Here is a 72,089-nt window from a genome sequence, read left to right as displayed (position 1 = left end):
GAATTGCTACACGGCTGCAAAGATAGCCTGTGTATTAAATCACCAATTTTGACAACCTGCGAAACACTGCTCATAAATATGCTCTTTATGGCATAAAGCCAGCTTAATTTAGCAGTTAAATTTTTAAGTGAATTGTCACAGTAAATATATGTGTTACCTATAAGCAATTCACAATTCAGCTGGTTTGTGCACTGTCCGTTCACTGTTTGTTAGAACTTCATGTCTTGGTTCTTTATGTCTCTTCACACGTTTCAATAAAGTAGCATCCATAAAAACTGGAAGTTTTCATGAGGCATCTAAGTTTGCTCACTGCTGTAACAGCTACATTGACTTCATTGTTTCTGAATTTTCTTGAAAAATGACATTTTTCCTAGATTTGAAAATCTTTAACAATTAATACCTTCATTTGGCATTTGAGTTTACATGAGATCAAGGTACACAACTCCCACTGATTTTAGTAACTCCCATTGACTTTCATGTGAGCTTTGTCGCTAACTCCCTGACAACTCTGAAAATACAAGGTCTGGTGGGTATCATTTTTTTTCCATACCTTCTTTCAACAGGCATTTAGAATCACTTATTTAAAAGAATAATCTTTTAAAAGCTTTTTCTGTTTTTGTGATCTCACACTATTATGACTTTTAATAGCTGAGGGACAAAAGAAGACATTTTCATGTAAGTTAGAATTTTGAGCTCTGCACGTCCAGATCCAGAACAAATTAAGAAAGATTAGTCATTTCCCCTTGAGCCGCAGCCAAATCTTGCCCTTGCTTTTATTGTTGCAGTCTATGGTGGTCTTCTCTTGCCCATTGCAGATGAGAACATGTCTTGAATAATGAATGAGTCTGCCATCAAAAATATGCAAATCTTGTTCTTCATTTCAGTATTTTGATATATCAATTTCAATTTCCTAAATCCTCTCTTCTAACTTAAGCTACTAATGATGCTAAGACAATTATCTACCTCTGCCAGACTGCCTATTGTTCACTCAGCAGAAACTCCTATTTTTACTAGAATGTCAAACTATTTCTGTACCTTTTTATATATCATTTCCATATTCTTCCGCAGTGTTTCTGTACCTTAAGTAGTAGCCAGGGTGTCCACAGGTATAAGACAAGGAAGCTTCGCCTGAAAAAGTAATATATTCTTACAGATCATCTGATATAACTAAGAAGAATAGGTGAGCTTTTAGGCTCATAACCCCTTCATTTTTACCTTAATCTTGTGTTCTTCCCAACAAGACTAAAATCCACTGTCATGCTTTGGTCATCTAAAAAAAATGTCCTTTTCTTCCACCTTCTTTATGCATCTCAAAAGGCAGTTACTCCAAACCTGGGTATTTTTGTACCCATTTTTCATTCCAGACATCAAGCCAGTTCTCACATCGCTACAATTTCTAGTGCAATTGAAGACAGCAGGTTTTAGCCACTTGTCATACTTGCTTTCAAAGTCAATCCAGCAGTTTACAAAATATGAAAATGAACATTAGAAATACCTACTGTAAATGAGAACATGAGTCTTTATTCAAGGCCAGACTGTGATTATCCTTTATGCAATTTCAAGGGGGAAAAAAATTGAAGGATTTTATACTGTGATACATTGGCAGCCAACTGCTGCTGTGGTCCTGAATACTTCCTATGGAGAAAAAGACCAAGGCGTTGGCAGAGCCCTGATTCACCTTCCCATACCAGCAAGGAAGCTGGACATGGAGAAGAGAATTCAGATTGCAAAAAGGCCAGGGTACTCTGATGCACAAAACTTTTTGCACCCCCTGATTCAGAGAGGTAATGCATACAGTATCACTTACTGTGAGCAAACAGCAGGATTACATTCACTGTCTACCATTGCTTCTTAGTCAAATAAGCTATGATAGGAGTCAGGGTCACCATATGTCCCTGCCTATAAAGTGACTTGCAACCACAATGACTGATATGACACATATCTTGTTTTCAAACTACTGCAAGGTTGTGTTGTAAACAGATTTTCAGTTTTTAGCATTGATTTTAGTTGGGGCTGAGGAGATATAACTCATTTGTCCATATATTTCAGATTTTCTTTCCCCACTTTTCTTTACTAAGGAGACATCTACTTCATGTGAAAAAAAGCTTTATGTAAAAGTTGAGAGCATTTATCCAGCAACAAGTGTTTTTGGCATTGAAAAAAAAAAAGAGTATTTGCCAAAATTATTCATTTCCGAACATTTCCTATTTAATTACATGAAGAATAGAAGCTGCACATGAACCAAATATAAATAAATAAATAGATCAAGCTATACAAGTACAAAAAGAAAAAAAAGAAAAAAAAACACAAAGAAGAAAACAAACCTGTAGGTGTGGAAAACAGGCTGGCTGCAGCATGATTTCTTTTCATTCTGCCACCCTTATTCACACCATGTCAAATTTTAGCTCTGAGTACTGAAAATTGCTCAAGGCAGCTAAGTTTTCATTAGAGGTCTGCCTGGAGCGTTTTTCAGGATCAGGGCCTCCCTCATCAGGTGGTCCTACCAACATGAATTACACTGGTTCAAAGTACAATTCTAACACAAATTAGTCACAGCACACACTCAAATATTTATCAAAATGTTTCTCAACCTAGTAATTTCAGACTATAGAATTTTGAGATCTGAAATAGATTAAATATTTTACCTTAGAAGCAAATTCCAGTCCTTTTGACTCTTGAAATGCAGGATTTAATATTGTTCCTATGTGGTGACCATTCATCTGACAAGTGAATCTCACATAATGAGAAAGCTTCCTGCATTACAAATGCGTGGAAACTTCTATCTCGGAATTCAATTACAAGTATCAATACTTGCTATTCAGAGCAACAGCTCCAAAATAAAGCTCTTTAATTTCAGATTATAATTGAAAGTGTAACCAAATTATTTTATGTTCTGTAGCTTTTGGCACCACTGACAAATGCAGGAACTAATCCTATACCTGCTACTCACATTAACAGTAATGCAAGTAATCCCATTCAAATTAAGAATGTGTAAATAAAGATTATTCATGTAACTGAAAATTACAAGATAGGGTGGATAAATCCCCTGAAATTGAATTATACAATCCATTTACTTAGTTTCTTTCTCTAACGTATATGGTTTCTCATGCCCAGTTGAAGCTAAAAGTACAACCAAGAATACAAGACTCTAAGTAACAGATTCTGCACAAGGTGCAGTCAGCAGCCCTGATACCAGTTGTTGATCTTACGAAAAAAAGCAGCTCCCAAGACGTCCCTGCATCCCTCAGTTCAGGTTTGCATGCTTATAGAGTCTGGGAGGCTCCTGACTCAAGCATAGGGCTCAACCTATAGGTTGAGTAGGTACAGCCTACAGCCATAAGCAGTCCCATCAGAGGGAATGAGACAGAAACAAACGTTGGCAGGATTACGCCTAGAATTTTCTTCTCTATTTTTCTGCCTGTTTCAGATCCTCACCCACCACTACTCAGTTACAGCACAGATGACTTAACAAGAAATAGCATTATAACCAAGATAATAACATCAAAGGATTATTTGAGTAAGAAAAGGTTTTAAAAATCATATCACCATTCTCCCTAAAAAGCACTGAATAAAATTGCTCTGGATAAAAACCAATTAGATTTAGACCACAGTTTTCCAAGGTGCCTGGTACTTTCAAACATTTGCAAGCTTGAAATCTTCTCATGTGCAGCACCACAACCAGTACTGGACCATTCTAATCAAGCTGTTTCTACTGCATATTCAGAAATGCAATGAGCACAGCTGAGCTGGTGAAGAGAGAAATTCACTTATGTAGACCCAGAGCATACTTCCCAGTCAGCTTCTCATGATTTCCAGTCTCTCTGAGCCATCAGTCATGCCTCGATCTGTCTCTGTAGCAGCTGGACTTCTTGCCAGCCCTTACTAACAGCCCAGTGCTTCAGATGGCAAGGTAAAGGCAATTAGTTTGTAAGGTTAAAAGTAGAGTTTTGTGGATTGACTCCCTAATCCATGTCATCATTGTCAGAAGGATAAATATTTTTATATAGTTTGTTCAAAGAATAAGCAAGCCATATCTAGATCGAGCATGTGTCTTCTGTGCAAGAGCAATAACCACATTTCACCAAAAATTGAATAAGTCTATCGTGTAAATGAAGGACTCCCTAAGCACACATTAGAAAGAGAGAGCATAGCAATCTATCATTTCAATGATCCCTGAACAACAGGATCTGTAAGTAATTTTGATAGAACAGATTGTGACAGCTTCATAGGAATTATTACAAGTTGCATAGGCACAAATCTACAGAATAAAAGGAATCAAAACAGGCTGTAGGCTCTTATGTCAATTCACATATGATCAAGCATTGAATGTAGCCTTGCTAAAACCAGTGAAAAGGTTCACTACAATAAAAAGGCACAGTGATGGTACAGGAGTGACTAAAGTGTCACATATGAGTTAACCATATCAAGAAAAACAGATGAAGAATTTGTTGTTAAATGAAAATATCAATAAACCAAAAAGATTTCTTTTAATCTTTCAGAAAAAGTAAAACTGAGCTGTAGTCCTCATCATGTATAAAAACAGTACACATGTGTATATTAGCTTCACTGGCCTTCCAGTCAACCTACCAGTCCTGTGAGTTGACTGTGTAAGAACAGAAAAGTCTGGATTTTTAATTTTTTTTTTTTTTTAACAAGAAGATAAGCCCAAGTTATTAACGCATGGCATAGTCTGATACAGGTGGAAGTAGGTGTTCTGGCATTATTTAGGTTATAAATCTTTTACGCTCACCTCCTTCATCTGCCCTTGTATATCACCTTACACAGACATCGTCACAAGAAGCTTGCCAAGTGGACAATGTTAGAAAACTGCACTAGACTTCTCCTTGAGAAACAATCCTGGTTTAAAGAAAATGTTTCTTCATTTTACAGAACTCTCAAACAAGGCACAATTAAATACTTCAAATACAGTGAGAGCAGATAGCAAAATATGGCTCTCTCCTCTGAACTTTTCTGTGAAACTGAATGAGTGGAATTTATCTGCCAGCCCATATGTGTGAATATTTAGAAAAGAAATAATTTAAAATAGTTCAGAAATGCTTGTCCATGGTAATTTAGCCTTTCATGTCAACATTTCTTTTACTACTGACACTAGTGTATCTTGTCAACAGAAAGGTGCTTACATTTTGAGAATTTTGCATGGGTGAAAAAAAACCAACAGAAAGTTAAAAAGGATAGCTGAAAGGAAGAAAAGTTAGTATGTCAATGCCCTAGCAAAAGGCCCTTTTTGTACTTACAATGTGCTGCTTAAATTTCAGCATCCTGATGTTAAATAAGTACTTCATTTATGTTCCCTCTCCTCTGCTCAGGGATCACTCCATGTGGAACAAACAAAAACAATTCAGACTGACACAGACAATTTCATCAGTACCTCATTGTGCTTGAAAAAACTAGTTACTGACCCTTCCTCTCCCTCCTACTAAGTTCAGTGGGAGCTTTGCCACTAAGTTCGTGGAAGTTAGATGTGTTTCAATTCCCAGCACCGTTGCAAGGTACAAGTATGGTTTACAACCACTGTAATGCATTACAGGAGACCTAGGCCGCCAGATGGTGTTCTGAATGCACACTAGAAACCAAAGCCACCAGATCCCAACACACCTTGATAATGACTGATTTACCTAAACCGTTAACACCACTTTTCCACGTTTTTTTGAAACTTGGATATCCCTCAGTGTTATTACTCACCAACTTCAAACAACTTTTGTAAGTAAAGCAAGCTAAAAAGGAAGAAAGGCATCTAACTTAGTAAAATATGATAATAATAAAACAACACGATACATTGCATGTAGCAGTTGCCTCTACAGAAAGAGTTCTATGGAAACATTACAGCATGTGTATTTACTAGCCTGTTGTAATCCAGTGGCTGTGTTTACTTTCCTGTGTTTGCCTTCCAATGCCTATGAAACTCTTCTCTCATGCACTGAACTTCCTCACTGAACACCTTTCCTCTCTGACTCTCAGTCACTATTTTCTCCGAATGAGAAGGTCAGTAGCTGGTGTGAAAAGCTTTAGGGAACAGTAGAAGAGTTTGAGACATCAAAACTTCTTCTATCCTCTTTCACCAATAAAATCTTTAATTTTGGTGACTTCAGCAAAAGTGACTTCAGTCACTGTCAGTGGCTTCATTTATGTGCCACTAACACTGGAAGATGTCTTCTCTTTTTTTACCCAAGAAATAAGTTTGCTTGCTAAAAAGTGCAGGTTGAGACAACCCAAAAATAACTGCCCACTTAGTAAACAGTTTAGGCTAGCTGCAAAATTTTGGCTTCAGTGCCATTTGTAAAATTGCATCAGTGTTGGCAATCTACTTCTTGTACCTTCTCTCATACAAAAACTAGGGCACTCAGGAATTTGCAGGCATTTAAAGTCACATATTTCTTCCATACTTATCCCCTTCAGAGAGTGCCCTCTCTGAGAATCTTTCCCCCACACTCTCCCTGGGATTTCAGGCACGAAATTTCAAGAAATCAGTTGTCCTTCAATAACTTCTTCCATTAAGCTATCAAAACTGAAAATTTGTATTCCTAATTCAGGCAAATTCCAACCACATTTACAAAACTTAAATCTAATAGCAATTAAAAAAATAATAAAGCAATAAAGGTGAGTGCTGTAGAATGTAAACCTAATAATGTAGTGACTTTATCCTACCAAAGAGAGGATGGCTTGGATCCAGGTCACAGCTCAGTGCAGACACAAAAGTGTGACCACAGCAGTTAGGGTCAGACTCAAGAATTTAAGTCTTCACTGAAATACCTTCACTGAAAATCCAACAGTGTTTGCTTTCCAGCTACAAGTTGTTCTGCTCTCTGCCTCAGTACAGTGAAATGCAAGTCAGTTTTGGTCCAAAACCCCCATATAGTCACACTGTATAGTAGCTCAGGAAAAATGGACTAAATCAGCTGTAGAGCTTTTGGATCAAAGTTGCCTTCTGTCTAGAGCTCAGAATCATAGAATCATAGAATGGTTAGGGCTGGAAGGGACCTTCAAATGTCATCTAGTCCAACCCCCCTGCAAGGAACAGGGATATCTCCAACTAGATCAGGTTGCTCAGGGCCTCGTCCAACCTGGCCTTGAACATCTCCAGGGATGAAGCATCCACCACCTCTCTGGGCAACCTGTTCCAGTGTTCTACAACTCTCATGGTAAAAAATTTTTTCCTAATATCCAATCTGAATCTACCTCCCTCTATTTTAAAATCATTACCCCTTGTCCTATCACAACAGGCCCTCCTGAATAGCCTCTCCCCATCTTTCCTGTAGGCCCCCTTGAGGTACTGGAAGACCGCTATAAGGTCACCCCGGAGCCTCCTCTTCTCCAGGCTGAACAGCCCCAGCTCTTTCAGCCTGTCCTCATAGGACAGAAGAACTTGTGTCTGTTAAAATCAGTCTACACAGGCAGAGACAGCTTGACTCACTGGCTTATAGTTAAATGTTCTTCTTTCTTGACAACTTTGAAATCAATTTCACTGTACTAAAGCTGTTTTTTGAAAGCAGACTGTAGCAATAATACGATTATGGGACAATTTTGAGTAATCAAATTTCAACTTCTACAAACAAACCATTTTCAAAAGTAGAGTCCTTCTCCCAGTAACTGCTAATAACTACCAAAACATCCTGGCTTTCCTTGTCTCAGCTGAACATAGGCATTGTTTTCCTGACAACTCATGCAGCATAGGCTGCACTATGTTCTTAGCTCACTCCCACTCCTTTTTTTAAAATATAATATGTAAAATTGAATTTAATTTTGTATACAGATTAAATATTAAATCAATTATATTACCCAATATACAGCAACATTTCAAAAATCTCATTAAATTGAGAAAATACCAGTACAGAAGCAAAGTCCCACTTTGCTTTAACAGGTTCCCCCTTTTCTAAGACTCTAAGGAATTGTCATCTTTTTAAGTATAAAAAGCATTCTTAAAACTTCTGAATGCATACACTTTGCTGGACATTTTTGATTCCTTCTTCTAGGTCTATTTTGAAAAACCTCTGCATAAGCTCATTTAAATTTCAAAAAAATACATATAATTATTCTCATAAGTTTGAAATCTTACACTTCTGTATTTCAAAATATAAAATTCCAGTTAATCATATAGCTGTGTAATATCAGCCTGTGGTAGTGACGATATCCCTTTAAAATAAACAAGTAAAAATTGTTTTGCTCTTTGGAGCTTGATATATAATAATTAATAACCATTTTGTTCTAGAAGTGCATGAAATACAGAAAAACATATAAGTCTTGACAGAAAAACTGACCAGAGATGCACATGCGTTACCATGACAGCCAGGGCACATATAGGGGTATCAAGATGATCTGTGGTATCAAGATGATCTGTGGTATCAAGATGATCTGTGGTAGAGTAAGCTGAATAAATTTTAAAAATTTCTAGAGCAGGAAGGAAGGCAGAAGCAGCAGCATTAGGGACTTTGAGGAGGATCTTCTATATAAAAAAAACCCATGGATTGGCATGAACCTGAAAGTATTTTCTTTAATTCTGAAGATTTTTATCCTCCTTTTTCCAAATAAATGAAAAACTGCCATGCCAAAAAAAAAAAAAACAACAAACAAAAAACCACAGAAACCTTTCTGGTTTTAATTTCTCAAAAGAGAGTAATTCAGTTTTAGAAAAACAAAACAAAACCAAACCAAAACAACTACAACAAAAACCCCAGAAAACAACAAAAAAATAACTGTGGCTAAAAACTCAAAATCAGATGTTCTGACTTTTTTTAAAATTTGCTTTCATTTTTTCCCATTTGCCAATGCTGCGCAAAAGTTAGGAATGGTTTGAATTCTTCAAAGATCCTTTTTGTGATGAGTACATTATGAGCAGTAAAAAACATCATCCTATCCTTAGAGCTATCTTTTCCTCAACATCGTGCAATATGTAGTAAATATTTACATCCTCACGCTTCACTCTACTCCCCTGTATAATGATATGCTGCCATACCTACACTGTCTTTATCTAAAGTCTGATTCATTAATGATTGTAAGGCACACTGAGAGGCTCACTTAGAAGTGTAATATTAGAAACAGCTTTTGCAAAGAGCATCATAAATGAAGTGTCATAATAATAAAATTCAACTTTCCTATAAGAAAAGGTACAATTATATCCATATGTATTTCTTAAACACTAGAAAGAATTATATCACAAGTTTTTAATCAACAAAACCGAACTGTTACCCATGTTTAAGTACAGAAGAGATCATTCGGTAATGAATCTATTTTTAACATCTTATATTTGTGATCTGGAAGCCAAATATAAGAATAGGCTTAAGCGGATCCTTACCAGACACCAGACAAGCGAGGGTTAAAATCTGCATCTCTGCTTTGTTCCTGCTCTCCTATGCCAAGGTGCAACAAAGAGGCTCAGCTCCAGGTGATCCGTGTGCCATATGTGCTGCATTTCCTGCACACGCTAGGAGTTGAGAACAGCATTTCCAGGTTTACATCTAGTCTGACTTTCTTGCTTTTTGTCAGTTTAAGCCTGCCCCCTCCTGATGTTTATACATTTTATTAATTTGTGCCTGACTTTTTTTACACAAAAAAACATTGAAAACATACAACAAAAAAGCAGAGGAAGGGGACATGGAAGTATTCCCTGGAAGACTTACAGCCGAATTCAGCCCTTTGGAGAATCTGCTCACAGAAGCATGAAATTTTCACAGATGTCTGGGTAGCATGACTGACATGTTCTGCTGCCCTTGCTATTCAGAATATTTTTGTGGGTGGCTCTGGGTGTGGGAGAGGCTTCTCTTCCACAGCGTTTCAAAACACAAATCACCATCATAGCCGTTTTCAAAAGGGGAAAACATAAGACTGGAAACGCTGACCCATGTGCTGAGCTTTAGCCTCTCTGAATGGTCCTGCTGACTTCGAAGGGGCCGTTCACACGCGAAAGGTACCGCATTTGGCATAGCCTTAGTTGTCTGGTCAGATTTTAGGAGGTATGCCAGCTTCGCTGAGGCACCTCGGACAAATTCTCTGGCTCCCAGCTCTGCCATGGAGGGGCAACAAGGAACACAGGAGGCGGAGATGCTGCCGGTCATGCTGCAGCTGTGCTCTGCAGAGCTTCGACAGCAGTGATGCTGGCATGGGAAGGAAAAGAACAGGGAAACAAGACCATTCACACTACAGCTTTGAGGCCATTACTACAGCTGTCATGCAGCATATCTTCTACTAAAAGCGCACCCTACGTGCAAAGGGTAGTTCCTCACACACAAACTCTTCATGTAGCAAGCATATTCACCCGGGTTTGCAGAGGCAGTAAGATGGGAATCACTGGCAGTAATTCTCCTCCAGCCACTGCTTCCCCTTGGGATTTGGCATGACGATGGTCTAAGCACTGCCAGAAACAACAGAACGATGAGGTAAGCCCAATGCTACAGACTAATCACTTCTCAAATTAATCTGGAAACTAAAAGTCTACAAAAGCAACTAGCATTGGTAAACGTTTTGCATTTGTTACAAGTGCTGTGAACCAGTTTTCTCCTCTCCAAATATCTCTGTTCAAATCTCCCACAAAAAGACCAAAACATTTTTAAATAAATTCCATGTATAAGCCTAGTTTTAGCAATCAAGTTATGCGTCTACAAGAACAGGGATCAGGGACATCAGTGATTCTATTTCCATTTTCTATTTCCATTTTCTAGTCAGTAAGACTGTTTTCTGACCACGGTCATGTAGTTAAATAACAGTGAATCTCTTATTAAATACAAGGCCTGATTCTCATCTCACAGGAATTGATGGCAAAGTTGCTAGCTGAAGTTTGGAACTGATCACACTCTATTTATATCTAACATATATAACATGCTAAGTTTTTGGTGTTGTTTTGAGGTTTTTTTTGCCACAGGAAAAAGATCTGGCAGTGTACATCTGTTTCACAGTAAAAACAAGATATTAATATTACACAGTAATTCAGCTGCTTCCCAGCCTTTGGGCAAACTTTGGTGACGCAAGCAGACTCTCTGTTTTCATACTTGTTAATTCTGTCAGCTTCCTCTTGAGGAATTTACATGAGAATATGTTCATTTTCACGCAAGTTAGAGTCTGGGTTTTTTTTTCCAAATGGTTTTCCACAGTAATAAATATCATCTGGTTGTAAAGCTACACTCTGCACTACAAGTTAGGTGTTGAGTGTCTGTTTAGTAAAGAAAAATACAGTAAACCAATACCATAATTGCACAAAATAGAATCCAGATACAATTCCAGCAGATTACATCGAATGCTGAGGGGGGGGCGGGGGTGGAGAATAAATCTTTCAGACAGTGTATTAATAACTCACAGCAACATCGGAAAAAGTAATAAACTGTAAATTGCTTTTTGTACTGAACACATTCACCACCAAAAGAGGAGGAAGAACTTTCTTCTCACAGAAACTAACGCTTGTGCAGGAAATATACCTTCTGGAATTCCAGCTGAAAACCAGAAAATGAATGGTATTTTCTATTTCTCCCAGGAGACCTCTTTAAATAATCAGGGTGGAGACTGAGTAGGAAGCTATTTAACATACGAATTTCATCGATCATATCTGCCTTTGGAGTGGAATTGTTGTCCTCAGCTGCCTCAATTTCAGCCACTCCTGGCTCTCCTTTTGCCACTTACCAACCGTTCTTTCAGTACATCAGCACAGGTCAAAAGATGAACACGAGCTTACATGCACTAGTCCCACAATTCCGGTTCAGAACAGGCTAAGCAAATGCAACGTTTGTACTGCTGGGGCACTGGAAAAGGGCCTTGGTGTAAGTGAAATGCAACTCTTCAAGTTACGGCCTAGGGAAGACTTAGAGCTGACACCTTTGAGTTACCCTCCATGTGTATTCTCAAACCATTGACTGAACTCCCAATGTCTTGTCCCAGCACGCACAGGATTCAGAGTTAACCTTGGAGCTCGCTGCCTGAGAAGACAGTTGTTTCAAGCTCCTAGTCAAGAATTTGGAAGTGGCTCTGACACAGGGATAGATCCTGAGAGCCAAACGTTCGTTCTTTCAGCTAAATGGATGAAAATCGCTTCTTGAAACCAGGACTGCAGCTAACCTACAACATTCATCTCTCTGAAAGGAAAAAAGAGTAGTGTTCTGTCTGAAGTGTGAGAATGCATACAATAGCAAAAAAAAAAAAAAAAGAAAACAAAAGAAAACTTGTGAGAGAGATACTCTGGGATACACAGAGTTAATTGTTTGACAAGAAATTCTATCACTCCTCAGAGATGATCTACATAGTTCAGAGTATAATGTAATATGCTCCTCTTAAAGGAAGTTGTCAGTGTCTGATGAGTTTTTATTACAATTGCTCACTATAAAACGCACTATTTAATTACTAGCATGAAAGTGATTCTAGCATAAAGGAAGAAGGGGAAATGACACCTCTCCACCTTTTCAACAGTTAATGCACTTGTGCACGTAAAAATACAATGCTTTTCCATATGTATTTTCAATGATGCATTGCATTTTCTTAGATCTATGGGATGTAATTTCTCTGTTGATGTCCTTAGATATGATGCAATACCTGAAGCAATATATGACCACAATACACAATTTAAATAAATTTAAAATTCTTAAGATATCAGTCAAGAAGAGATTGGTGATTTTGTGCTCAACTTTACAGTCCATTAAATGGCACATGGCTAAGTGCTCAGCTTCTAAAATACACTATCTTTTCTAAGATATTTCATGTTGAACTTCTAAGATAACTATTTCCAAAATGTTGAGTTAACACTTTTGCAATGCTGTGTATAATCTAGAACTTGACTTTTTTTTTAACCAGTCAACCAGATTTCAAAACATCCATTCTTGAAGATTATACAGATACTGTAATAAAGTAATTGTCAAAATAAATGAACAAACACAGAACATAAGGACAGAAAACAAATATTTTTAACAGTCAGCATCAGGTTTCCAACAAAGCAGAGCACAAGTCAGTTTCTGACAAACAGATGTGCATCTTAGAATCTACAAACTGTAAGTGTATGTGGCCATTCAATATTTATATGCACTATCAAAGAAACAACTGAACATAATGTGAATTTTCCTTACCCTGACTGAAGACTCTTGTACCAGGACAATAATATCCATTGGGAAAGCAGTATTATTTGGAAAGAGGCCAGATCAGACAGATGGTAGAGAAAAGGGGATCAGTGTTGGAAAGTTTCAGTAGCGATGTAACATTTCAAAGGGCAAAGAAATTGGTCAGTCTCTTCAGCTTCTGAGATTGCTAAAAACAAAGACAGGTATGGCGTAAAACCCCCACATTTTTCTAAATTAAACCAAATCAATTTAATCATCTGTGGTTTCAAGAAAAATATCTGAAATATTTGGTGAAACAAGGTATCAAAATGTGTACATCCTCTTCATAGATAATCCAAAATATTTTCCTGTGTTTTCCAAATAAGTATACACTGTATAAAGAAAATCATTCCTCTTAGCTTCCTTAATTTTTAAGATAAGTTTTTGAAACTAGGGTAACTTGATTCTTATTATTTATATGCTCTGTATGACCTTCTATAACTTTCAACTTTTTAACTCTGATAAAAACGTGACAGATTCAGTTCAGGTGTGTGATCAATAGGCTACGCACTTCAAGTCACTGGTTTTTATTTGATGTACTGCTCTCACAAAAACCTGACATAAACAAACAGCCACAATCTGGTTTCATGTTTCATGCACTGAGTCACGGATGCAACCCTAAAGTAAAGACATAACCAGACCTAATCAAGCTATCAAACAATGATTCAAGCAGATCTGTTTCTGTTGTCAACAACACACAAATTGTTGATGCGGCTCCATCATCCAGCCATTTTGACTCCCCACCCCACTGACTCCAGGAGACTGATAAATTTGGGAATGAAGCTCTGAACATACGACTGCATCCATAGTGCTCGGGGAGATCGATGGCAGTTAATAATGCAACAAGCATCTGCTGAGACATTGGGGGAATCCTGGCAAACTGCAGTGAAACCAGTTATCTTTTGTGGACCCTCTGAACTGTTCAGGGGAAATATTTTTAGATAGCAACATTATCAGGGCTCCTGCAAACATTTTCATATTAAACCCAAGTCATGTATATGTACATATTCTCTGTATTGGCTCTTATCCAGCTCAAACACATGGGCAATATGGATCCCACTGTGCCAGTCACCATGCTATACAATTATTTTCATTTGTGCTGCCACAAACAAATTATTAAAGATAAAAGTGGTACCTCTGGTATGAAATCTAACTTTCGTTGTTAAGATTATTTCGTTACCCAGTGACATAAAAGTGATCAGTATGCCATTATGTGAATAAAACAATTAAAAAGTTTCTGAGAACTAACTCTGTCATATTGGACAGCAAAATTACTGCTGCAAGGAGCCACCAGCACATTTGTTTTCATTATAACAAAATGCACTATCCTTATCAAAATGATTATTTGACAGAGAGTTTTTTTGTTCAACTCATGACAATTTATCCGTGTAAGTGTTTATTATCTTACTGTCATGAAAGATCCTATGCAGGCTGCCAGTTCATTATCTATACATGAGTTTAAAGCAGTATTTTGCTTGATCAGAAGCACCAAGCAACTTATCATTTTGCATTTGCCGAAATTATTTTGTAATACGTCACTGGCTTTTTTTTCTTAGAAGGCAATCTATACTGAACCTTTTCTAAAAATATTAGATTGCCAATGCATCTACTGGATTAGCATACTCTCACTGGAGTACAATATCATAGTTTCAATGGAATGTATCTTGGAAAAAAAAAATTGCCTAGTTGCAATGAAATTCAGTTATAAATTCTTAACTATATTTTCTATTTTATATACGCTTTTATAAATTCTCAGATGTGAGCTCTTTTGTCCACTTACAAGAATATAAAGCTGGAAAAAAGTGAGTTTATTGTTAGCAAAACACTAAGATTCATAAGTGCTGAGTCTCAGCACAAATCTGAACATTTTACATACTACTCTAGGAAAGTAACAAAGACGTGGCAAAATATAACAAGGATATAGCCATGTAAAGAAATACAGAAGACTACATTAGTGACTAGTGTTTAAGTTATGAAGAAATTGGATTTCTGTCTGCAGCTTGTTCCTTCAAATTTTAAGATCTCCTATCTTTAAAAATCCTTCTCATAATCTTGGTTGAACATTTTCCTAACTACCACCAACTCTCGGTATGTTCACCTTCATATGATGTTAGTGTGTACTTTCTAAAGTTGTTTTCACCTTTTCTGCCTGAAATTTTTCTGAGCTACACCACCCACTGACTCACTCAATCGACCTCAACAGTCAGCAACACTCTTCTTGACACCCTGTTCTTTCTTGAACTGAGGTTTAACATTTTCTTTTACTTCTGATATCTACTTGCCTTTGCAAAGGCTCTATGGAGAAATCCCTGTGATTGTGCCCTCCAGCTTGCCAGCTCTCTATCAGGTATTCTGTTTTCTTGTGCTCCTCTGTCCACATCTGAAGTCTCTAATCTTACCCCTACACTGCCATTTCTTTGGGCCTCTGTCCTTGCTTAGTCTTCTCCCCGTCCCCCAACATTATCTCTTTTGTAGTGCACACATGCCAACACAAACCACCTCAGTTCCCCAACACCTGCCTTCTTCTGTACGCCCATGCTCATCCACTCTCTGACAGCTCCCTTTGGATCACTACCTGATGATCCGTGTGGCTGAAATAGAGCTTTTACTCTCCCCACCCTTCTCTCTCTCCAAGTTGACCTTACACAAGGTCTCCCATTGTAGCCACAGTGGATAACACTGCCATCCTGCCTATCACTCAAACACATAATCCAGACATCATCTCCAACTCCTCTACGGCTCCTCCTCTAACAGCTGTTTACAACTATTGCTGCTCAGTGCATGAGGTTAAATTTCCCCACACATCCATATAGAGAAAAGTCTTCTCCAAGTTCTCACCATCTCATATCTTGGTTATTCCAGTACTGCTTCTTCCAATCTGTCCAAATGCCACCTTTTTAGGTTGTCAAACAAGAACATATACACTTTATCCTACACTGCCCTTCATACTTGAGAGGAGCTTTTCCAAAATACCTGTGCAGGATCCTGTTATCTTCAAATCCTTCCTTCAAACTCTCTTCTACCACGGTGCCAACTAAATGCTGAGAAAACTGCTTGTGTTATGCTCCCAGACCTGCACTGTCATTGGATCCTTCTGCTTCCCTGTCTCCATGTCCACCTGCAGTTGGCTGACATTTTACACCTACACTGCAAGGCCTTTGGGCCAGGGACAGCCTCTCGTGTTTGCATAGTGCCACCCAGAGCAAAGCTCACTTTATGACCAGGGCTTCTGGAGAACACAGACGGGCCCTGCAAACCACAGCAAAGCATTGCTGCGGTGACAGCAGCTGTCTCTGTTAGCATAGCTTTCCTTGCAGAAGGGGGAGAAACCCCAACAGACCTTTCTTCCCACACTTGTCTGCTTGCAGCTTCTCTTAACAGAACAGTGTCTGCTTGACTTGGAGGCAGCCTCTCCAAGGGGCACACCAGTGTCTTACACTTTGAAGCCTCTCTAGCAATCAGCCAGCCCTCTTTCCCTCATCAGAGCAAGGATGAGGTAAAGCTTTAAGAGATGCAGCAAACAAAAACAGTGTCAAAACAAGCAGGGGCCAGGTCCAGAACCTATATTTAAAGGAACTGCTAAATTTACTTTAATGGGCTTTGGCAAAGGCCCACCCTTACAAAGAAAAACAGGATTTTGCTGAAATTGGTCGAGTCATCACAGTAAGAGCTAGAGCTCTCTTCCATTCCCACCACTGAGTTATTCAGCCATTCCCAGCCACCTGCTGGCAGTTCGCACTCCCTCTCCAGGGTCCCTTCCCGTAAAACTAACATATTCCAGCTGTTCTGTGGTCCCAGGCCTTAACCCTTGCCTACCCTTACTAAGTACTTACTGTCTTCCTCTGTGTCTTCCCTTTTCCCAAGTGACATAGTGTCGCGCCCTTTGTGCAACTCTGTCATGAGGCCTAGGAGAAAGGTGAACCTTTAGATTGCAGAGTAAAACAAACAAACACAAACAAACAAACAAGACCCAAATTGGGATCTTCTTCCTTTGAATTCAAGCATGCGAATTCTAGAGGAGTGAATGAGATAAAAGTAATTATCTATTTTGGATCTGAGTATTTTGCCACCACTTGATATTTTAATTCTAATGAGAACGTAAAAATAAATAATAAACAGGTCTTTAGGATTTCCCTTTCAAATTTCTTAGGAAACAAAATTATTCATTGTCAGCCAAGTTTTTTATATATACTGTATATACTTTCATATATATGGATATACACTTCCTTATTCTAGTTCTACAGGAAAATTGCTGCCTTGGTATATTTGTGATATTGTAGTAGATACAGCCTTAGTACTGCTGCCATGTGTTACTGGTCATGACGAGAACAAAGTCAAGGAAAAAACCCTACAGTTTCTTTATGAAAAGGAAAAAAGAGTCTTATTTTGATTTCACTAAACTAAACAAAGATGTGTTACGAGAATTTCATATGTGTCTTCTTATGATCCACTTTTGTTCCCAGACACTGTGTTTTATACTGATAATCAGATACAACACACGGAATGAGTACTTATTCTTCAGCTTCATCCATGGTTCCCACCTATTAGGGAGAGCGAGTAAGTTCTTGCTGCCATTAATTCTTCAAGAAGATGGTTTTACTTTGCTGGTTTTTCAATATACATTTTCACATACTCAGGCACTGCGAATGGCCAGCTATGCTAACTGTTTCAGTTGGAAAGAACATCAAGTAGAATCTGTCAATAAGTCAAACGCAGGGAAATAACTGAGGTTCTAAAATGTGAATCTGGGAGATGGTGGGGGAAGAATACTTACACTTCTGAAAGAAACCTTTCAGCAATATGAGGTCTACAACAACTGTACAGAGCCCAGGATAAAATGGTAGCATACATTTAAACCCTACCTCGCATTCCAGTTGTTCACATATGAAGAGTCAATTTATATTCTATATGTTCTGTCTGTTTTGTAACAGGACATACACACTTCATATTACAAAGCCATCAGCTCATATACCTTATTGCAGGACTAACGTACTCTGTCAAATTCCTACACATGGAAGCATTTGGGGCTGAAAGTAAAATATCCATGAGTGATAACATTGACTTGCACCTTATTGGAGATATTTACATATGGCAAGCCAGCTGTTTAAATGTAGAAAGCTGATTCCAGTGTTCTCTACAAAGACTCAAGACAGTTTGAGAAACAGCCACAGTTATTAGGTTTTGGTGATCATCAAACATTCTAACAGGAGGCTAAAGTGCACCTGGGCCTACATCTGAAATTTCATGTAGTTCAGAATCCTTATCAATAAAGGAAAAAGGATTGGAATAGCATTTTTTACTACAGAGAAATAGAGCAACAAATAAAATTCATTCCAATGATACATATATACGTTCTTGATCTTTAAAAAATAGTTTTAAAATTATATATTACTTCTAATGGCATCAGGAGCTGTACAACATGGACAGTAATTAGAGCATTGTATACCCATGGAAGTACTTCAGATAGATGTAGAAAAACAGGGATAAGATGGATTACCCTAAAGCATGCAGGAATTAGTTCAGAGATGTTTCAAAATTTTGCAATTGAATTCTGAAACAATGAACGAATATGGGAAATCCTAAGCAAACCACAAAAAAAATCCTGTGAATGAGGACCCATCTTCTCTACTGAGCCCATATCCAGAGGCTTTTCCCTGCTCCTAAGGAAGATAATCAATGAGATGTGGAATCTAATTCGTATATTTATTTCTAGATCAAGTACAAATTATTCCTTGGTTCCTTTTACCCTTTATAATTTGGTGGGTTTAGATCCTGCCTCTTAAGCTTTCTAAATTCAGAGTCCATTTGGAACTTTTCACTATGATATGAGTACCTTGTGAAAGAAGAGAGCCGGTACCAATCTAGACTACAACTGACTTTCAAGACAGCTACAATGGCAGTCACATGGGTTTTGGCATATGCTTTACCTGAAGACGCTAAAATTATGAATCTGAAAAGTGGGAATTTAGGAAGAAGTATTGATTTTAACCCTGAGTTACAAATCTCTCCAGTTTATTTTTCTATTTGACTCTATAGGGACATGTATAGGGAAACTGAAAACACAAATTTCCTACTCAAACTCCTCTTTTTATGGAAATTGGTATGCTAGTAAAATGGCCTTTAACTGCCACACTCTTAAAAGGGCTGCAGGAAGTCCAAGGTATGGGGACACAGGCCAAGAGGCATAACTTTGTCTATCTTCTGTTTACCATTTTGAGTAACTGGTGCCCTTATTACAAGCTAGGTTTACGGTGATGATTATATCCTTCTAATATACTCTACAACAACGAAGTTTAATAGAGATGCCATAGCAACCTCTTGCAAAACAATGTAACAACTTACAAAAGCATAAGCTGACCAGTCTTTACAAGCATAGTGATTGCTATTACAAGTTGCTAAACAAGGTGTTTAGAAGTATTTAAAAGACCTGATCTCTGAGCTAGCTGGCGTTTTTCCGAAAATATTTTCTAATTTTTTTCTTACTCAGATGGCTTCAAATGGTGATTTGGGCAGCTGGAACCTAGGGGCATATTTGCTTCATTACATACATTATTTTGTCAGCTGGAGCTGATTTTTTGTTAATATACAGATGGACACAGAAAACCTTCAAAGACCTTACAAATATATTTTGTTTTAAATGTAAATACCACCCTGGTATCATTAATAGCCAAGCTAGCTCGTTTCTCTTAGCATCCTATGCCTTATATGCCAATAATCTCAGGGCTTTATTTTGCCTGATATAAATTTTCATTAAGCCTGAGGAGGGCTCTTTCTGTCTTTCCTGACTGATTCAGGTTTAATTGGCCTCTAAGGATAGTAAGCTGCTTGAGGGTTCTTTCAGAATCTGTCTTCCTCTGCTTCTTTGCCAAATATTTTTTTTTTATTTCATCCAGCAATTTGTTTCTATCAGCTTCTTTTCCCCATTTTCCCTGCCACAGACAAAGCTGCTATGTTTTTTCTCTCATATTTTATAAGCATTTCCCCTCATCAGAGTTCTCTGAAGAAACACTGCTTTTCAGGTAGCCCCACCTTTTCTTTCAAAGTCTATTCTGATATGTCCTAAGGAAAGATTTAGTCAGAAGATTTTTGCTATTTGTCTCCACTCCAGTCTAACTGAATCTCCGTAATAGATGTGTGGGCTGACCATGCTGTTTAACCTCTTTCTGGCAAGGCCAAACTGAGTGTAAGGAAGTCAGAACATAATCAAATCTAAGATAGAGACAGTGTGAAATAAAAAGAAAACCCAAAAAACTCCCTTTTACAAGGAATTCAAAATTATACGGGAAAGTACTTTCCTTTCAACTTACTTTCTCTTTCTTAATAATTGTATAGAATTCTTGGAGCTTTTTTTCTTCTTTCTGTCAGGGAAGACTAGGATTCTTATATGATTTCCTTTAAACTGAATTAAGAGTTTTGCTATCATTGGGCATTTTCCTGATTTTTGGTTCTCTTCCATGTGGGTATAGAAGGCTCCAATTCACCAATATATTATTTCCATAAGCAGTAATGAATCTATTATTTGCTTGCCTTACCTCTAGTTGCGCTTTCAGAGTTTCAGAAATAGGTCCGTTCTCCAACAGTAATTAGCAGATTTCTAAGCTGGTAGCTCATAGTTTGCTTTTTCAGGCTGCCTTTGTAGCCAGTACTCCTCTGTTCCTCTATGCAGCTTTATTTATTTAACAAATTTCCAATCATAAAGTTTGTGGCAGTCAAAGCCATCTCTCTTTTCAGAGATGATCACACACAACATTCAAATTAATGGCCATTTCATATGGCTGAGTACTCAGAGAGCCAAGCTTAGCCTGAGATGGATTCTGATCTCTCACAGACAATACTTGGCTTTTCAGTAGTGTAAACTACAGATTTTGAACCATGACATTCTCAAATATGCCCTCATGTTCATGTCATATTCTGATGTTCAAGAGCCTTTAAAAATGGAAGAGAAAACTTCATGAAGTTCTGGATAGTAACACCAGAAATTGTATCAAGAGGAGTCTAGCAAATCGGTAATTTGCTGTACAACATTTTTTTATGTCTAAGAACTCAATATTGCACAGGAAAGCTAAAAATTTATACTTTGTACTTTCTGTAACAGGGAGAGAGGACAGAGGAAAGACTCCAGAGAGATAAAAAGAATGAGTGAGAGAGAGAGAATGGGGAGAGGATAGAGAAATATAATGTTAAGACAGAGAGATGACTGACGGAAACAGTCTGCTTCTGACCCAAATATGGCGGATGCTTCCCATTAAAGCAGCTGTCTCAAATTGTTAATTTCACCTTGAATGAAATTCTGCATCCACTGAACATCAAGGGGGACAAGATTCCATCACAATCTTTGAGATAAAACCAAATAACTGGATAGATGTTTAAGACTTCCATTAGAATGCTTTCTGTTGTCTTGAAATGAAAAGAATGAGAAAGAAGAGCATGGAAGTAAATAGTTAAACGGTTTCATGCAAGCATTTATTCTCATCTGGCTGAAGAGAAGCAGGAAAGCATGTTCTGCTAGCTCAGATGCTTGCTTGTAGCTAGTCTTGGACCCTTTCACTACCTTTGTCTTCCTCAGAAAGTGCAAAATTTTCATGCTCCAAGAAATAGGAATCCAAGATAACAAGCAATAATATTTCTTTGCCTTAACAAGTTTACACATACAAAGGATATATATCCAAGGATACAAGTTGTCTTTTATAAAATGAAGGCCCACATTACCTGATAAGCATCAAATACTGTAGCTGTATCTCAGCCTGTTTGTGAAGTCTTGGGATTGCAGGACCACATTTCACTTGTCTGCGATGCACAAATCTTCTGCTTACACTAAATTGACAGACCACAAACTGTGCTGCCAAACATAGAAACTAAACAAGAAAAGAGTAGAAAACTTTCGGCCTCTGTGGTCTTTTCCAGTTACTGCTACTTAAGTTACTAAGTGTTCCTTAGATTAAGCACAGGTTAAAATATACTCAAAGAGAAATGTCACTTTAAATTGCAGGGATCACTAATATGTACTGAACAGTGCACTTGAAAAACAAATCACATTTTGCATGCACACACCAGTCTTTAGACATTCAGGTTGCAAACTGTTTATATTTGACATGTCAAATGTGTGGGGTCTTGGTGTTAGTTTTTTTTTAACTTACATAACTTTATTAATTTGAAAAAGAAAATTGTCATCTTCACAACTGTTTACATGCTCCAATCCTGAAATCTGCAATCTTCTTACAGTATTTGGTGCTGAATTTCAACACTAGCCTGTTTCTAAAGTGTGAAAAAAGTCATGAACATTGGGAGAAAATTTATAGCCCTTACTCAAAATAATAAAAGTGTTTCACTTGACTAATTTTTTGTATTGTAACACTGAACCGAGCTTTACTGAGGTAATCCCTCATTATTGTCATGAAAGTAGATGTCAGCCTTACCAAAACAAAAGCATAACACATGTTTGTAAGCAATACATTAGTTATGAATTTGCATATTTAATTGAAATTTTTATAAAAGTGAAAATGAGGGGTTTTTTTCCTAATTGTATAGGCTTTATTGCATGAAATTATACATATGAGATAATACAATCTTGCACAGATTTTAAAACCTACTCAGTGACTGGACAAGAGACACATTGACAAATAGCTATTTTACCTTACTTAATATTCACAGATGTAAAGGTCTCTCACAGTGACATCAGGCCATAATTAACTCTTTGCCCCCTTTTCATGTGTTCAATGTTCCAAGGCAGGGTCCTCTGTTTGTTTTTTCACACTGTCTCTCATAAGCAGGAGAGAACAAAGTTTTGACCGTTTCTACCCCAAAGCTTTCTGACTCCCACAAATAAACAGACAGGAAACATCTGTTGCTCTTGCTCGAAGAGGCAGGAGGAGCAAAAGGGCTTCTAAGAAATTTGGAGAGCTGCGGAAGAGGCGTGTGTAAAGTGAGGCTGAAAAGGAAGGCAGTGAGAGGATTAACACAGGGAGGTGACAGTTGACCTCTCTTATTCTGCTCCTGAAGTCAGAGCTCATCCATGATTGCTCTGTATTCCCATTCACTGGTGTTTGGTACCGTATACGTACCAAGAGGGAAAACTGTAAAATATGCCAGATCCTCCAATCCTTCTGCATTTGAAATATTTCTCATAGCTATTCCTTCCTCTGAGAATTGTTAAGACTTCCGGGGAGCTAAAAACACCTCCTGCTCCAAATCTCAAATGGGCAAATACATAACTGGACATATAAAAAAGCTAATTAGTACAACTCAAAATGGCACTATTTTAATTTTTCAGGTAAATTCTGATTGGGGGGGGGTCATTTTTTTTTTTAAGGAAATGTAGGAGAAGTCCCAAAATGACATTAAGTGTAGACGTACAGAATTTTAAAAGGTCTGTTATTTACAGAAAAGACTTGAATAGCTCCTGCTGAAGCACTTCAAGCTGTTAAATAATTATGTATTTAGGACATACTACATTTAACAAATGTACATGGAAGAATTATGGCTAAATTCCATTATCTGAGCTGGCAGCTTTGGCATAAATAAACCCAGACAGGATCACAGATTTAAGCCAAGAACACGAGCCACAGCAGCACATTGACCAAACATTGCTCTAAACACGAAGCCCATCCCACCTGATCAGGGCGGAGGGGCAGGTGTGGGGAGGGCCTGCGGCCACAGTGCCCACCCGACTGCCGGCCGCCTGCAGCCCCCTTACACCGCAGCGCGGACCGGCTCTGCCCACCATGGGCAGACAAAATAACCTTTTTTTCCCAGACAATAAACGAAGCCAACATGCAAAAGAGCCATGGAAGGGAAGAGGCGAACGAGCTTGATTTTGCCACAGGACCAAACTCCCCTCTAGCACTTAATTTCCAGTCCAGTTCCTAAACTGTGGTATCCCTGTATTTAAAATGAAAAGACAAGATTCAGCCAAGACACTGCTCAAGCAGCAGCTCACAGTTCAATCTTTAATGCGTATCTATTTTTCTCCATCATAAATTGCCTTCGGTAATGCCAGATGCAACCTTCAGTAGTCCTCAAGCAATAACGCCTGTCTATGGCAAACCTCTGTCTAGCATGCGCTCTCCTGCTGGGATTACATTATTTGGTGACCTGGCAGGAGAATTACAACAGGAAAAAGAAGTGTGCAAAGCAGGGAAGAACTAAAAGGCAGCAAGGACTATGAAAGTTTCATGAATGCAGGAAAGCTTTATGCAGAACTCAGATTTTGCCTTCCACCCCCTTTCCTCACTTTATTGCATCCCGTCTGATACATCTACAGCCCCCCTGAATGGCAGCATTCACATCTCACTGAAACCTGAACCCCAGAAGGTTTTGCAAGGGACACACCAGGGATTAGGACCCACAATTGCATCAACTCTTACTGTTACGTGTCTCTACAGCCCTGCTCCGAAGTCGCTTGTCCAACCCATCTGTTCCTACCTCTTTCCTGCCATCCTCTTGTTCACGAGCCTTCCTGCCAGCCCATAAGCTGTGTCACAAGAGCACTCTTTTATTAAATGGTTTCTCAGTGCCTGGTACTAACAGGCTGCTTGTTACCAGCTCGCTCACCTCAGGTCTTCTTACCTACTACCCTGTGCTGCTCTTGAAAAATATGGCAAAGCGCTGCCATACAGCTCTGTATCCGCTCCAGTCACACTCGAACATTAAATGTTTCTTCATGTACGGCTGTAGCAGGGGTCTCAACAGGGATCCAAGGCTTACATAGTAAGGGATACAGCTGTGCCAGATTAGCTTGCGCTTAACACCTCCAAAACAGGGAAAGAGTGTGACCAGAAATGGCAGGAGCTCAGAGAAATGGAAGTGCAGGTGGAAGGTCCCAGAGCAGGTTGCAGTCAAGCTAACAAGACAAGACATGGCTTCTTCCCTTTCAAGAGCCATCATTTTCACCAATAAATCTTCCAGCAGTACCATTTCTAGTACTAGAACCAGACTCCAGTATTACAGAAAATAATGGTTCACAGAACACAACAAAAATGTCGCCAAAACCCACAATAAGCAGAAGCAATAAAATTTTTTTTATATTCAACTGTCTTCCCTATATACTGATAATGACTTATGCAGTGGCCTAGACAGAGAGGACAGAAATCAGGAATCAATTTAACCAGTAAATGTAGATCAGCCCCATCAGAAACACCATCATGGTGTCTCCATCATGGAGTGAACACACACACAGAATGACAGTGATTTTCCCTGCAAACCTCTACTACAGTGTCATTTCTTAACACAGTAGCAATGGTTGCCTGCAACATAATATTTATTCTACTGAAGTGTTTATCTGTCAAATCAAAACACAACCTCATGGAGGTAAAAATCCAGTTAGGAAGCATCTGTGATGAAGTAGCCATTTGTGGGTGAATACCTGGCATAGGGCAGTACTCTACAGAAACAAAAGGGAGAACTCTCTGGGTCGGGATTAAAGAGAGGGCAGGGACAGGTGACATTACACTGGGCATCTGCTACAGGCCATCTGACCAGGAATGCTGAGTGGATGAGGCCCTCTACAGACAGATAGGAGCAGCCTCAAATTCACGAGCCCTGGTCCTCGTGGGGGACTTCAACCACCCCAATATCTGTTGGAGGGACAACACAGCAGGGCAGAAGCAATCCAGGAGGTTCCTGGAATGCATTGAAGATAACTTCCTTTTCCAAGTGATAGAGCAACCAGTGAGGAAAGGTGTTGTGCTCGACCTTGTACTCACCAACAAGGAGGCGCTGGTGGGGAAAGAGAAGTTCCCACTGACTGGAAAAGGGAAAACATAGCCCCCATTTTTAAAAAGGGAAAAATGAAAGACTCGGGGAACTACAGGCCAGTCAGACTCAACTCTGTGCCTGGAAAGATCATGGAGCAGATGCTGCTGGAAACTATGCTAAGGCACACGGAAAATAAGGAGGTGATTGGCGACAGCCAACATGGCTTCACTAAGGGCAAATCGTGCCTCACAAATTTGGTGGCCTTCTATGCTGGGGTTACAGCATTGGTTGATAAGGGACGAGCAACTGACATCATCTACTTGGACTTGTCCAAAGCATCTGACACTGTCCCGCACGACATCCTTGTCTCTAAATTGGAGCGACATGGATTCAATGGATGGTCAACTCAGAGGATAAAGCATTGGCTGGATGGTCGCACTCAAAGAGTGACAGTCAATGGCTTGATGTTCAAATGGAGACCAGTGAAAAGTGGCATTCCTCAGGGGTCGGTACTAGGACCAGCGTTGTTCAACGTCTTTGTCAGCAGCCTGGACAGTGGGATCGAGTGCACCCTCAGCAAGTTTGCTGACGACACCAAGCTGTGTGGTGTGGTCGACATGCTGGAGGGAAGGGATGCCACCCAGAGGGAGTTTGACAGGTTTGAGAGATAGGGCCATGCGAATCTCATGAAGTTCAACAAGACCAAGTGCAAGGTCCTGCACACAGGTCAGGGCAATCCCAAGTACAGGCTGGACGGAGAATGGATTGAGAGCAGCCCTGAGGAGAAGGACTTGGGGGTGCTGGTTGGGGAGAAACTCAACATGAGCCGGCAATGTGTGCTTGCAGCCCAGAAAGCCAACTGTGTCCTGGGCTGCATCAAAAGAAGCATGGCCAGCAGGTCAAGGGAGGTGATTCTGCCCCTTTACTCTGCTCTCGTGAGACCCCACCTGCACTGCTGCATTCAGCTCTGTAGTCCTCAGCACAGGAAAGATAGAACCCTGTTGGAGCGGGTCCAGAGGAGAGCCACAAAGATGATGCAAGGGCTGGAGCACCTCTCCTATGAAGACAGGCTGAGAGAGTTGGGGTTGTTCAGCCTGGAGAAGGCTCCAGGGAGACCTTCTAGCAGCCTTCCAGTATCTAAAGGGAAGAAATCTGGAGAGGGACTTTTTACAAGGGTGTGTAGTGATATGACAAGGAGCAATGGCTTTAAACTGAAAGAGGGGAGATTTCTATTAGAGATAAAGAAGAAATTCTTCCCTCCGAGGGTGGTGAAGCACTGGAACAGGTTGCCCAGAGAAGCTATGGATGCCCCATCCCTGGAAGTGTTCAAGGCCAGGCTGGATGGGCCTTTAAGCAATCTGATCAAGGGGGAAGTATCCCTGCCCATGGCAGGCGGGTTGGAACTAGATGATCTTTAAGGTCCCTTCCAACCCAAACCATTCTATGATTCGATGAACTGTAGAATGTGAGTGGGTGGCCTAGCACATGTGAAAGTCATGGACTCCTTTGAATGACATAAATTTCAGTGATATTTCGTCCGCGGCTGGAAACCAGCTCAACCGTCTCTCTAATGGTTCTTTTCTTCTCAGAGGCCAAGAGATTCTTACTTGAAAGACCTTCCTGGAGAACGGTGTGTTGGATTAAATGATACCACTTATCAAATAAACATTGGTGCTTGCAAATTACTTGCTACGGTGACCTAGCAGCCTATAATCCTTGCAAAGGCATTGTTCTTTAAGTAGCATTATGAAAAACAAAAATATGTTTTAAGATATATAGAGAGGTAAATCTTTGTCTGTCTGTAGGCATGCCACTAGCATGCCCAAGATTCGAGCTTTCAGAGGGAACGGGAAAGCTGTGCAAATAGATCCGAGTCTTGCTTTGGAACCTCTTCCTGGTGGTGTCCATTCTCACGTTGAGTTCAAGATCTGTGCAATTGGGCTTTTTGACTAGAGAGAAAGCTTAGCAGGGGAGGGAAGGTTATTTCCTTGCAGACAGTTTACAGAGCATTCTTCTGCCTACTCAGCAATGATAGGGCTTGAGAATGTGCACCAACTTGTCCAGACAGGAGCTTGGTCAGTGTCAAAATGTGAAAGTGAGCTCTGGAGTTACATAGAGACTCTCTAGTTTGAATCAGAAATGGCTTTTCTTTTCTTTTCTTACTTTCAAGATTAAAGAAGGAAACATATGTAGAATCCCGTGTATAAAATGTTTCCTTTTGATATGATCTTTCAGAAACTAGAGCACAGAACAATCTGATGCAAACCACCAGTACCACACTGGTGTGGAAAACGGATGCAATTCCTGTCTAGCAGAAACACTAAGGGTAGCACAGAGTCTTTCTCTGCCAGATGATCAGAGAAGAAGAGCTATGTATTATTACTTCGCAGACTTCATCTTTTCCTTTGTTTCAAAAGATGCAAACATCAAACTTTCTTTGTACGGACAATTTTAGGTCCCAAAGACCACCAAACTATGGGATTTACTATACCTAGTTTGTAGCTAGCTATGACTGTCAGATAGTGGAGACTTAGCACTGGAGTAACAGGTTTTCACTGGCAAGAACATTTCTGATTTCTGGGTGAAAATCAAGAATCTTCAAATAACATATTACCTCCCCACACACACATTTACAGAAAAATGTATGTAACTGTTATGTACAACACAGCGCATCACGTATTGTGTACTTAAAAATTAAATTATATACACATTTCATAAACAGTTACTTTCCAAGCACAAAAGCTGAGAGTCTGTGCAAGAAAGGAAGCACACAATTTGAAGCAAAACGACAACTTGAATCTTTGGACTGCTGCAAAACCCCAAAAATCACACTCAGGAGTTTTTTACTCTTACCTTTTTTTTTTTTCCCGTGGCTTCTTGGACACTTCAGGAATTGGGAAGGACCGAGGTATCTGGACAAGAGAGGTGGAAGGCTCCCACAGACCACTGTTTCACTGCCAGGAAGAGGTGTGGTCACGGGTTCTTGTGATAAATCACTGATCTCATATGGAGCAATACTTGAGACTGCATAAAGCACCTACACATCTCACTAAGTTTCTAGCAGACGTCCTACAGAGATTATGGGAAAGATGTACCAGAATACACTGAAATAGTAATGAACGGCAATTCTGGACTATGAAACGGAGGTGGTCTTTTCACATAGAATATCATCTGCCACATAAGATCTGAGTCAGCCACCTCAGCTTCTTCTGCCCTGTTCTACAGTGCATGCTCCGCACTTCTGGTGGTAATGGTAAAAGATGGAGGAAAGACAGCCACCTGCTCGTTAGATCTTTACTTAAAGGAACTAAGAACCATTTGACAGGTAACTATTATCTCCATTCCCTCATTCCCCGACACCCAGAACAACTCGCTAGAGAACGTATCAGAGCTTTCCCGAAGCCACGGGGAAGGCTTATCTTACCGATTCCAGCATCTTAAAATGACTCAAATCAAAGCCTGACAATTCTTGTTCAGACAAGCCAAAAGAAGAGCTCTGTGCGGTCCCTTCCCAGAGGAAAATCTGAATCTTTAAACCAGAAATCCTGCTCCTCACAAGTGTTTCAGTGATTATATCATTCTCCTTAGTCATATTGCCCCTTGGCCTGGTAAGTAGCAATGATTAAAACCTCTTGTTCTGTGCAAGAACCAGTAGTAGTTTGTAACTTGCCATTAGTTCATTTGGGGATGAGTCCAAGAATACTTTGATTATACAAGTGTATGTACAGGCCTTGTACTTACTGAAAATAAATACCCTGACTGTTGAAATTGATAAGAAGAGCTGCTGTCAAGCTCACGCTCTCTTGCAGAACCAGTTTTAAAGGTCTTAATTAGTGATTATATCAGACTGCAAGAGATACAAACCATCCAAGAATCTAAAGGCTACCGTACCCAGAAAACATACAAGTGAGGAAGCCTGACGTGAAAATAAGTATGTATGTAAAACGCTACCGATTGTACCAATCAGAAGCAAGCAGCACACCAAGCAACCATTATTAGGAACCTATGAAGAATCAATTCACAGATAAGCTCAGAAAGCCTTCTACAGAGTGTACAATTTTGTCTCCGTATCATATGAATTGCTAGAGTGACCTCAGAAACAAGCCATGAGGTAGCAACTATCCTAGATATACCAAAGATCTTATACTTGAGCTCATAGAATCACAGAATGGTTAGGGCCGGAAGGGACCTTCAAAGGTCATCTAGTCCAACCCCCCTGCTAGGAACAGGGATATCTCCAACTAGATCAGGTTGCCCAGGGCCTTGTCCAACCTGGCCTTGAACGTCTCCAGGGATGGAGCATCCACCACCTCTCATGAAGCTTTGTCCTGGAGATGAGCAGAGGTCTTTCAAAAATCACTGTCACGCAACATGTGAACACACGCAGCAGCGTTCTCAAATAACACAAACACTATGGCTGTGAGCCATCGGGCAGACGGCTCTTAGACGGCAGGCTTTCCATCAGACTTTTTCCTACACGTTTCCAGAGTTACCTTCTTCCAAAACTTCTACCTTCTGAAGCTTCTTAAAAAAATACTCTTTTAAATAAACCATGCCACCTAAACATTAAAGTAACCACTTGATGTACTGAGCATTAAAGTTCTGAGAAATAAAGCAATCTTCAGCAAGGAGGCATCAAAACACCTTCATCCACAGACGCACATCAGTGAAACTGTTATTCCATAAAACTTTTGTATTTAAAAGCAGTTTCGTTAATAAAGTAACCCTCTTTCCTCCCTCTTAAAATAATGCACTAACATAGCTACAAATGGCTGGAGAGATGAGAAACACAACCTAAGTATTGCAAATGGAATAATTTATACTAACATGCTCTGTGATTTAAACCAGCTTTTGGAAACCATGCCCATTCGCCTGTCTAAAGGAAGTGGATTCAGAGGATGTTAAAATATTGACAACATCCGCGGAATGGCGCAAGTCTAAGCAGAACTGTCCTTCTCCCAGGCTGCTGCTCTTGTGTCTTCTCAACCAATTTCACTCTCTTATTTCCTTAAAAAGAAGATTAACCTGATGGTGAATTAACTCCCTTTTCTCTGTTCCTGTCAATTCTTGTTGCTCTGAATCTCGAAAGATTTGCTTTTTTTTTTTTTTCCATTAAACTGTAAATGCAGAAAAATCTTTCCTTCCAGTGTTCTCTTTTCTAGGCTGAACTCTACTCTACCTGGTTTATCCTAAATTATTCTGGTCTGTCTTCTGGACATTTGATTCTTCAAGACTTTAGACTTCACAAATACAACCTTTTCACTTTTGTTACAGCATCATATACAACCCTTACTCTCTTACAGCTCTCACTGGTCTTTCTCACTGCATCTACAATTATCACCTCACTCTTCCAGTCATATTTTCTGAGCATACAGCTTTTTCCCCCCTTGTACTTACTATTTTTTTCCTATGCTTTAAGCAAAAGGTCATTATCCCTTTTAGCCACAGTTCCCAAGACTGTTCATATTGTGGCAGGTAAGTGTCAGGGGACTTTAATGCAGCTTTATTTTCATATTCTACAGGATATGTTTCCTATATTTCCTTTGTGCCCTGCTCAGCATAAGGTCAAAGAAATTTCTACTACACCAACATAGTATATAGTACATGCACATACCGATGGGGGTTCTTCTGAGAGCAAGGAGGTGGTGTACTATCATCTCCTTGCCCATAAGGAAAGGAAACACCATTTCTACTTCCCACCATCTAGCACAAAATAATAAAACATTTCAAGCTATCAGGATGTATTATGACATCCCATCTTGTCAGTTAACAAGAACTACAGTAAACTCAAGTCAAAAGAAAAAAAAATAGTGTTTTATTAACTACCACACTGTTATAATACACTTTAAACGTACAATAAGGTAGCCTTTAAATTTGAGGTGGTTTTAAGAATAACAAATGAACAGATTTCCAAATGTTTGTAAATAGGTGAACTGCAGTAATTATTGTTGTATATTTTTTGAAAATGGTATAGCACTTACAGACTGGCTATATAACTTCATTTTGTACATTTTTTTCTATAATTGAAAATATAAACAGTAATTAAAAAATAAAAAGAAAATTCAGCATAATAAAAAACATATATGTTTATCAGTTAAATGTACTGGATACATACAATTTTTAAGGGAAGAAGCAAAAAAGGAAAGATGGCTGATATTTAAATGCAGATTGACTAACCAAAAGCTAACAACAAACAAATAAAAACCTCATAAAACCCCTAGTTCACTATGACTATATCCATATGTTTGGGAGTACTGTCAACATGGAAGTGATTTTTCTGTTGTATTTGCATATGTTATATTTTACTGGTAATTTACATGATGGCTTTTAAGGCCCTGGCAGACAGATGTTTTTTTGGAAAAAGATTTGATAAAAATCACTGCTGAGACGCAATACACCTTATTTTTGGTCCTCCAATGTTCAAAAGAAGGGATATACTTCACTATAACATTTGCCTTACCACCCAAATGCCTCAACCTATACATATTTTTTTTTTTAACATTTTAAGGTTTTTAAACATTGGTTATATTGCCCACCTTGGTTATTCAAAGAATATTAACAAGACATCATTTTGGCAAATTAAATCTTAAACATGGCTTTTCAATAGGATTTAAAAGGTGACTATCCCTAGAGTTCCATGTTAAAATGTAGTTCTCAAAATCTTACAAGAGTAATGCTTAAAATATTGTACATAGTTAACCTAATTAAAATAATTAGCTTCAAAATGACAAGTTGATGAGCTAAGTAAAGCCTACACTATGTAACATTTGCTTGGAAACTTGATTTGTCAGTTATGCATAATAAAAATTCCAGTCATCAAGAAAATTACAAAATTTCTTTTATCATAACGTGATTTCTTTTCACCCATCAACTTCTTTTATCTTACAATAGATAAATACCAACATGTTCTCAATTTTTTACACTAAACCACACAGGATTGATGCATTTGGTTAGACTACCATTTCCATCGTTAAATTCTTTTTTTTTTTTTAATATAACTTGGTAAAATTTCATCTCTTCTAGATTCCAAAAGTACCTACAAAACCCATGCAATTTTACCATTTTAATATACTATGGAATATCATACAAAGTAAGGCATTTCAGTGTCATGTATAACCAAGTTACTGTCAATCCAAAAATTTTTGCACATCAATAAAAAGATATCTAAGAACTTAGGAACAATATTCTTCTCACTACTGTATAAAAATAACCACAATTAATAGGTATCTTGTGTAATATTTACTCCATTGTCTCGTTTCCCGAAACTGTGACAAGCTGTAAAGGTATTTCAGTGTTGGTAAGAATATCCTGATTGCTGGTGCCAGATGTATTGACAGTTCCTATTCCTGAAACAGAACCTTGTTGAATATTTGCAAGGATAAGTGTTGTTCCTCCTGCAGTAATCAAAGTATCATCAGGTGTTGCTTCTACTGATGCCAGCACTGTACTGCTAGAGTGAATACCTTTTTTATTCTGATGTGTTTTGATGTGTTTGGCAAGGTGGTCACTTCTCATAAAGCGTTTTGAACATTCTGGACAGACAAATTTCTTCTCACCTGTCACAGAAGATAAGGAAAAAAAAAACGTTTCAAGAACATTAAAAATACCACATGTACACCAAAACCTGGGATAACTTACTGCCTTTAAGAGTCAGAATTCTCACAACATCATGCTGAAGAAAAAAGCGATCCAACATGATAAACTTGTGTGTTAAATTTCTAGATACCCACACAACTCCTTTAAAAGAACTGATAAATTGCTTCTGTGTCTCACTGAGTTTGGGCAGATCTCTCAGGCAAGCTGAAGAACCTGCCAGATCTTATCCTCAGGCTGCTAAGTTACCAATAAGTAACTTTTAAGAGGAGAACAAAACCTGCCAAAGGATAGACAGGGGAGACTATATAAGCTCCTGCAGAATCACACTTGAGACTGACAGACAAGATCATAGGGTAATTCAGGTTTGAAGGGACCTCTGGAGGTCTCTAGCCTGATCTCTCTCTCCGAGCAGGGTCAGCTATAAAATCAAGAGCTGGTTGCTAAGGAATTTATCCAGTTTGGTCTTGAAAATCTTTAAGGATGGAGACTGCAGAAACTCTGGGCATCCTGTTCTAGCACCTGGCTGTCCTCACAACAACAAAAAAAAATTATTTCTATCTGGTCTGAACCTCTCTTGTTTCAACTTATGTCTGTTGCCTCTCATCCTCCCACCAATGCACCACCATGAGAAGTCTGTCTTTGTCTTCTTAATGGTGACCTTGCAGGTACTAGAAGGTTGCTATTAAGCTCCCCCCTAGCCTTAGTCTTCAATTTGTGCAGCTGGGTAAGTCCAGTTCCTACAACCTCTCTTCATAAGGCAAATGCTCCAGCTTCCTGATCATCTTGGTCGCCCTGTAGTGAACTCAATCCTATTGATCAATGTCTTTCTTATATTGAGGGCTGAAAACTAGACGCAATATTCTACATGCAGTCTAACCAGTGCTGAGAAAAAGGAGATAATCACTTCCCTAGAACTAGTGTCTCTGCTTCTGTTGATGGAGTCCCGGCCATCTTTGCTGCTGGCTCTTGCTCATGTTCTTGCTATCAAGACTCCCAGGTACTTTTCACTAGAAGAGCTTCCCAACTAGTCAGTACATAGCCTGTGTTGCTGCAAGGGTTAATTCCATCCCAGGCACAGTACTTAGCGTTTATCCTTGCTGAATTTCACAAGGTTCCTGTCAGCCCATTCCTTCAATCTCAGTCCTGAATGGCAGCCTTGCCCTCAAATGTACTGACTGGTTGCTCCAGTTTGGTGTCTTCCACAAACCTAAGAAGAGTGCACTCTGTTGCCTCCTCCAGGTCAGTGATAAAGATGTTAAAACAGGTCAAAGGATAGATCCCTGCAGTTCTAGACTTTTTATTGATATGCAGGTGCACTAGGAGCCATCATCCACACCCTCTGAGCTGGATCATTCAACTGGCCTCTTTTTTTCAAACCCATCTGGCCGTCCATCCAGACAGATCGTAACATCCCAGCTTGGGTTCAAGCATCCAACATGTCTAACAAAAGCACTCCATTAAGTACAAAACATGAAATACTTTTCATAGACATTGCAAAGACAGTTTTCTAAGCAATGTAAATGCAGATAAGCATATAAATTATCGTCTTTGAGTTTTTCAAATAGTCTAATTTTAAAAGGTAAGCATACTGTAGATTGTAATTATGAGTTCAGTTTGTACGAAAATAGGTAATAGAGACAACAGATTTGAAACAAACTGCTCCTTGAAAAGAAGGACTGATCTAGACTGATTTATTTTCTTTGTATTAGACAAAAGGAGAAATGTGAACCTGGAGTCTCTAACGGGTGGTCTAACCACAAAACCAGATGTACAATGACGCACCATCACGTGCTCCTCCTTGATTTTGTGAATGACATCTAATCTCCTGGACACCTAGCCCTCTATTTTTATATTTCTTTTTTAAAATGAGACAAAATTATTGAAGTATTAAGCTGGAACAACAGTTCTAATCTCGTTCAAACAAATGAAATGCATTGCTGAGCCTGAATCAAAGTATTCTGATTAAGCTGTATTAAATATGAGCTTATATGCCAGTTCTGAATCAAAAAAGGTAGCTGGCTTTCCTCCTCAGACCTACTGAAGAAACCAAAGTGTATACAGAGCTCTAAGTATTAGCTGATTTTAGAAAAGTCACACTACATTAAAATCAATCCAATACAAAGATCTGTTCTCCTCTTAAAAGGCACTTATCCAAGCCCTCCCTGTGACACTCCTTTAGTTAAATGCACCAAAATCAAAGACTGAAAACCTGTGTGTGTTCTTCGGTGTCGCTGAAGCTCATCGCTCCGAGTGAACCTTTTGCCACAGAACATCCAAGTACAAACAAATGGACGCTCTCCAGAATGCCAGCGGAGATGAGCTCTCAAATGTGAAGTCTTCCCATATACTTTGCCACACCCTGGTATGTGACAAATGTGTTGCTTCTTTTTTCCCAAGTTGGAGCCTCTGTTTTTTAAAAAAAAAAAAAAAAAAGTATTCATTGTAATACATTCTTCCTAAATATTGGTCATACATATAAGTGGGGTTACATATACCAACAGATCTGCAAACAAACCTGAACAGCTTCTCATTTTGTTTTAAATACAATCAGAGCCCAGAACACTCCATGAGAAGCTGGAACTAAATCCTATAATGGTATCCTGATTCTGCAACAAACTATAAATTCAACAGTATGTATACAAAGTTGGAATACAGTCATTACAGCAGTTTGTACTATGATGCTGAAGTGCACATACTTTAAATTTCTCCCAGTTTCAGTTTTTACCATACCAAAGACAGTTTTGGCAAAGAAAAACACAAATGTCTGCAATTGCCAGAACAGAAACTGGAGATTTTGGCAAATGGGAAGAGAACAGATGGGACTTTTGGCATCTTGGGGAAACCTGAGAAGCAGTTCAGAGTTGGAGGACAAGCATACTAACCTGAATATTTCCACTAAAATGAGTGGCAGTGAAACAGCTGATCTTGCTGACATTTAAATTAATTCCTTGGTATTTCAGAAAAAAAAAAAAAAAAAGAAAAAGTCCATCAAAACGAACACATAATTCACAGATAGAATAATCCAGACTATTGAGCTTGATGCCTATTTTAAGATGCTGCCTCACTGAAATGGTAGGTAATCGATTCAGGGGAAGCACCTAATACAAAAGCCTAAGGTGTGGTTTTGGTGGGGTTTTTTTTAAATAAAATGACCAAAGAGACATAAGAGCCTCTGAAGACCCAGAGAAAGATATTAGTCCGGCCAGCACACGGCATCATGATTGATTTTAGCCAATTTAAGTGTCTGCTGTTGCTGAAAGGGGCACTCCAAGGAACAGATCTGGCTGACAACACAGCTGTATGAATAGTAAATGCTGGTTTAAGGGAGGAGATTGGAAAACGCAGCCAAGCATCAGACCACCTTATTCACCAGCAATATTAACTTAGAACAGCTTAAGAGGGCTCTGAAATCACAGTGTTGGGTGCTCCATCCTCCATGGACTTTTCAGTTGCCCCCCCCGGACAATGTTTTCCTTAAATTGGATGCTCAACTTCTGCTTAACAGTCCAGTGGCTGAAGGATTTGCCAAGCAATCATTAGATGCCTGCAGTTAGAACAATTCTGGTTTACATCTAATGAAGGTTCAGGGTAAAATGCATATGTGCTTGAAGCTGGAGCTAGCACTTGGAGCAAGCATTTCTGAACAGGCACAGAAGTTAACTCACTCTAAAAACTCACAGTGTAGGGAATTCCAACCTAAGCACATATGCACCTAAAGCATTCCAGACAGTTAGAAAAGTAAGGAGATAAAATCCAATTAAGTTCTAGATAATATTTCTAAGAAGTCTCAATACAGAGTGATCTTCATAGTGCTTCATTAGTCATTTTGTCTCAGAAGAAAACACTATCACTTTTACATACTAATTATTTGTTGTGACAATGTAGGTTTTGACTTCAGAGCAAATTCAATGGCAGTAGAAGCAGAGTGTCCCGAAGGCTTTTGACCCTGCTGTGGTAGCAGTAGACTCATATGAGCCTATGGATATGGTGACAGAAGAGATTCTGCTTATGTATCTAATTATTTTTTGTTTTATTTATGTCCCTCAATCCTTGGCCTCACAGAAAGTTCACTTGCTTGTTTGATCCAGCTTGTTTATAAATTTCATGCAAAATATTCTCTGACATCTGACCTGACATCTTAAGCTCTTCTATCATTATTAGTCTTGCCAAGAACACTTTTGACTTAATTTTCCTTCTTCGAATGTCCCAAAAGAAGATCACTTCTTTGGACCATGACAAACATTGCCTTTTTTACACGTCCTTCCTCAGCTGAAATGTCCGTTTTTGGTAACCTTTGCTACATCTAAACTGTCATATTCACACTCTTCCATGGCCTTCCCTCAAGCCAAGATTAGAAAGCAAAATTAACTGTAACGTCAGGCATTTAAGTTTGTACTATGCCACCTACACAAAAGTTCAATATTCACAAGTTTTGAACATTCAGCCAATCTCAAAAGCATTTAGCAAAATGTCTTTAGATTGCCCCCATTTTTTTGTTTGTTTCTCAGCCTCTGCAGACGGCTAGGCCACCACACAAAACTCACTATACCTGTAAGAGTTCCAGTGACATTCGTCTATCAGCCCAAAACACCCAGCTCCCTGGACTCCCAGAAAGATATTTTCTGTATTCCTCCTTTTGCCTTACTGCAATCAGTTCCACAGTTCTCAGGCTGTATGTTCACCTTCATCTAATAATTTGATTCTAGACAGCTTTTCTTCATGTCGTCTTGCTTGGTGGCTCAAGGCACCCAGCAATTGCAGTGCAAGGCAAAGGAACACCCATGGCTCTTCTCCTTTATACAGTCTTGGTAACTAAAAGAATTCTCCACAGGATCCCACTATCCTGTGTCTTTAATTGCCTGTCCAACTTCATGTAACCCTAACAAGTGGTCAGTCTGTGCTTATTATAACAAAATGTATTTCTGCATTTGAGAATGTATTTCTGTATATAGAATATTTGTTTCGTATTCGGTATTTCATTCTCACACCTTCTCCAAATATACTATAGTCTTCCCCTCCTCAATAATCAGTGTAATTCTAAGCACCTCTGATTGCTGACAGAAGTATTTAACAGACTCTGAAGTTCAAAGCGAGCGGAAAGTTAAGAATTCACAGAATTAAATTCTCAAGACTACTGTGAACTAAGTGTATTTATTCTACACAGCTTCATACAGGCATCTGCATGTTTGCTTCATGTGTGCTCTAAACTGTCTGGATACAAGCCAAATTCAATCCGGATGCTTTGCAGCTGTGACAGTCTAGCACTATGCCCTAACACATCATGGGAAGAGGCCTTTCTTGCTGCACTGGCCAATAACCATATCGCTGAGCAAAAGGATACGACTCAGGCCTACTCCTCAACTGCAATCTTCAAATCAATTAATATTTAAGTATTTTCATATTACATTTTAGCTTTTTAAAGATTACAAACCACATTTCTCAGTAACCATGCAGAACAGAACGGTTTCAGCAGGAGACATCTTTATTCACTGAGAAACTGGACTTTCAGTCCGGTAGTACTCCCAGGAGGAACATCAAGTGTTTCAAGAGTAAAACACACACTTGTCAGTTATTTTAAGAATGTGCATTTTAAAGGTATATACCTGAGGTGATACTCAGAAGCACTACTCCTTTATAGGTCCAGACAGTAGTTACATCTCAATGTAATTCCAGATGTAATTGAGAAGAGGGTGAAATCTCCAGATACAACTGAGATGAGGGTGAACTTTCCACCTAACTTCAGTCACCCTAACTAGAAGCCAGTCTGTTTGGGATCAGAGCCATCCTTAGGTACACATCTCTCTCCACTTGCCTATCCCCCATTTACTATAAGCTTGAGGCTATAAGGTTTTAATTTACACATCTAACATATCACTCTCTTCCTTTCCTACCTTCTCCCCTACCAAGTCAGGTAAAGATAATAGTGGCTCCCTACTTCACAGGACCAGTACTAATAGAAATCCTTTGAAGACTCCAATGTAGTCTAATTCTGTATCAAAAGTAAAAAAAAAAAAAAAAACACGAACCAATAACAAATCCCAGAAAGAACGCCTCAACTCCCGTTTGCATTCAGAAAACAGAAAAGATGAAATGCCAAAACTAAGGCTACACAACAGACGAAATTATGAAGTCTGCACATGTGAAGCCATGTACTACCCCTTCCTACCCCATTCAGCGCATACGAAGGACAGAATTAATTGATTGAAATGCTCTTCAGCTTTATCATACTGATTTAATGCGCTTTTCTTGTCTTCCTAGTTACATATTATTTAAATACTATCTTAAATACAAAATTACTAATTTTCCCAGGGGTTTTTTTCCTCTTCATGGGCACTCACAACACTACTGCTGTCTATGTAATTCACAAACATTAATGAATTTATCATCTTGCAACACTCCTGGGTAGTGAACTTGAACCAGTACAATCATTTCATACATCCAAATATGAAGTAGAAAGAGATTAAGGCCAAAATTGTCAAAAACCCACCAGCTTGAGGTGTCGAGTTCAATATAGCAGAAGCATATTTTTTTAGAGTACTGTAGATATTCACAATTCAAGCTCAATCAACTTCTTTACAGGAATGAACTCAGTACTTCTGCAGTGGAAAAGGTGGAGTGGATAGACAAACACCTTCAAAACTTCAGAACCCTGTTTCTACAGTCCTGTATCTCATTCCCTAAATGGCTTCCAATTTCTGCAATAAGTGAAGCAGGTGCCAATCATTACACAGCCCTGATTCACTCCCTGTGCATCATCTATCCCATCCACTGAACGGCACTGGGGTCACATGAGAAAAATAGTATCCAGTCATGTAATTAGAAACCAAATGATAACGCGTATGCACAAGGGATTAAATTAAAGTTGCCCAGGATATCTTCACTTTGGCATTTGCCAACTTCCAAGTTCTCAATTTTGCAACTCTAGCATCGTTTTAAGAAACGTGAATGCTATCTGAAGACATTTATAAAAGCAAACGTCCTATTCTCTGAAACTGTGCGAATCATCAGCAGAGTTGAAAGACAAATCAAAACTCAGAATTACAGCACTAGAGATAAACAAGTAAGTGTAGCAGCTATGGAACATGATCAACATGTAGCAGAGGAAGAAGGAAAATATTCCTTCAAGTGGGCTTACTCCTTTTTGCTAGACTCTCACGGAACTCCACATTTCGGTGGGAAAGTTGCTCTAGCAACTGTAGGCACTTTCACTCTTTTTCTGCTTCCCCATCATTGTCTCCTTCATTATCCTGTTTCTATTCCAGTCCTAATTCTCCTCACATCCTGACTTCCTGTCCTACTTTTCCTACTTAGTTTGTCCATTTGATGCGTCCAGTCCTTTCTCTACACTGGATTTCAGATTCTCACCTATCTAAACTCTATCCCAGCTCTTATCTCAACTCCTTCCCAAACTCCCGTATCTGAGTTTCAGTCAGACTACATCCTTCTCCAGATTTCATCAAAACAACCTCTCAAAAAGATTCTCTCTTACGCTTTGACTTTAAAATTTGTTGTCACAGCAACTCCACTTAGGAGGAAGAGGATTTTCAAGTAATGTTGTCTCTAAATTAAAGCCATTGTAGTTTGGAATAGAGCATGTGGAAGATGGAACATGTGAAATCTCTGTTTCCTAAGAGCATGGCCAGTGTAAACCACATTTTCAGAGCTTTCTCACAGCCTGAAGCAAATCTCAATGCAGGGTGTACTTTGGGCAGATCTTCATGGCGGAGCCAAGGTTCACCAAGAACTTAGAAATGTCTGTGTCAAGTTTCAGTGAACTACGCATAGGAATTTAATAAGAGGAAGCTGATGGACAAAGACACTACATAACCTTAACTTCAGATATTATCACTAGCGTAATTTGTGATGTAAATGTATGAAAGTGTTTTTATCTTAAACACTTGAATATTTACTCGGCATGGCTGCCTAAGATACTACCTTTCCGTGCTCGCAAAGAAGGTACATAGAATAATACTGCAAAAACCCGCGAGAGACTTGACAATAGACATACTCAGTACTCCTAGAACTCTTAGAGCCATAGGACGCTGACAGGTTCTTTAAAGAGAACTCAGTAATTTCCACTACAGTTCTCACATAAGTAAGACTTCCATTTTAGAGAAGAAACTATTATCAAAATAGACAAATTTTAGCACACTGAAAAGAAGCCCCTGCACAATTATATCAAGCAAAACACACCTAAATATTTTCACTCGTAAAAGGCAGCCTATTATCTCCGCTTCCTCTCTTATATTCACAATCGAGATGTTTAAAAGGAAGAGTTTTGGCATAGGATAAACTCTTTATAATAACAAAAAGCCAAAAAATACTTTTATGAGATGTAGAAAAATAAAACACAGCTTCCTATGCAGCCCTGAAGTTTTATACGAATCGGAACTTAGTACCACTTTGTTACCCAAATCTCCACTAACTTTGACTGAAAACAATCAGCCAATTCAAAATTTTCGTATTTGTTTTTCTTAGGAAACCAGTGAATAAGAAAACCAGGATAACTGTATTTTTATAACACTCTAAAGCAATCAAACTGTAGTAAAAAAATGCTCAATCAGTGAGGAAATGTAGGAACATAGGATTTAATCAAGTCCTTGACATATGATAGGAAGCCAATCACAGATATGCATATTCCAAAATATTTCATTTTCATATTATTTAGGGCAATGTTCTATCCCCCTCACTTACATTGGGTGGCATCTAACTCCAGATTTTTCCAATTAATCTCCATGGAGTAACTCACGAGAGGATGAAATAATCTGCCTGTCCATCTGCAAACCCAGAAATAAAGGTTGCAGTCCTTTATTGCATAAATTCTTTTGCATAAGCCTCTAGTTTTCTCTCACTGCAGACAATCACTGTTAACTGAGGCTCCTTTTTTCCTCACTCATTATTTGTTTTCATCTTTACATGCATTCTATGACACTGAACGATACGTACCTTCCACCACCTTCTTTGCAGTTGGGACATGTACAAGCTACTCGTCGCAGTCTTTTTCCCTCTTGATGTGGTTGGTCCCCTTCCTCGTCTACCACCTGTACTCTCAAATGTGTTAGATCATTGGTATTCAGTGTAGAATCACCACTGAGCTGCCACTCTTCTGGATCAGGCTCCTCTTCTTTAATCCTAATATCTGAGGAAAAGAACAAACACAGATCCATAAGTAGCCCATTAAATAGAGAGAAGGAAACCATAATGATCAAATCTTTTTACTGTTGAGAGCACTATGTCAGTCAAAAGTCAACATCCTTAGTGCATACTGACATTGCTTCTGTGCCCTTGTAACCTGTAACGTATTTAAAAAGTTTATCTTCCTATACATTTCAAAGTTGAAGACAAGCTATAACAAAGTATTAAACTTCAGGTTTGAACTGTTCTTGGTAGGAAACGCTGTCACTAGGAGGATTTTGCTTGCTTGAAACTTGGGAAAACCTGCGTGAACAAGAGGCTGAAAAAATGTGAACGCCTGTTTCAAATGATCCTGAGTAGCCATTTATGTTTCCACAGGATTTCTTAATTAGTGCAACATGTAGTAGAAACAGCCTTTCTCGATGATCTTCAGAAGTTTTCAGTATGCACAGTGATATATTAAGTAACATGAGAAATCAATTAAATAAAAGGTTTTGACCTAAGACAGACAAAGATACCTAAGAAAAATAAAAATTTACACCTTTGCTCCATTTTCCCCTTCTCACCTCACATTTATGCCTTTTCCATTATACATCCAGAAGAAAACATTTAGGGAAACAACAAGAACCACTTCAATGTTTTGATGAACTAGTAGTCAAAATAGGTTTTTGCAGTTTCATAGATGCAAAAAAGCCTCTTCAGTTACCCTCATAGGACGGACATTTGCAAGTATGCGTACCCTCTCCCTACAGAGCATTCTTTCAGTCTAATCCAGAACTAACTACAGCATCATAGCACACGGCAAAACAACAACTATTTTAACAAATTTACATTTTAATAGGAACATTTTTCCCCTCAGACACTATTCTGGATTCCCAATGAGCTGAAAGTCTCTAAGTCTGGATTTCAAAAAAAAAAAAGACAGTTTCGCTATATCACTTTGGAAAGCTGAACCCCAGCTCCTTCTTTAGTTCAGGAGAGTAGTTTACTTTGTATTTTCTTCAGTGAAAACTACTAGTCACTAGCATAAACTAATAAGCAAACCATCCTTTTTTTCTTTTTTTTTGTTGAAGTTTCAAACTTCAAGCTCTGTGTCTTTCCAGATGTATTTAAGAAACTGCTTTCTCTGCAGAACAAACTCAGTTATCACATGGGTTTTTATCCTTAACTCAAACCCCACTCAAACACTGAAACCTTAGATGAGCACTATAGCCATTCCAATTTCTTTCTGGGACTCAGTGCATCAGTCATCATCTATATAATGAAGACAAAGCTGCAAAGATCGAATGATAAAACATAAAAAAAAGTGTGCTGGGTCAGATCATAAACAGCATTCTGTTCCACTAAAGATGAGAAAAGAAATTAATGATAAAACATTTAAAAAGTAACAGTAAGCCTGGTCTACCTTCTGAATCATCTCCAGCATTTATTGGTTTAGAGACAAAGGATGTAGCTACACACAAAAATTTGCTTGGTGCTAATAAAGTCTCAGTCCAGTCTTTCCCAACACCACAGTGTGTCTTCCTTTTAGTTGCACATGTATAACCATTTGTAGGACTGTGCTGTAAACTATATCACTAATATACCTAATGTTAAAATAATTCTCTAGGAAACCACTGCTTTGAGAAGAGAATTCCAGATCAGGAATGGAGGAGTCTAGAATATTTATCTGGTTTGGCTGCAAAAGTCAATGCTGGAAATCAGGTTTGTATGAATGTGACAGGCTCTAACTGTGGGAATCTGGGAGCAAGTACACTCACTTTCTCTGACTCTTTACGCCTGTGGTAACACAGAATGGTTAGGGTTGGAAGGGACCTCAAAGATCATCTAGCAGAACTACTGTGGTAGGCTTGTCCAAAGTCACCTGCACACTAAGCTTCATTGTTACCATAAGAAGTTCACAATTTCAGACAGCAACGTAACAAGTATCTTTCATGCAAAGACCTAGAAAACCTCTGTGGTGACGTTTAGTCTTCTACATTAGCCACTAAACTATCTTTCCTACAAAACTAAGTCATTTCCTGAGACTTACCTATGAAATCATTTTACTATACCAAATATTTTTATATACACGTTATATATAAAATTCATTTTACGTAAGCAAAGATTAAAACACTATACAACATACAAAGAGTTTATAGAATTGATCTTTCACATTGGATACTATTAAGTACACTAATACATTCACTTAGAGCAACTTTAGAAAAAGGCAGAAGCCTGACCTACTCTCATGCAACTGGGCACATAACAGGAATTTAAATACAGCAAAGTGGCAAGGCTGCCAGCACAGGCCAACTCACAGGCAGTTCTGTGGGACTGGTTATGTTATGTACCATACTCAAAATCCTTTTACCAAATTTTCCACAAAATGTACATTGTATAAAGTCTGGTTTTATTTAAAATAAGAATTAATGTTAGTAAAACAAAACACTGTATTAAGAAGATAATTTCAATATGTTCTTACTGACATTAGACACTGGCATATAGTGAGCCTGTAAAGTCAGTAGCTGAATCCAGTTAGCACTGCGTAGGCATACTTCAGAAGAGATATCAACATGTCCTAGCAAACATGAATGGATCAAACGGATCTGTGCTCCCAAGACCCAAATCCACTACCGAAGTCAAACATTCCATATAACATATGATTTCGCCTGTTATACTGGTACCCCAAAAATCACACTCTAACAACAGATACACCAAACAATAGAAACATGTCCAGAACGCCTATTATTGCACACCAGTATCCAGGAGTTTCTACCTTCAGTTCATGTAATGTTTGTTCCACTTCGCAAACCTTCATCATGAATTTCTTCCACTTTTTTCATCAGTAACTTTCTATTCCCAGTCACTCCCAGTCACCAGCACTATTGCAGCAGCACAAAGGCTTGCAATAGTTTTATAATGGTGGAAGCATAAACAAGAAAATTATTTGGACAAAAAGAGGAACAGACAAAACACTCCTAAGGGTTAAGGATACTGGAGAAAATAATAATTTGCATAGACATAAAATAGTTCATAGTATTATTTAAAAAAATGCAAAACTGAAATGAAGTCAAAATAGTACTGTGTGTGTAATTTTGTGCTGTGTTTCCTGGTTGTCTTGGTAAGGCAGAAAGTGTAGCTATTGCTTTAGGTATTCCTCAGAAGGACCATCTTCTGCCCCAGGCACCCAGAAAAATACAAGGTAAACTCGCAATTTACAGACAGGACTTTTTAATACTTAATTACATAGATTATACTTTAAATGAAAAAAAAAAATTAAAAGAAGTGTCAAAAGATGAAGTGTTTATCTAGCCTCTCCATGATGTAGCATAGCTGAGAGAGGATTGTAGCAAATCCTGTAATAAATCTGATCACCTTAACAAGGTCCTTAGAACCAATGAAGCTGCTGTCCGCAACAAACTAGGTCTTGCATTATTGCAAGAGATAAGGGAAAATTCCATTACTATTTCTGGGGAGAGGAGGGGGTGCCACTGCAACTTAGACTTCAGTATGAAAATGAAGGAGTAGAAGGGGCAAATCATGGAGAAGAGCAAAAGATAAGTCTCCCCCAATGCAAGAGAAGTGGAGATTTTGCAAATTCAGACAGCAACTCCACATTTCTCCCTTGGAGTTCCTCTGCACGTGCTTCGTTCTAATCCAGTCTTGACTGACAGAATACTAGGTTTTACACGTACTCTGCAAAAACCACTATTTCATTTCCATGCTTTCAAATTTCTGTATGTCCTTACTTCTTAATTAAGTTCAGGACCTAATACTAGGTAAGTATGAAAAAGAAATTCAAAGACACTGTTTCAAACTAACTACGGATTCTAAAAACCACATACTCTGTTCAAGTTCTTCTTGGTATCTAGTAAACCAGATTTGGCTTAGGTTTTGTGTTCGTCTAAAGGATGGAAATTGGGATCTTGGTGTGCAATTTTGTTCCAAAGGTAGTATTTCATAGTCACAGAAAGCCCAGAGCGCTGGCTACAATATGGAGCAAATTTAAGTGTAATTGGCAAATAAAACCAGTAAATAAGAGATTTGTTTGAAGTGCTTCAGAGAATAACAACTAAAGTGACAGGATGAAACTATGCAATGTAAATGCAGCTTAAACTATTCTTGAGTACATTTCAACTATAATCGAGCGTGGAGAGAATTATTGCTTCCCACGGACAGTCAGGTCATTTACCTACTTCACCATGTATCAGATGAATGCATCAGCTAAGCTTCACGTTCTATCCTGGTCTGTTTCAACTAGGACTTCAACAAAATGCTGGTTTCTTCATCTGTGAGAAAAGTTACTAATTTACCCAACAGCCGTAGAAACAGAGATAAACTGAGAAGGAGGCAGTGCAAAAACGCTTCATTTCAGGACTATGCCACCACTAATTTTTTTATACATCTGTCTCTGCAGAACGTCATATAAAGGCACTCTCAGCATTACCTGTAATTGCATCCAAACTATGGGCTTCTAGTTTAGCTGCTTTTCCTAGCTCCTGAAAGCCATTCTGCCTTTCTATTCAGCTAAACTTTACAAGTTCCTGATCTGAAAAGCAGAAATATCATCCTTCAACTGAAAAAAGTCTTGCAGCAGCTCTGCACATACCTTCGCACCTATCTCCTCACAGCATCACAAACTGTCTGCAGTTTCAATGTCTTGTAATTAGACACACCTATTTTATTTATTTTTCCAAATATATGCTTTCCTTCCCATCCCTCCCAAGAAAACAGATGTGAATTCCCATCTCTTTTCCATCTTCTCTAGTTAATTTGGTTTTCAGTTTTCTCTACAGTGCAACCCACAATCCCTCAGTATCTTGACTCATCTTGCCTTAATCTCTGGATGTGAAGAAGCTTTAGTAATGATGTTCAAATTTCTTAGATACTGTCCTTGTTCATTCTCATCTAAACTAAACTTCCTAAAATAAACTATCTAAATTAAACTCTCCTTACTAGCTGGCCAGCTGTACAAGTCTTTCAGACAGGAAACTCAACAAGGTTATGATTTCTACTCTGATTTGTCTCCCAAAACTTAAGTGTGAATTTAGACAGTTTTATGAACCTCAACTCCGAAGAAAGAAGTTCATCTAGTTTCAAGAGCTCTAAATCAGATTTTAAGTTTCTGAGGAGAACAACTGTTGTGCACAAGCCTAAGAGCAGGACCTGACAGTACTGAATATTTAAGCAGTACTAGTTGAACGACTGAAAATAGAGCTATAGATATCTTTTTCTTTCAAGAAATGTCACATATTGTATTCCAACTGATCCTATGTATTATTCTAAGCCGATCATTTAAAAATTTGAATCATGAGAGTACTTAAGCCAGTGCTACCACAACACATACTATGTATCAAAGAACAAGTTACTTACTTACCCTACAGTAACTGCAATTCTTTGAGATGTGTTGTCTTGACATTCTCAAGATTTTGGTTTCCTGTGGACAGCAATGCCTGCTGTAGCATGCCCTTATTTTTTCTTTTTTTTCCCATAGTTGAAAATATAAGAGGGGATAACTAGAAAGGGGGAAGAGGAGTTGATCATGCTCAATATAGAAGAAGCCAGGAACTGCAGAAATAGGTAAAGAAAGCAGGCGGACACAGAGAATTCTATGACCAGTGGAGTTAAGTATTCCTACAGAGAAGAGTATTAGATCGCTGATAGGGTCAAATAACAGAATTGTCAGCAGTAATTCAGGAAGGCAGAACTGTTCAGTAAGTATTTCGGTTCTGTATTTAGGTAAAAGCCAAATAATGGTCCTATCACTAGTTGAGAATGAAAAGCTTCCCACTGACAATAAGTCAGAAAGATGTAAAAACAACTACTGAAATAAACACTTAATAAATCAGGAGATTAGGATAATTTTCATTCAATACTTTTAAGAGAAAGCTGAAGAGCTCTCTGCAGCTTTAATGCTGCAAGCCTTGGACCATGTGAATGCTCCCGTAGGTTAGAAAAAAGCTAGCACTGTGGTAATACTGAAAAAGGGTAAACAAAGACTCAAGGAAGTGAGGAAAGAATTAGTGCCACTCAAAATGGGATTATGAGAACAATTAGATTCAAAAGTAAATTTTCTTTTTAAAGCAATGATGACAGCATTGTTGATATAATATACTTGAGAGTTCTGCACAGCAAGTGACTTAATTAGGATACAGTAAAACATTTTGATTAAGAAAAATGAAGTACAAAACATATGTGGAATACATGGATTAAAAACATGCATGAAGTTTAAATGCAGATTGAGACCTATCATTTCTGTACAATATATATAACAAGGACGTGTCACTGACAGCGTGTATTTTTTCCCCTTCTTGTTCCTAAAAATTACTACCTTTGAAAAAACGTGTCTTCTACAAGCAGTGAAAGACAACCCAGCCTTATCTTCAAGAGGGCAATCATAACTAGGATCCTGGTGAGCGTTCCCCGCGTTACAAAAAGACTGCCATTGTCCTTGGTAGGAACTTCAGATGCTTTTTATGAGCCAGACGCACTGACAAGTTACCCTGAGAGATCAGCATGCCAGGAGGTTGAAAAGGCAAGAAAACTGCACAGAACCTGAAACAATGGACCTCAAGTGCTGAGACTGCAAAAAGACAGAAGATGAGTTTCCAGCCTTCTTTTTAAGTTCAAGCAATACTAGAAATAAAATACCTTGCTTCTTTCACTTCATGGATACTTGCCATACAGCCTCACAAGTGTAAGAGTTTTCCTTTTGCTTCAAGAGTATCTTATGAAAAGGGTACTTGAAAAATAAAAAAGGAATGAGTATCGGAAACTGGGTAATATATTCTTTTGTGAACATCCTGAGGATATCTGAGCCTAAGATAACTCAGGCTAACCTCCTTAACCTTAAGAATCTAAGTTGCATCACCAGACACTCAACATACATGACGGAATACTCACTTAAGAGTAACATACATAGATACAACAAAGTTTCCTCTCACCACCATGGGCTGCAAGAAAATGAATTAGACTCCGAGTTGTTCAGGAACACAGAGCAGAAAAGGACATGAAGTACAAACACAGAGGAAGGATGTGCCAATTCAATCTTTTCAAGAATTTGAAGGAAAAATGCAATTCTATTCCACAGCAGTAGGTACTGCACTACAAAAACAATCAGACTAACTATATAAACTTGCTCACACTTGAAATGAGATATTTACTACATGGTGTTAATAAGCAAGATTGTGAAACATATACAAGCATGATCGTCTAACTTAAATGTCAGAATTCTGAATTTAGTTTTTCTTATCAAACAGTGAGAGAATTTTCTTTAACTATTTTGATTTTTGAACATGCAAACTAAATGTCTCAAATGTAAATGAGATAGTCCAAAACAAATGTTGTCAGACTAAAATATTTACCTAATATCATTGCTTCAGTTTACTGCATGCATTTCATAAGACTTTTTTTAATAATCGGATTCAATTTCATAATCACACCATGCCCTTCTCTCGAGAGCTCGGTATAAAGAATGCATTAGAAGGAAAAACTGCATAACTGAAAGTAAAATTAGTAAGGTTAAAAACTGGAACTTAAAAAGAAAGAGAAAACACTAAGTTGCGTAATACTTAAAACCAGCCAAAGCTTTTTATAAAGTTCTAGATGCCAAAAGAAAGCTATGCTTCACCAGATGCATTAAAACATTGAAACAACCATTTCTGCAAGTAAAACTGCAAATACTCCACTTTTAATTTTGTTTGTTTGGGGGTTTAGACTGTTTTGCCTAACAGATCAGACCAAAGCCTCACAAGACGCCAGCAGATGAAAGATAAGTTGCCGCTTAGGCAACTATTTACCTTGAAAATTGTCTGCCAATTTTTTGGCCGAATTTAGAATAGCTAAATTACTTCAGCACGATAAAGAATTCAGGTTCTGGCAGGAATGGAATGAAATCCCCACCACAAGTAGTCGACCACTCCCACTCTCTATCAACTGGTATAAACTGATGAACAGGCATGACTGTGAGCTTCAATGGCAGCAGACATCTAGATGAGTCCATAAGTAGCTGTGTGTACACCGGCAGAGGAGGAGCTGGGAAGAAAGATGTAGAAATGAAAACCTCAGTTTTGCAGTGGAATTTTGAGTCACCTCTTGAAAGGAACTCCTTTGACTTTATTCCAACTGTAGACCAACCTGGAAAACTGTTTGTAGTTTATTTAATTTTAAAATAAATGAATGTTCCAGCTGAGTGTGTCCGGGTTGATAAGCAATAAAGTCCTTTCTCAGGCCAATGCTACTTTCTTTCAGGTCACTTGCTAGTTTCTTCAGATGCTACTGGAACAGTCAAAAGAAGTATAAAAAAAAAAGCATCCAGTATCTTACAAAAAAGTCAAACAACCTAGATAAGACCTGGTAAAATTGCCTTTTTTCAGGAAATAACAAATCCAAAACTGATTCAGTACATTAATAAATTAGCTGAGATACCATTACAATTAGATTTTGCTTAACACTGTTAAGTCTCCTTCGTCTGGACAATGGCTTTAGGGGAAAAAAATAATACAGTAACTTAAAAATTCTTTCAAATGAACAAAACTTACAGGATCAGAAACATGAAAACCATGTTGGTACGTTTCAGTACCCTCTGTTTTTCTAAAAAGAATGTTACTTCATATGAAATGTTTGAAGAAGAGATCTATAAAAACATTAATAAAAATAAACACCTTTCTTGAACAGGTAAGTTGCTAGAGAGTAATGTGAACTGTATGTGTAACGGCTCTCTTTGTTACACACAATGCTGTACTTTATTACAAACTGCCAACAAAAGGAGCAGACTACTAGATAGCTTTCTCAGGTTTAACTTTCTCTCAAGACCAGAAGACCAAAGCCAGAACCCAGGTGAGAAAGACATCTCTTTGCCAGTTTTTAACACGCAGATACTATTTGATATAGCTTTTTTGTTTTGAAAAGCAATGCTGAAGAAAGTTTCAGCTATGACTGACCAATATCCTTCCCTTCTCCACGGGAAGACAACACTAAGCACAATGAGGAGGAATATGAGCTGTAAGAAACATTCTAAGATAAAACAGGCTCAGCCAAGACCCTTCAGAACAAATTCAGTGCAATGGAAGTCTCTGCATATATACAGCTGGTAAAGCGGAGATTTTGGTAGAAGCATAATTACTGGACATTTTTCAAAGAAAGCTGTACATTTACTGGACAAAGCTATTAGCTTTGTATTAGGGTTGTGATGACCTTCCATTACGTAAATAAAATGTAGGACCTAGGTAAAGACATTTTTTCCTCTCACATACTCCTGAGAACAGTAAAAATGTCCTCTGCTGCTTACCTGGGAAGCGAGGCTTGGAAGAACACTTCTCACACAATGGGCTGTAGCTACCAAAATCTAAAACCTATCCCACGGTTTTCACAGCTACACTGCTAACAGGGCACGTTTGTTATTTGGACTTCAGATAATTACCAACCATCTCTGACCCAAGACTAGGAATATGTTCTCTTTATTTTTGCCTCAGGTAGGAAAGTTTTTCTAAATTAAAATAGAAAATACAGCCTGACTGTATCTGTTATGGAAGGAAGAGCATTATCTGGGCTGGGGGGAGAAAATACAGGGAAACCCTTCTTATATTGCTTCAAAGCTTGTTGCTAGTTTGCACAAAAGAGGAACCAAGTAGCCTCTCACCCTTTAACTTCTCTCATTCTGCTGTCCCACATACTTTCCTGTTTCAGTTTAAAACTAAACTGTTTTTCCTCATATACAGATCAGAAGAGCAATACCTTTTTGACTGCAAAAAAAAATAACTTATAATTTCACTCTCTAATTCCATATTTAGTCTTAAACCTCAAGAAAGAGTGCCACACCATATTGTAAGGGTTTACAAAGAACAGGAGGAATATCATTGAAAAAGATTATCTCAGACAACCCTGATATCAACAAAATACCAGATGCATGTGGAAAAGACACTGAAGGTCAATCAAGATAATTCAGTCTGATTCTGTTAGTTAGAAGAAGTTTTACATTGATCATTACTTTGGAAAGGTGAGCTTCTTGTAACATAAAGGAGGGACCATTTTAATTCTCTCCAACTTTAGGGGATGGCAGTTTTAAAACCTTCCAGTCCATTTACTATTCCTAGACAAGTAGGAAAAATGTCACTATAAATCCCCATCTTATCTTTAATATAACCAGGTGTTTATAGCTATTCACTTCAGGCAATGGTTTCTGCTATTCATCTACTGCTTTTGCCTATTTAATCACACTTCAAATATCTCATTTACTCTCTTCCCTTCTCATGTGGAATTCCTCACAGGAAAATACAGTTAAGGAATGCTTGATGAAACTCTTTTGGATTTTATTATGAACCACCATTAAAACACTCTCAGGGATCATCAATAGACAAATACACACAGCAGACTCAACTTCTTTTTCACGTGTCTTTTCTTTTGGTTCCTCTCTCCTTTTCCTTTTTATCTTTCTCAAGTTTCTGCTATGTTACTCCACAAGCAATAACATTAGCTACATGACCCTATACCAAATAAAAAGCTCAGAAATAAAGAAGTCCTCATCCTCCTTGTAGTTCATATTAGCCACGGGGCTCTTCTTCCAGGAGTTACTACACACAATACATGCTTTTCGTTAGTGATATCTATACCCACTGTCCTCATAGGTTAAGAGGTATGATAGAGGCAAAACAAGACTTTCTGTGATCACTGGATTCAGAAAATTTAAGAATCAAGATTACCCAGCAGAGCAAATGCTGTGAGCAGCACATTCATCTGTTTCATGCTGATGCCTACAAGCCAATGAAGAGCAGGCTTCTCTAGGTCTGCCTTGGTAAATCCATAATAAGTAGTTAACTTTGCCTTCGTAAGTCCATAATATAGCAGTCACTTCCAAAACAAAACGAACTAAAAAAAAACCATCCCAGCTTATTATTTTAAATTAAAATTTTAGATTTCAAAGGGAAAACAAGCTTCCTGACATGGAATATACCAATAACTATATAAATATTACAATCAGTAGGCTTTTGAAACAAATCCAATTCAGCAGCTTCTCTAGGCATTTTTCACTTAACATTGCATTCTTCTCACATGCTTAAATAGGCATACAATACAAAACATTTACTTAAACCTTTATGCTTCAGTAATGAACCAGAGCCTCAGATCACATGATTATAGTAAAACAGCGATTCCCAAGCTACTTTGTGCAATAGTTCCCTCCCTAATTATCTCTCCTGCTCACTCTGCCCCTCATAAGTAGCCTAGGCACAACCCCGCAATGATGAGATTAAATGGCTTCTGGTACTCAGAATGGCTTCCCGAAGCTCAGTCATCTCTTATTCTTCCTTTTAGGTAGATATGCCCTGAAATTTAGAACGCACCGTATCAAATTGACCAAAAATAAACAGGCATGTTTATTTTTTTCTGATGTTAAGAAACTTCTATTTTAAGAAAACTGCCTTACAGAGATAAAACACACTGTGACGTTTATCATTAACAATTGTACATTCTGAAACATAATGCAAATAAGTAGTACTGGAAATTCACATATGGTCTTAAGCACAGCCTCCATTTTGATATTTACATGTTTGTTTCACTTCTGCTTACATAAGTTTTATACATTGTACTTACACTGATATTAAATCAGTAGGAAACAAATTTAACAAAACGGTGGATCAATAACAGCACCTCAGGGAATCTGAAAATTTTCAGGGGAAAAAACGTTTTATCAACAGAAATATCTGGATTTTCCATGAGGACTTCATCTATTCAGGACTGGGAAGAATGACGTATGCTAACGATACTGCTGTCTTAGAGTGGTAGTTGATAGACAGATTTTCCCTTCTCAATTTAGTATGCAGATCTTCTGCATGGTAAGACTTATAAGCACCAATAAACATTGTATTAGAAGTCCTGTTGACCAATATGACCAGTTAGAAGTTACAGGAGCTTATGCTAAAAGAAGTGAGGTGGGACTATGTTCTATCATTACAGTGGTTTCTAATGGAACAGTAGTTTCAAATAAAAATCTATCATCACTATGTTTAATTCACTGTATTTTGTAGGCTTCCACAACACGATGATGTTATGATTATCACCACTTAAACCAGCCACATGCAATAATAAAAAAACAATTTTCTGCAAAAAGAGTAAAATAAATACCTGCAGGACTGCCAGCATTTTCTCCTTGATGCAGCTGAATACCAGCAGAATCTATAGAGTTTACTGTAACTGTCTGTAGATTTGGCAATTGAGCAGTGCTTAGACTAACTGGAGTTGACGTCAACGCCCCACCTGCTGCAACTTGACCAAGAGTGAGAGTCTGCACAGGAGTTAGAGTTATTTGTTGACCAGGTGCATTCTGAATTTGCAAGTTCTGCAAGTTCTGAACTCCTTGCACTTGAAATGTCTGCCAGGTTATCTGCCCAGAAGGGGTCACTGTTTGTGCCTGAATTAAAAAAGTTCCAGGATTCAGTTGCAGTTGAAGATTTTGAAGAGCCTGTTGAGATATACTTTGACTTGCCTGCACACCGTGGATTGTCTGTTGCGCAATACCTTGTACAATCTGGGCTTGACTGGTTGGCTGCTGAGACTCTTGAAGCTGTATGTGTTGTACAATTGGCTGTGCTGTGGAGACCTGAATATTTTGAGCCTGCGTGTCATCAGAGACAGATGTCTGGATGTAATTTCCCTGAAGATCAGAACTGTGAACTTGACCACTAGTTGTGGTCAAGTTGTTTGCATTTTGTTCCAATATACTTGAACTGTCTATGGTAACGGGCAATTGTGATGAAGATGATGTTGGCACAAATAAGTCATTATCAGTGGCGGTTTCTGTAATTTCAGGAGAAACTTGCTCACCAGTCCTTTCAGAAGTATCTGAACTATCCATGGCCTGTCCAGTATTTATCAAGTGCCCGTCTGCATTAATGCCTGCTGTCATGGTTTGAGAACCACTGCCAAGTCCCAGAGAATCTAGATCAACACTATTGATGGGTACAAAAGTAATATTTCCTGGCAGTCCAAGAGGGACGTTAGCAACGACTTGCGCTTGGCCAGGAAAAGATGAACCACCAATCGCAACTCCCTGAACCTGGACTTGACCAGACTGCGATAAGATATTCTGAATATTAGTTGAAGGTGCTCCAGAGGCAATGATGGTTTGATTAGAGCCAGGAATGATCTGAATTTGACCAGTTTCTTGATTTATACTGCTATTATCAGAAGAGGCTGCAAAGCCAAGTTGAACCTGCTGACCATCCGCTGTCTGGATCTGGGGTATTACTTGGTATTGTACGTTAGACACTGTACCATTCGACGAATCTGATCCTGGTGCAACAGAAAAGATTTGTTGATTTTGCAAACTCTGAATAGGAAGGACATACTGCCCACTTGAAGTTACTGTGGCAGCACCTGGAATCTGTACTATATTACCAGCTTCATCCTTTATAGCGGCAGGAGCTGCAGACAAGACCTCCCATCTATTTGGCGTTCCTGTTAATTGCACAGAAGCCAAATCCCCTGTCTGAATAGAAAGAAAAAAGAAAAGACAAAATTAAAACAAGAGACATACAGAGTATATGCTAGAACAGTCATGCAATTAAACACTAGAGATCAATACACTACTGGAAAACATGCAGTGCAGCCCATATGAACAACAGCAACTGGATTAGGACTATGAAATACAGATTTTGTAAGTGAGCTAATGCCTAAGTCAGGGTAACCAACCTGTGATTCGTGAGCTGCATGTGGCTCGCGAGCAGGTGAAACGCAGCTCCTGTGCCATGGCTACGTCAGGTGACCAGCAGCAGGGTTATTCTGGTGGGGGGGCTGCTGGGTAATCCAAATCCCTGGCTGTGGGAAGAAGGGAGCTGGCAGGGGCTGCTGGAGCTGTTATCACCAGGTTACCCTGGGACTCAGCTACACTCTTTACCTAGCTGGGCACCTATCGCACAGAAATGGAGGAATCGCCGTAAAGTCAGTGTCACCTGTAGTTCCGGAGCTCCACTGCCTTCTCTCTCTGTGTTGTATACGGTATAGATGTGCATGTTGTGACGCTCAGCAGTATGGAGAGTATTAAGAGGTGACTTAGTCACATGGTTGGAAAGACTGGACAGCTTCAGTTTAAGTTACGTGTAATACAAAGTCCTAGTTTTATAAGTTTGTACAAGTTACTGTTTCTCTAGGGAATAAGTCCTCTAAACCAAGGACTTTTACACTGAAATCGCAGTTGAATTAGTCACATTTATCCGTTGAGGTGGGGGGGGAGGGGCGGAAATCTATCTTCATTAAGTTGGAACAATAGAAAAGGTCAATGTTTCAGAATGGACCCCCAGATCATTAAAGATTAAAGAACCTGAGGACTGATGTAGGATGCTTTTGTTTCTTATTCAGTAAAGAAAAGGTAAATTGCACTTACCTTTCTTTACCAAAGCAAGCTTTTTCAGAATAGAGTATTAAGAATTAGATTTAACATCCTGCAATGCTTAGCACAGATTTCTGTAGTCAACCAACTCGGTATTGTAAATAACCATCCATCTAAAAAAAGATGTAGTTAAGTTTCTCCTTATCTGTCTTACTGCACTACAGCAAACCAATGGAATAACTTTATATTTAGCAACAAGTAACTTGTCTTACAACTCATTCAGCTCTGTGAAACAAATTTTGTCTCTGGCAGAGTCCACAAGACATAGAAAGAAAAGCTCTTAGTTTGTCCCTCGGCACTGATCCTGTGATCGCTCCTAGCAGGGAAGTCACCAGAGCATATCACAGCTTCCTTCTGATGCTGCACTCTGACTTCCTTTAGAATAAAACCTGGATACGTAAAATGCAGCACACAGCTTATTCTTCCCTAACATGGCATTGAGACTTAGCCAGCCTGAATGAATCCCACGGCATGCATCCGAGCGAATTTAGTCCACAGTGCAGGCTGGCACTTTGCTAGTTTCACTTTCTTATCCTATTCCAAGCTGCGATACGATAACATTTACATGTACTGGAAAAATACTCTATAAAAGAGTTTTTCTGTGCTTGGCAAGCTGCTTTTCCAATAAGGAAACACACATCTTGGTTCTAAATTCCTCTCAAGAGCCGTACAAATTATAATTGTGAATTAAAAAAGAATATTAGCCTTCTTTTGCCCTCAAAGATACATACACTCTTTCAGGTAGTTTATTATGGCCTTAATGCTTCAACGATCAGAAAGAGAAAAAGAAGTAACGGTGATTCCACTTTATTATTTTCTTTTCCTCTTATATTGATTAGCCCTTCATTTGAAGAACATATTTCAATCCTTTAGTCTTTCAAGATCATAATTTACAAGATTAGAAAAAATTATGCAATATTCCATATCACACCATCTTATCTAGAAAAAGGCAAAAAAAAACCATTTTCCTCTGCTACCACATTAGTTTTATACTTTTGTGTTTAATACTGTTTACACATAGGTATCAGTTGCTAAAATGCTGCTAAGAAATGTCAGAACTACTTGATTCACTAGTATATAAGTACTTATTAACTGAATGTTTTATAAAGTATCAGAAGACCCACAAGTCATAGGTAAGCGTCAGTCAGAAAATACCAAAAGCAAAAATACGGTTGTTATATGTTTAATATGTGTTATTATAAAATAAATGTATAATATAATGTGCTGATAGTACCTTTTAGAACAAGACAGAAAGAAAAAGTAATGGGAACCATTACAAGTCTTGATGTAATTTCTCACTGATTTAAGACTATGTACAAGCAAATGTTCAATGTTTAGGCTATAACTGCACCACCCTAATGCACAATAGCACGTCTATGTCTACTCATAATACATATGAGAACAGAAATAGTTCAGAGGGAACGTGCCTCCTTCATGATATGGAAATGACCTACATTATTCTTCTCCTCCCAAAACATATGTTGATGTCGGTACCACCAATCAATGGCCTTTGCCCTTTTCATGATAGGCACACATCTCTCCTCACCTTTTCATCATCTAGCAAAATCTTCCCTCAAATCCTGCTCTGTAAGGGTTTTAGCTCCACAGAGCCACTCTTACAGTAGATGCACCTGTCAGTCCATGGAGAAGCTCTAGGTAGTCATGCACGTGGATATGAAGTGACTGCTACACACAGGACATGAAATGCCCGTTATTCACACGTTGCTCTTTCAGTTGGTTATATCAGACACCACCAGATGAATCATGAGGAGGGAGGGGCAAAAAGAGAGTGAGGCTTTCAAGAAGCTATCTGGTGGCTATCAAAATTATTAGTATTAAAGTATGAAAAAACCCTTCACGGTTAAGAGTATTTGAGGATGATCGCTAACTTCAACTAGTCACCAACCTGTCGTACCAAGCTTCACTGTTACACACTTTCTCAAAGTCTGCTGAGCTAATCGGACATTTCTTGGACTCTTTTTCCTACAACAGAGTGTCAGAACCTTGCTCTGCGTCCTCAAGCAAGTAAGCAAGGTTGTAGTAACTCAAAGTTCTACCTTTGATGTATAAGCAGCAACATCTACAATCCACTTACTTACTGATCTTTACGGCACAGTCCTAACAGACCAGAGTTTGTTTGCTGTCTCTCAGCCATCCATGAAAAATGCTTAGAGGGTCAAGACAAAGCAACAGTTCTTTTCCTTATCGACTGATACTCAGACAGCAGCTATTTGAAAGCTGCTCCTTTAAGAGAAGGCTGGACGACTGCAATCCAAGGGCTCTGTGTCAAGAAGGGACAAAGATCTCAGGAAAGTTCAGCACTAGCATTACTCAGCCAAGGAGGAGAGAACAGGAAGCAGTGGGGAGTTCACTGGAAGCAGTATCAGGAAACAAGAGAAAGAGACAGGAACAGAGCAAACAGTACCTGGCACAAGGCATGGGAAGAATTAAAATCAAATGATACGTCCACCTGAAGGAAGGTCAAGTACCACCAAAGAGTGGAAGTAACAACTGCTGTTCAGCATGTCTTTTGATTCTTTAATGAGCCTTGTATCATTTCCAGCGGGTAAAATAAAGAGATGTCTCTGAGCCAAAATTCTCATTCCTGAAAAATGAGGGCTCATGAAAAATAAAAATGTAATTGTCTTGTTCAATTTGTTTAGCAAAAATTAAAACATTAAGTGAAATGTAGAAAGAGACAAAAGAAAAACAAACAAAAGATAAAATACGTTTAAAAAGCGATATAAATTATGTTGCGGGATGGGACTTGGGTTGAAAAAAAACCCAACATCCTTCACCAAAGTAAAACTGGAAAGGGCAGAAACACCCCTGTAAGAACTGGTATATGTTGTGGGCACCTGCATTTCAATATGTCAAATGTGGTCAACTGGACACATGCCATTAGCCTTCAGTATTTTATTGCTAAAGAACTACCAAACGTTTATCTGTGCCAGTCTATTGTGGACTGCTTTTTGCTGCACTTTTCAGAAAGTCACTTTTGCCCCATTTAGTCCTGGAGCAAAAGCATCAGCAAAACAAGCAGAGGTGGACAGATAACGAGTCACGAGCTCCTACACATTTAAAAATCACACACCTAATGAACAAGATTGGCCACTGCCTCATCCAAATTGCTGTTTTATGAAAGAGCTAGAGCTCTAATGCATGAGTTTAATACCATGTGTTTACCAAGCTACAGTAAACTATTTGTACGTTCTTAGGTCATTACAAATATAAGATAAAATGCACTTGCTTCATCTCTTTCATTAAGGTATGAGCTAATACATCCTATCTTGTATTTGCCATAGGTTAAAAACGTGTTCAACACCAGTCACTGTGGTTCAGCTGACACAAAGCTGCTTGTTAAGGCATATTAATTCTGTTGCATGTTTCAGACCTCTACCAATGAAGCCACTCAACTCAGAGGAATACATTTGCCTAAATCAAAAGTTTAGAGAACCAAAGAATGTCACAGTCAAAAAGTATTTTGAGGTTGCTTAAAATGTCATTTTAAAAGACAATTCCAATCTGGTCAAATATATTTAATATTTAATTGTGTCTCATTTAAAGAACGTCTACATCTTTTTGCTTGAGATAGACAACTGGACCCAAAACTTGGGTCCAGCTTGGTTTTAATCTGTAGAAGTTCAGAATCTGTCTAAATTAAGACAATACAGCGTTCCTGACATTAGTAGAAACAAGAAATCTGCAGTATTAAGGAATGAGACAAGACAACAAGGAGGCACTTTTAACCAGATTGTATGTAACTTCATTTCTTTATTAATTCTTAATCTATATATGTGTATTAATCTCTATGTAACTGCATGCCAAACTAGAATTTTGCATAGAAGTTTGTGTGAAATGGTTCATCTTCCTTGTGCCTTCAACTCAGGTGCTGAAGACAGACTCTACCAAATCATCAAGAAGGGCAAGAAAGAGGACCTGAGGCCACCATTTGATCTCTAGGAAGGCAATGGAGCAAATAACCTTGAAAATAACACTGGACAAAAAGAATAACCTTCAAATAACCTTGAAAAAAAAAAAGAAAAAAAAAAGAAAGAAAGTGATCAGAAGCAGTCAGCCTAGACTTAGGAAGGGGAAATTATGCTTAATTAACTAACCTGACAACCTTCTATGATGAGACAACTGGTTTGGTAGATGGGGTTAGGCAGAGGATATTACTTATCACTACTTTAGTCAGGCTTTTGACTCTGTCCCCATAACATAACAATTTTTTTTTTATTTTTTTTTTTTTACTGTTAAGAGTGATCAAACACTGGAACAGTCTGCCCAGAGAGATTATGAAGTCTCCATGCTTGGAGATATTCAAAACCCACTAGACAAGTCCTGAGCAATCTGCTCTTGTTGACCCAGCTTTGAGCAAGGGGGTTGGGCCAGAGAATTTCCAGAGATCCGTACCAGCCTCAACTGTTCTATGAAATCTTACACTTCTTCCTAATGCTTAAATATCAGAATTTTTTTGTTTATGCTGTCTTTAAATATGGAAATGTTTTAAAATATATATTTTCTTCCCTTCTCTAAAACCGTAAAGAGAAACAAACCACATTTTTTTAAGACCATCCTGTAAAATAAATTCCATACTTGGTTCTGATCCAGCACTAGGAAGACATAATTAGAATACAAAAATCAAAGAACATTTTAAAAGGTGAGCTTCTGGCCAGCAGCAAAGGAAACATACTACATCCTACCCGAAACTTCTCTGTTTTGCAAAAGTATAAAACAGAGAGAGGCAAGACAATCCCAGGCAGACTTTTCTATGGTGGCTGAACACATTTTGGTGCATCTGTTCACATCCAGAAATTTAGCATCACGAAGCTATATTATCACCCATAAAGGAGAAAATGGATGTCAGAAGAACTTTGAGCTTTCTCAAAACCACCATATAGGCTAGAGAGCTGAAAAGTATGGAGAACTCTTGACACCTGGCATTCATCCACATTTTTGCCTAGTGGAAAACATGAAATTTAAAATGCCTTCATATTTCTCTATCCTATCAGCACTATTACTATTTCCACCTAAACTGAGGTTAAGCTAGCTGCATCTCAAATGGTGAAAGTAATGTTCTGAGGCATAAACAAACTGGAATTCCAGATTTTCATTAAGTTCTGTGAAGCACTGATATTCAATTCTAAAGCTCAAGATACGCCAAAGCAGTCTTATAACACCCCAACCTTTATTTGTAAAAGATACAAACAAATGCTTTGTCTACAGCAGAGAAATAATACTCATCTTCCCCACATTAACCTCTCCAAATGTTTTCCACATATTGTTGGTAAGCAGCAACACAAATAAATCATTCCCCCTACTTTTTGCCTTTTTTTTTTTTTAGACTAAAGAATCCATGCAGTCTGCAGCACACTAGATGCAATTGCATACCACAATTGGGGCAGTCATCTCTGACAGCTCCCATTCTTTGGCGGCTGCCAGAGCCAACAGCTTTCTCAGCCAGCCTGCCACTTTTCTCAATTCACCTGCCTCCCAGTCCTCCCACCCTGCACTCCCATCAGTCTTGCACTATATCCTCACCTATCCCAGCAGAACCGTAAGAATGGCCCTTGGGAGCATAATAGCTCAAGGAAGTGTCTTTAGCTTTGCATTGCAATGAAGTAAGAGAACATAAACAACTGGTCATCGTTTCAACTTCGTAGCTTCTTAATCTGATCATGCAACAACCATACAACTGACCATTAAGACTTTGTTGGACTTAAATTTTAGAATCTGTTTCCTCTTTTGTTTTCTCCCTTATGCATGGCTCTGCCACCTTCTGCTTTGCTTCTTTTCACCTAATGCTAAAATCTTTGCATATGTTTAAACTGGAATGAAACTAGAGTATTTATAACTAAATGAAAAAGAATTCTAAATATTAAAGTTTAAAGTGGAATTATTAGTCAACAATAAACAGTGAAAAAGCAAGACCCAAACTAAAACTTCTCAGACTTTAAATTCCCAAGAGAGGGAAAGACATCCAGAGAGGTCAAAACATAAGAGCTGTCATTCTAGGTCAGGTCGTTGCACATACCATCCCAGCAAGGCGTTCATACATACCAGCAGGCAGCAATATTCAAGGGGAAGTTTCCATGGCAAGCGTTTGACTCAACCATGGATGCAGCAGTATGTCAACCGAGGAAAGGAAAAGATTCTCAGGTAAGAAAGCCACAAATTCAAGGTCATCTACATTAAAACCAAACACCAGCAGGCAAAACAAAGCACTGGTGTCGGATGATCGTAGGCAGAATAAATCATGGTGTCAAAGCCTAAGCTGAAAGACACACAAAGACAAGATCAGCAGTAATGCCTGCTAGTATTTTGTCATCCAAAAGTAAATATAACTCTAAGCAGAATCCTGGGCCAAGCTGAAAACCTTGTGGACTAGAGACGGTCTGTCCAGTTCACTGACAGCATAGAAGGGAAAAGAGGGTTGGGTTTAGTTCTGTCAACTGTCTTCTTCACTTGCTTTCCATATCAGGCAGTAGGTTTTTTTTATTTCCACATTAATCCTTTCAGTGGCATAAAAGTGGCATCCACTCAAAAAGCAGGCTTGGATTCAGATACCAACATAGAACCGTAGAATAATTTCAGTTGGGAAGGACCTCTGAAGGTCATCTGGTCCAGCCCCTGGGCTCAAAGCAGGGCCAACTAGATCACACCAAACACATCACATTTGCTCCAGCTCTTCCCCAAATCCCAGACACGTGATATTCCCTTCATTCCTATGGGAGTTTTGTTGTTTCTGTTGCTTTTAAATCATTCTTATGGTCTCTTGGGGAGCAGCTGCAGCATACCATTTCAGTCAGGAAAGCAGTGTGCAATAACTGGCTAGCCTAGCATACTGGCTCCAGCCCTGCCACTTCCTACCAAGCGAATGTCAGTAAAGCATTAACAAAACAACCCCAAAAAACACAGCACTGCTATCCTTATACATGCAAGCTCTTCAAATGCTTCTAAAAGGAAACACCCAGTTTAACTTCTACTATCCATCCATATGGCTTGAGAGTTCTACCAGACATTCAGCAGCCAGAACTGCAGTCCAGATAGAGAAGATACTGGGAAAGGACTGCCTCCTCACCACTACATTAGGCACCATCACCCATACACAGATATCAAACTGACTCATCTGTACTCCTGGGAAAGGAATGAGCATCACAAACCCCAGGAGAACAGTATGTCTGTGTCCATGCATATAGATTTCATTTTCTGTATGTTACGAGGTACCTACAAATTAAGCCTTTTTAGCTCCTTCCTTCACCCCCCAGTAAGATACACTCAGGGGACTAGAAAAAAGAAAAAAAATCTGTATTGTACTAAATCCCCTTCAGCGTTCTGTTTTTCACAAGGAATGCATTTCAGGGACTTTAGTCCCTCCTCTCCCTATATTAAGGTCATCTTAATCAACTCCAGTGTCTAGTTCAGCTACTGTAGGTATCTCCTCCAATTTATATTTAGTTTCCACCCAAAATATTCTGAATCATTCAAGAGCTATGTTGTAGGAGTGTAAAAATTATCAGAATTTTATAACCTAACTCACAGCAGATATGTAGGAGGAGCCTATCTGTATGTATGAAAAGTACATACAGTGAGTGAGTTTATATTTGTATTTAGTTTTAACTAAGATTTTTGGCTTCTCTTGAATTTCTTCTGCCTTGCTCTGAAAAGCCCCTTATATATAAACGTAACAACAGATGAATTTAAGAGGAATAAAGAAGTACTACTTAAAAAACACTTTGCCCATTTTGAACTATCAGGAACCATTTATCCTGTACTAGCACCCTAGTAGCCTGTCAGACCTAGCACTGCTCATGCTAAGTGATCAACCCATCCTCAAGATGCACAATTTCAGCTTTAATATGAGAACAACCTTAAGATGGATACAGGAAAGCAAACTACCATTTAAGCATCATTCATTTTTCAACGTATGTTTATGCAAGAGACAGATCCAACGTTCCACTTTTCAGCACTGTATGTATCTGGTATTATGAAACAAATCTTAGAGGTATCAGGCACTTAATGTCTAGAAAGATTTTTAAAAGCGTACTGCTTAAGAAAATAAACTGGTTCAGCAGAAAGGACACTTGAGAGGGGGTTTGAATCTTAACATATTTTCGAGCTCTGTCATTAGTCTACAACCTGCTGCATGACCTCAGACAACTATTTTGCTGCAGCTTCCCCTTATGTAAAGTAAGCTGCAATGTACAGATGAAAAGTATTTTAAAGTGTAGCACTCAAGTATTTAGTAAACTCAACATTATCATTAACATTTTAACATTTGCTAAAAGCTTGCCAAAGCTACTTCATCCCCCAGTACAACACTTTGCAGGTTTTTCCTATTTGCAGAATCCTAAAAACATACAAGGCTGTTGTACAGCAAGGTTAAAAACCAAGACTTGCTTTAAAAGCAGAAGGAGGCTTTTTTTGCTTGTTTTAAAACCTTTTTTGGGGAAAAAAAAACAACACAAAAAAAAATCAGAGGTAATATATGTGATTTCCCAAGGACTAAGGCCAAAAAATACTTCATCATGCCATTTTAAAAGGTATTTTGGAACTCCTTTTTAATGTATCGATATTTTTAGGTATCAGTTACTTAGAAATACCCCGTCTCTTAACTTTATGAGCATATGTCAACAAGAGAGTTCAGCTATGCCTATTAAGGAACACAGGAGTTTCCATCAGGCTTTTGTTACGGAGATGGTCGAACTAGCTTCAACAAGAACACGTTTCTAGTCTGCAAGATCCATCTCATCACACAAGGTCCCGAGGTCATCAAGGCTCCCTTCAGAGCCGACGGCGCACGAGAGATAAGAAGAGAAATTCAGTTTGCAATACGAGGGACCGCACGATAACTGCGCCTCGAAAAAACAGCGTCGATACAGGAAGCAGCTTTCCACCACCGCGTTCGCTTCTAAACAGCCATTTTACTTCTAACTACATCCTTCCCGGCAGCCAGCCTTCATTTTGTGCTCCCGCCCGGGCGCGCGGCTCCAGGCTGACAGCTACGGAGAGGGTAGCGGGGGTGCGCCCAGGTGTAGGTGAGATGCCTCCAGCCCCGCCGGGTGCCGAGAGAGCCGCTCCGGTGCCAGGGCCGAGGGAGGGAGACTTCCCGCCTCCCCCCGTTTTTGAAAGTAAATGAAGACGCCGCTCCCAATGGCGGGGGAGGGGGGAGCGAGGCTCCCTCCTCCTCCCGGGAGCCCGGCTCCTCCTGGAGAGGCAGGGGAGCCCGGGGACCCCTCTCCTGGCAGGTCGGCCCTGCTATCGTCCCTCCCCCCGGGCGGGCAGTGCCGTGTGTCCCGTCCCTCCCCCCGGGCGGGCGGGCTGGCTGGCTGTGCTGTCTCTCCCCCCGGCAGGCCGTGCGAGAGCGGCGGGGCGGGCACTCACCGCTCCGGCAGAGTGAGAGGCGGCGGCGGCGGCGGCCTCATCCTCCTCCGGCGACGGCGGGCCGATCTTGCTGCAGGTGGCCGCCAGCAGAGCGAGCGGTGACGGCTGAGCGTCCTACCCACAATGGGCGGGTTCAGGGAGAGAAAGTGGGTGGCGGTTAGTGCGGGACAGCGACCGGGCTCCTCGCAGACGCGCACACAGGAAGCGGCGGCGGCGGCACCGGCTCCCGCACCCGCTCACAACGTGTCACCCGGGGGAGGGGGGGAAGGGGCCCGGCCGGGCCTGCGCTTACCTGCGGGGCGGCCGCCCCGGCGGAGGCCGAGGCGGCGCCGTTGCCGTGCTGGAGATACTCGCTGTGGCTGCTGCTGTCCACGTCTAAGGCAGCCATTTCCTCTTGTTTCACGGGCTTCTCGGGAGCTGCGGGCACGGCGGGGAGGGGGAGGGGAGAGTCACTGACGGGAGCGATCACCCCCCTCCCTCTCCCTCCCTCCCTTCCTCCCTCCCTCTCCCCCCCCCTAACCCCAGCGCTCCCCCCGCCCTCCCGCACGGAGCCCTCCTCCTCCTCCTCCTCCTCCTCCCCGTGCTGCTGCCCCTGCCCCTCTTCTCCCTCCTCCCCCTGCTCCTCCTGCTGCTGCTCTCAGTGCCGCTCTCGCCTCGCTCGCACACGGACGCTCCGGGGCCGAAGCGGGGAAGCGCAGGGCCGGAGCAGGAGCAGGGAGCCCCGCGGGGCGGCTCGGTCGGTGCGTACGTACCGGTCATGGTGTGAGTGCGAGCGGCCGGCTGGCTGGCTGGCTGGGCGGGCGGCAGGCAGGCAGGCTGGCTGGCTCGCACACAGGCCCTGCTGGCTGGGGCTAGGCGGCTGCCGCCGGGGACATGCTTATTGTGCTCACGGGCTGAAGCGGCGGCGGCGGCCCGAGCCTACTCCGGTTTTTTTTTTCCTATTTTGATTGACGGTGCGGGAAAGCCGAAAGGTGGGGCTTGCAGCGGGAGAGGGGGCCCGGCCGACACCGCCGCCCGCCCGCCCGCCTGCCTGTCCGGAACTCCCGCCTACGCCCGGGCGCGCGCGTTCATTGGCTGCGCCGCGGCGCCATCGCCGCTCGCACTGGCCGCCCGGCCTGCCAGTCACCCGCCAGGGGCGGGGGGGGCGCCCCATGCCGAGGCGGCTTCCTGTTTGCCAGGGCTTGTGCGAGGAACAATGAGCGGGACCCGCCGAGCGCCCGCGGCCTGCTCCGGCCCGAGCCCGCGCGGGCCCCGCGCCGCGGGGAGGCGGCCCCGTCGCCGCGCTTCTCCCGCCGCCGCGCCGGGGCGACGCGGCTCACGGGGCCTGGCGGCCCGCCCGCGCCGCAGGGGTCAGGGCCGAGGCACAGCTGCGCGGCGGCGGTGCGGGGGGGGGGGGTGTGTGTGTCCCCTCCTCCCCCCGCCGCGCAGGCGGCGCGGCGCGCTTGTGCCCGGGAGGCGCCGGGCTGGGGCCGCGCTCGTTTGAAATCTCCCTGGCGGGGGTGTCACTCACGGCTGGCGACAGCCGCGGCGGCCGAGCGGCGCCCTGCCAGCAGCCCGCGCAGCCGCCGCCGCGCTTTGTCCCCGCCGGCGCTAAGATGTCGGCGCGCCGTCCCCAGGGGAACCGGCCCGCCCGGGCAGGCCCTGCCTGGCGGCGGCCCCGCGCCGCCGCCGGCTGCCGGAGCCCGCAGGGCCGGCCGCCCCCTCCTGCGGGGCGGGGGATCCAGGTCAGCGCCGGCCTCCGGCCGGCGGCGGCGCGGCCCCGGGAGCCACACCTCAACGGCGACCCCGCGGGCCGTTGCGTAACCTTTCCGGCCGTCGCGGGAGCGCACCCGGCTGACCCGGGCGCGCTAAATCTAAAAAGCTCCTTTGCTTCTTCTGTAAAAAAAACACATCGAGGATGAGGCCGCGAGTAAGATTTTAACACGCCTCTCCGTCCGACAGGAGTGTCGACGGTGACAACGTGAGCGCTGAGCTCAGGAGCGCAGCCTTAGCATAAGTACAGGAGCATTCTGCCAGCAGATTTTATTTTAGTCATATTAAGGGGAATTAATAAGATCTCAGCGTCAGTTTGCTGCTCTGTTCCTCATGTTACGCAACACAAAGGAAACCGGGAGCTCTCAGATTGCTAAACTGAGGCAGGAAATATGTTTAAAATGTTATATAAGTATATGATGATACAGAAATGGTGATTAGTGGGGCTTGTTTCCCTGCTGCACCATGTAGCTTGTGAAGGGTTCCTGTAAAAGGGAACAACTTGAGCTTGGCCTTTCCTCACATCTAAGTGCACGTGCGGGATGGTAGGACAGTGCGTAGGCTGAGGCAGTGGTTTTGACCCTTGGCTTGTAAACTCCCATAATGAATGAATTTTTTTTAGTTACCTTTCATGTGGTGTTCCAGGGAGTCTGTGAACGAGGCTGAAAAGCGTTGCGTTGAAGAACTCAAACCTACTTTCCTGTTAAAATGTTTAATGTAATTATCACTGAGAATTACCTAGGAGATCCAGTGAGCATAGCCTTGTGTGTCCATAGTTGTGCTGAGTATTTGAAGCTACAGGCCAGCCAGATAAACCCATGAAGAAGTTAGTAACTAAGAAGCACAGAAATACAGTCAGGATTTTCAACAGCCTCTCTGAGCAGAGAATAAATAGTGCTTTTTAATCAGCACTGTGACCTTGCAGTAACTGCCCAGGCTCAGCCTAGAAACTGCTACAGAACAGGAAGAAACACACAGAAAATGTGATTTTCATATCGGGAAGTTACAATGGAGGAAGACTGCAGTATCTTCCCTGCCAGTGGAAGATTGTTCTTACTATGTGGTGTGTAGTCTTATTTTAAGCTCATTTACCGGTATGCTGAGAGTGCCTTCAAGGTGACTTTTAATAGTGAGTTGTAAATTGTTCCCAAAGCAGTTTGTCACAATTCATTTTTTTCAAGGGTAGTCGAAAAAACAAACCCCACTTCTGTGTTTAAAATAACTGTATTTGTTTGCATAGTGTGTTGTGATTCTACTTTAGTATCAGTTTTTGGCAAGTTAAATAACATATCGATAGAAGGGAGAAAGCTTTTTTTTTTGCAATTCATTGTTTTTGTTGTAATAACACTCTGAGAGCAGAAGTTGTAACTAGGAACACAAGTCATATTTATTTTGACATAATACGATAATGTCAGAAATCATTTTTAGCCAATAAAAACTAGAATACACAACCTCTAAAAATGAGTCAGTATTTATACATAAGCAAATTTTAGAAGAAAAATGAAAATGTAAGATTAAATGATCCACCAGACTACTATATAAAAAAACGCCATCTGCAGCTGGTGTAAAATCTGCATTTGTTTTGCAATATCAGAAGTTGTTGGTGGAATGGCTGGTAGCCTGTCATGCTGGAGCCAGAACTACTACAGATGACTTTGGACTTCGGATAACCTAGGAAGTGATTCATTGGAATATTGATTTGTAAGAGAAGTAATTCCTCCTGTTCATATGCTGGGAAGATGGGAATGATACTAAAAATCTGGCCTCTCCTAATGAACAGGGTATTGCCAAACGTTATCAATGGCATTTTGCTTTAGGAAGATGATACTGTATGAATGTTGGTCTTCTACAATTGGACGTACATTGAGAGCTCTCTGACTTCAGCGAGGTGTTCTCAGTAGAGTAGTTTACCTGTATGGATCTGATTTACAGGCTTAGGACATAACTGCAATGCTTTAGGACAGAAAGATTTGAAATACCAATAATGGGATCGCTTTTATATATTACAGAGTTTTTCAGTGCAGTGAAATTCGGCTGTAAATGGGCTTCACAACACTAGTCGAGGACCAACTTTTTCTAGTCAAGTACCTAAAATTAGGAGGTCACTGTGATGATACTACAACATTCAGATAAAAAAGTAGTGAAACATAATAGAATATTAACAAACTAATAAAAATAACATAAATTACAAGAAAGTTGCAAAAAAGGTATGCTATTAGGAAAAAGGGGTGTAAAGAAGAGACTCAATCAGAAACATTACATAGAAACTGATGGTAACAAAATTGAAGTTTTTCTATTTACCTCTCCAGTCAAGATTAAGAACACATGAGAAGGAAAAAAAAAAATCTAGGAAAAAAGGAAATGAGAAAAGACATTATTTGTAGCTTTTTGGTTATCAGTATACTAGCATCAAGATGTTCACTAGAAGAATCCTGCATGTATCAGGGAAATCATTGTATCTGAACTGGACAGAGGTTCTGTTAGGTGGTGGTCTTTCTTGCTGAGTTAGCACTGTGCCAATGGCCCCACAGAGATGGAGCTCCATGCCCGGTTAGAGGAGCCTTTGTTTCCTCTTTTTTGAGATTACCCATCAGATGTACTGTATCAGTATGTGATCTGAATAAACTAACCGTGACCAGTTTGTTATTAAAGAGCCTCGCCTCTTGAAGCCCTTGCCTGCTGCTTCTAGGCTTCTTGTAGTAAACTGCAGGTCCTGGGATGAATTCTCAATCCATTTGCTGGAAATGGTGTGTTGTAGTTTGAGCAACATAGATACAGAGAAAGCAACACTGGTGTGTACATAGTGAGAATACCCCCTCGAGGTACCAGAATGCAGCTGTTTCAGAACTGAGGTGTAACCTTTGCGGTAAGTAGCAGCAGAGTTCAGGAGAGGAAGTGATGCCGACCAGCTTCTGATGAAACTGCAGGGAAGATTTTGAAAGATCAAATAAAATGCAAATTGTAAAGAAGGCTAAAACTTAACATCTACCCTGTAGTTCAGTGGTAAGCTCGGTGCTGTGTTTGGCCACTGTAACTTACATCTCATTGGTTTAAGTCTTGGAGCTCTTGTCTCTCTGAGGATATCAGTTCAGTACAAATTCAGAAGGAAGTGCACCACCTGACAGAACTTCCATCCAGTATAGTGCCTGCTACACTTGCAAACTGTTTTTTTCTGTCTGCATACTCCTTTGAAGCTTCTGAGTTATGACATTATTTCTGCCTTTAGTAGTTCCTTCTATTGGTGACCCTGCATTTATATAAAGGAACATATTATTTAGGGGTCGTTGGTATGTGGTCCGGTTCAGTTTTCACATCCCGTGTTACTCCGTTCCTCTCTAAAGTGGTGGTTTTGCCATGCCGAAGCCTAGAATGCAACTGGACAAGATGGGCAGGAACGTGTTCTGCTGTGGTGTGTTCTGTTCCACTGGGAAAACTCAAGACTTGCAGTGCTTTAGTTTGAAAGGCTGCGTTTAAAATGACATTGAAGAATCAGTAGGGATTCGGTTGAACAAGCTACCTTAAAACACAACCTTTACTGCAGGGACAACAAGCAGAATTATCTGTGAATCTCATGCCTGAAGAAGTAACTAGGACACAAAACCCAACAATTCAGAGGAGGTATCCTTTTGAATTTGAGGTACCTTCTTTTTCTTTAGTCATCTGTTTAAAATTTCAGTAGAATCTGGAGGGCCATGTTTTAGTTTCTAAGTGCCAAACATTTACTTGGGACTACAAAAAAGATAATTACAAGGTTCCAAATCAGATCTATTTAACTTAACTAGAATTCAACTTCATTCTGAACTCCAGCCTTCCTTTTCAATTTAAGTCTTAGCAAACAGGAGAAGAATCTAGCTGCTAGTCCTAGACATCACACTCTTAATTTCTGCATCACATATAGTCCCATTTGCTTAAAAATATTGGGAGATCTTCACATAGGTCCGCCCGAAGGACTGACGTGTCAGGTTTCTTGAGTCAGCACGTAGTAGTCGCAGGCTGTTGCATGACTTGAGTCCCTCCCCTTAGAAATCAACAGAGAAATGATTCCTTGCCTGGCATAAAATCAGCAAGGAAGCAGC

At 39.8% G+C, this 72,089-nt stretch overlaps 1 protein-coding gene across 2 annotated transcripts; it reads right to left on the bottom strand.

Annotated features, from left to right (window-relative positions):
* Window positions 1–31,570: 31,570 nt before the first annotated feature.
* On the bottom strand, window positions 31,571–67,038 carry SP3 (Sp3 transcription factor). Of its 2 annotated transcripts, XM_086616027.1 has the most exons (7): window positions 67,014–67,038; window positions 66,554–66,678; window positions 66,262–66,375; window positions 54,612–55,974; window positions 42,321–42,513; window positions 35,584–35,780; window positions 31,571–33,334 (listed from the first exon to the last, which is right to left on the bottom strand). In XM_086616027.1, exons 1-7 carry the CDS (start codon window positions 67,018–67,020, stop codon window positions 33,018–33,020), a joined length of 2,316 nt encoding a protein of 771 aa, XP_086472153.1. In that variant the 5' UTR covers window positions 67,021–67,038; the 3' UTR covers window positions 31,571–33,017. The 2 variants fall into 2 exon arrangements, with proteins under 2 accessions (XP_086472153.1, XP_086472154.1); XM_086616028.1 differs by lacking the exons at window positions 66,554–66,678; window positions 67,014–67,038 and having other exon boundaries at window positions 54,612–55,778; window positions 55,884–55,974; window positions 66,262–66,347.
* Window positions 67,039–72,089: the final 5,051 nt, after the last annotated feature.

Source organism: Tauraco erythrolophus, chromosome 8 (assembly GCF_009769465.1).
Source record: "Tauraco erythrolophus isolate bTauEry1 chromosome 8, bTauEry1.pri, whole genome shotgun sequence".
NCBI classification, from domain to species: Eukaryota; Metazoa; Chordata; class Aves; order Musophagiformes; family Musophagidae; genus Tauraco; species Tauraco erythrolophus.
Note: the sequence above shows the minus strand (reverse complement) of the source record. Positions and strands in the feature narration are given on the sequence as shown.

What these genes read in the sequence shown, in the direction of transcription:
- SP3 (XM_086616027.1), bottom strand. An exon ending in CCGGGGCGGCCGCCCCGCAG is followed by an intron (nt 66,376 to 66,553) that starts GTAAGCGCAGGC and finishes CATTGTGGGTAG; the next exon opens with GACGCTCAGCCGTCACCGCT. An exon ending in TGCAAAGAAGGTGGTGGAAG is followed by an intron (nt 35,781 to 42,320) that starts GTACGTATCGTT and finishes TTTAAAAAACAG; the next exon opens with AGGCTCCAACTTGGGAAAAA.